Raw genomic sequence first — 60,948 nt, forward strand, 5'->3', positions numbered from 1 at the left:
TGAAAGAGTAGCATGCAAGTTTTCCGCCTGGGTTGCAACAACTGGAGGACCCAAAATTTTTTTAGCGGAGGTGCAATATTGACTAAGTATGAAAATGGTTTTTCGGAATAATCATTTTCTCAAGATAATTTTTGGCGGCTTTTATTCCTTATACATCAAATAAGAAAACTTGATTTTATGGGATTTTAGTATGAAGTTTATATTGACTTAATGAGCCATCATTTTTAGCTTAAATCGTATTTTGCACTAAAACCGAATTTTCATATTTTGATTTGGTGGGAATTTGATTTTCTAGTATTTTTATTTGAATCCAAATGGGGGGTACTTCCCTATTTACATTGTAAACTTAAGTAAATGGAGTAATATAAAAATAAATAAAAGTAAAAAAACAAAGACATTTACTTCAATGTTGAAAATGGAAATAAGGTAATCTGTACACCAGTTGAGCAAAGGGGCAATTTGAAGCACCTACAATGGTTTTTCTGGCGAAGAGAGGTGCAGCTGCACCTCCTTGCACCTTAATAGATCCGCCCCTGGTTGCAACATCTTTATCTTTGATCTGAATTTATCTGAACCATAATCTTTCGTTTTCCCGTTGATTGTGAATCTGTGCGCGTATGATCATAACAATACTATGAGATACCGAAGGAGGGGGAGGGCGAATTGAACACTGAACAAATATTGACAAGTCTATTAGCTATATACGCTTAAACTGGTCGCAGATGCAAATTTAAAGAGATGTCACAGATACATGCACTAGCTACGAGTAAGATGACAAATGCAGTAGTCACATACACACTAACACCAATCATGCATTCATTTATGCTAATCACGAATACACTTTGTCACATATAGATATAGTGGCATATAATATTATGTCAAAATAATAATAGCTATAGAAATGACATAGTTTTTTATATATGAAATATATGAATAAAATTTTAAAAACGTTTCTCAGCAACGTGGCTTTTTTATTTTATTTTGTTTCTTACTTTGGTCTTGAAAGACATGGGAGATTTGAGATTAAATAATACTAAATCTCACAGGACTTTCAGATTAACTACCAATGTTTTAGTTAGTTTAGGGAAAAGTTGAAAGTAAACCGTAGTTAACCATGCATTTTACCAAAATGTCCCAACCAAGTTAATAAAAAGTAAACATACTTAACCATGCATAGTAACAAACCCCACACACACACCATATAATAGGTACATCATTTCAAGTGTCGTTGTATGTATATATTTAAGGGCTTTCAAATAACTAAAAACCAATTTCAAAGGGTAGCGATAATGGAAGCTTCCAACTTTAGCTTTCCTACACCACCCGTATTATGGGTGCAAATATATATTATAAACTATCTCGTATCTGGGAACATGATAGGAATATACAAAACTGCTTTTTTGAGGCTATACAACAACATTCTAAGGGGTCGTTTGGTATGGCGGACTGTCATGGATTAGCTTGGATTGGCCTAAGCAGGATTAAGCACTGACCTGCGTTTTGTGTTGCGTTGGACTGAGAAGCTGAATTGTAAAAACAATGAAAACCTATGTTTGGTGTTGTGTCGGAGTAAAACATAATTCTTATAATATTTAAATTTAATTAAGGATTTTGACCTAAAAAATATTGATATTTAATTAGGAATATTTAATTGGGGATGATGTGTGAAAAAAGTAATAACAAAATCTTTAAAAATATTATAAAATTAAAAAAATTTAAAAGAGAAAAACAAATCACCCATTCTCTCCTTCTCTCTCTCTATGCCTTTCTCTCTCATCGCCGATCCATCCCCATGTCTGCTCCAACCTTCAACCAACCCTCAGAGATCTACCGTCAACCCACCCCCATAGAACCGCTTGACCTCGATTGTTAGATCCGCCTCATCCGCCCTTTCTCTCTCTGTCGTGTGAGGAACCTAGGCTTATCAAACACTCGATGAAATTGATGACGTCGTTCAATGCCGCGATCTGTTAGAATTTGGTATTTTGTTTTCTGGTTTTAGTGCCTGATTCACAGAAACCAATAGAACCAGTATATGCAATGTATGCAGAGGAGAGAAAACTCAGAGAGAATGAGAATGTTTTTTTTTTGTATATCTTCTATTGCATCAGAGCAAAAAAAAAACACAATATAAGCATGACACAAGCTGCCAAAAACAAATCCTAAAAACTAGGATACAAGGACTCATCTCCAGCCATTCAAGGTCATTGGAGGCTACGATTCTTACACCTAGGATAGAAATTGTTACAGCATAAAGGACTAAGACAGCTAAGAATGACAGCTGTAGAGTTTCCCAAAATAGTAGGAAAACTAGCCGTTGGTAATAACCTATAACGGCTACTACTATAAACGGAAAGTTCTTCAGCTCCTTTGATTTCTTCATCCTCTTCACTATCAATCTGCAGGATTAACATCTGCAGCTTGATTCAAAACTAGTATGCAGCTTAACTCTCAACAGCCTCTCCTAAGTGCTTCTGGTTTAACTCCAAGCTTCAACCTCAAATAATTGAATCGATCTTTGGGCAGAGCTTTTGTAAAAATATCTGCCAACTGTTCTTCACTTCTGCAGAATTTTATATCAATCACCCCTTCTTGTAAAGCTTCCCTTATGAAATGATACCTTCGGTTTATGTGCCTTGTTTTCTGATGAAAAACAGGATTTTTGACCATTGATATTGCTGACATGTTGTCACAAAACAATGGTGTTGCATCAGATTGCATTTCACCAAAATCATCCAACACAAACCTTAGCCAGATAGCTTGAGCTGTTGCCTCACTGAAACGTATTCACTTCTGCTTGACAATGCAACTATGTTTTGCTTGATGAAGCCCATGAAAAACTCCACTACCAAAATCGAATGCATATCCAGATGTGCTTCTCTTGTCATTTTCACTGCCAGCCCGATCAGAGTCACAAAAGCCAACCAGAACAACATTATTATCCCTTGTAAATTCAATGCCATAGCTGAGAGTGCCTTGAATGTATCTAAGAACCCTTTTTGCAATTCCTATGTGCTTCTTTGTGGAGGCTGTGCATGAATCTTGATAACAAACTGGCTGCAAACATTATATCAGGCCTGGTTGCAGTCAGATACAATAGGCTGCCAACAATTTTTCTAAACAAACCTTCATCAGCCAAATCACTTCCATCAACTTTCTTTAATCTTTCACCAATGGGTAGAGGAATTGTTACTGACTTACAATCCTCGAGACCAAATTTCACAAGCAAGGACTTTGCATACTTGCTTTGATGAATAAACACTCCATTTTCAGTTTGTAGAACTCTCATTCCCAAGAAATGATGTAGGAGTCCTAAATCAGTCATTTCATACTTTTGCATCATGTCCCTTTTAAACTCACTGAGGAAAGCATTACTGTTTCCAGTATAAACTATATCATCAACATATATAGAGACAATGATCAGTTTTCCTTCTTCATCAGTTCTGGTATATAAGGTGGCCTCACTGGTGCTTCTTTTAAAATTGCAGCTAGTTAGATAGGTGTCTATTTCACTGTACTAGGCTCTGGGAGCCTGCTTCAAACCATAGAGGGCCTTTTTAATTTATAGACCTTATGACTTGCTGTTTTCACTTCAAACCCCTCTGGTTGCTCAGTATAAACCTCCTCCTCAAGTACTCCATTCAAGAAGGCTGACTTAACATCTAATTGAAACAACTTCCAACCCTTTTGTGCTGCAAGTGCAATCAAAGTTCTGATTGTATCTAACCTTGCCACTGGGGCAAAGGTTTCATTATAATCAATACCAGGTTTTTGAGCATACCCTTTAGCCACAAGCCTAGCCTTGTGTTTTTGAACTGTCCCATCAAGATTCAGCTTGGTTTTGAACACCCATTTGACTCCTATGACTGGTTTATCTGTAGGCCTTTCCACTAGCTCCCAAGTTCCCTTCTTTTCAATAGTTTCTATCTCAGCATCCATTGCTTCCTTCCATGCTTTGTCTTCAATAGCTTCATAGTAAGTTTTAGGTTCAATGATGGTCATGTGACATCTTGCATAAATGTCCTCCAAACTTCTCAGCTTCACTGGTGTATTGCTTGAAGTTGACCCTTGACTGGTGCCATTGCCATTTCTCTCAGAGACATGTTCATCATCTGAGATTAATTGATTCAAATTTGGTGAATCAATGCTGTGAGTTTCATGAGAGGCTGCTTCTGTTTTAGCTATCTCAGAATTTCCATTTTCAAAGATGAGAGGCACAGAGACAGTTTCATCTTGCTTGCTTTCCCAATTCCAGGATTTGTTCTCATCAAAAACAACACTTCTAGAGAGTATAATCTTCTCAGTTTGAAGATTATAGACCCTGTAACCCTTCTCACAGCTGCCATAACCCATAAAAATTCCTTTGCTTGCTTTGTCATCAAACTTCTGTCTAAGGTTTGATGGAATGTGACTGTAACATATACTTCCAAACACTCTCAGGTGTTTTGCACAGTTTCCTTCTGTGAAAGCTTCAAATGGAGTTTTGTCTAAATCAAGTAGTATAGCACTGCTTTTGCAGATACACAGCAGTACCAACTGCTTCAGCCCAGAACTTTACAGGGATTCTCTTCTCAGTCATCATTGATCTTGCCATTTCACAGATGGTTCTATTTCTTCTTTCAGCAACCCCATTTTGCTGAGGTGAGTAGGCAATAGTCAGTTGCCTCTCCATGCCAAGATCACTGCAAAACTCAAGGAATTCATGTGAAGTGTACTCTCCACCTCTGTCACTTCTTAGTTTCTTTAAGTTGAATCCACTTTGTAGCCCAATAAATGCTTTGAACTTTTTGAACACACTTATCACACTTGACTTGTTTCTGAGAAAATATACCCAACACATTCTTGAATAGTCATCAATGAATGTGATGAAGTATCTATTTCCTCCCATGGACTCATTTTGCATTGGACCACATACATCCGTGTGTATCAACTCAAGTGGATGCTTAGCTCTCCAAGACTTCTCATTTTCAAATGGTTCTCTGTGGCTTTTACCATACACACAGCTTTCACATACTCCTTATTTTTCTGAGAAATCAGGTAAGCCTAGCACTATTTGTGTTTGCTGCATTTTTTTCATGCTTGCAAAGTTCAAATGCCCCAATCTTCTATGCCAAACCCATGGATCTACTTGTACTGCTGCTTTCATTCCCATTGAGCAGATAGATTCCATAGACAATGGAAAGCATCTATTTCCAGCCATTGGTACTTTGGCAACAACATTATCAAGGCTGCTATCATCACATATTAATGCATAGTTTCCTCCAAATAGAATGTAGTACCCATGCTCCATCATTTGTCCTACACTCAACAAATTCTCATCCAGACCAGGGAACAACACCTCATTTATATATCTTCTCCCTTTTCTTGTCTCAACTACTAGTGTCCCTTTTCCTGTGGCTTGAACAAGGTCACCAGTGCCCATTTTCATTCTGCAGGTCACTGACCTATCAAGATTGATCAACAAGGACTCTTGAGAGGTCATGTGATTGCTGCAAGCACTGTCGACAAACCACACAGACTTGCTTGATGCAATTGAGCTTGCATGACAAGCATAGAACATTGTTCCTGTGGTTACTTCTTCCTCTTTTGCACAGTTTGCAACTTGTTTACCACTTTCACAGTCCTTAGTTAAATGACCAAATCAACTGCACTTTCCACACTTGGGTTTTCCCTTATATCTGCATATACCAAATGGTATTTCTGACACACTTGGCACTGTGGTTTCACACCACCTTGACTACTACTCCCTTGCTTGTTTTGTGAATTGAAGCTGCTGTTCCAATTCCCTCCAAAGCCATTATTGTTGTTAAAATTTCCACCTTGAGACCAATTTGAGCCCTTTTTGTTTTGTCCTTGCCATTTTTTATTTTGCTTTCCCTGAGAACTTTTGTTAGCTCCAGAAACTTGACCATTTCCAACTCTGAGACTGCTAAAAGCTTTCTCAGTTCTTGCAAATTTGTCCCTTTCATCATGCAAATCCTCTCTCTTATCATAAACCTTGACAGATGCAAGAATTTCTTCAACTCTAATAGTGTCAAGATCTCTGGTTTCTTCAATGATTGACACTATGGACTTGTACCTCCTACTTAGACTCATCAACAATTTTTGGACAATCCTTTTCTCTGTTACATCTTCTCCTAGAGATTTCAGGTTGTTTACAATTTCAAAAAAACAAGCCAAGTAGTCATCCAGAGATTCAACATCATTCATTCTCAAATATTCAAAGTCAGCTCTAATAGCTTGTAATTTCACAGCTCCTACCTTTTTATCTCCTCTGAACTCTCTTCTTAGAATTTCCCAAGCACCTTTTGCATTCTTCTCATTTCTGATGCGAGGAAAGAGTTCATCTGTCAGTGCTCCTTGAATAAGACTCAAAGCCTTGGCATTTTTGATCTTATCTTCTCTGGAGATAGTAGGTGCTTCCACTGGGATTTGCTCAGCCTCACTCTCTTCATCTCCAGTGCCTTCAGAGCCTGCTTCCTGCTCAATAATCGGCTGTGGTTGTATTCCAATCTCCACTGCATCCCATAGGTCATATGCTATGAGGATAGTCTCCATTTTTACTGACCAAAAATCATAGTTTGAGCCGTTGAACTGTGGAGTTCGTAAATCTCCACCTGCAGAACCTGAACCCACCATTTTGATGTGAGTCTCAGTGAACCACACAATAAAATAGCAACATTTATCCCTTATAGAGATTTCAGGAAAACCCCCTTTCTCACAGCTCACGCCCTTCTCAAATCGGACTGAAGCTCGATACCATGTTAGAATTTGGTATTTTGTTTTGGGTTTTAGTGCCTGATTCACAGAAACCAATAGAACCAGTATATGCAACGTATGCAGAGGAGAGAAAACTCAGAGAGAATGAGAATGTTTTTTTCTATATATCTTCTATTGCATCAGAGCCAAAAAAAATACAATATAAGCATGACACAAGCTGCCAAAAACAAATCCTAAAAACTAGGATACAAGGACTCATCTCCAGCCATTCAAGGTCATTGGAGGCTACGATTCTTACACCTAGGATAGAAATTATTACAGCATAAAGGACTAAGACAGCTAAGAATAATAGCTGTAGAGTTTCCCAAAATAGTAGGAAAACTAGCCGTTGGTAATAACCTATAACGGCTACTACTATAAACGGAAAGTTCTTCAGCTCCTTTGATTTCTTCATCCTCTTCACTATCAATCTGCAGGATTAACATCTGCAGCTTGATTCAAAACTAGTATGCAGCTTAACTCTCAACACGATCTTCACTTCGGCGCTTGACGAGTTTCCCAAACTATGCAAGAATACGGTGTGCAATTCCATTATGTGCGGCACCAAGTTGTCGTTGATCTACTGCTAGAGTTGTGCAAATATCAATTACGCGGATTCTTGAAGCTTGGATATGGATTTGGTGTCTTCTCGCTAAATACAGGTCGAGAGAATGGTCTTGAGAATTGATGGGGTGGCAGGGGAGAGAGAGGCGGAGAGGGAAAGAGAGAGATGAAGAGAAGGATATAAGGAGAAAGTGGAGGCTATGACGGTTTGACTGTGATGGTCGGATTCACACGTTCAAAATAGCGAGCTTGCTATTTTGTGAACCATATTTTAGCCTCACTGTATAAGACGAGTTAGTGAGCTATTTTTTTTCACTGTTGGACTGTATAATCTCATTTAATTTAGTCCACTCTCTCACCAAACATGGGTTTTAAGTGCTATTTAACATAGTCCAGTCAATTGAGGCATACCAGCCTAAAAGTGCTTTTCTAAAGAAGGATTTATTAGGTGCTTCCCCATCAACAAATGCTTTCAGGTAAATAGGTACATACAATGACAATGTTTCATATATATGGGTTTAGCTACATGTAGCTGTAATAAGGTATGAAGTGGTTTAGCACTTCTGGCCAATGTGTACCCTTGCAAGTAATGGATCACTTCTTGACAATGTCTCCAATTCTCCTTTGGAATCTGTGACGAACCCTGTTTTCGCCCCACATTCGGCAGATGTCGAACTCATTTTATTAAAATGCCGTTTTCTCTTGCACACCTGATTGAACATTTTTGGCATTTATTATGTCAATAAGAATCCCTTTAGGAGTGGATCTCTTTAGACATAATTTTCGATATCTTTCCTTTATTATTTCTTTAAATAACTTGCTTGGAAATCATGTTTTCAATATTAGATCACAATATCAAGGTGTCTGATTTTTTATTGCTTTGATATTGTGATTGATTAAAACCTTCTTTTCTTGTATATTTGCCTTTTCTATTGGGTTAATTTCAATCATATATAGAAAAGGAAAATATATTTGGGATTTAATTCATGTTTTGCCAATCAAGCAATCTTTGTTTTCAACGTGTTTTCTTTTTGGTGGAACAAAAAGCCTATAAAAGAGGCTTTTGTCTTCTTCATTCTTGACAGCTTTAAGGACTATTTTTTTGAGCTTTCACCATCATATTTTCAGTCCATAAACTTTGTAAAGCAGAGTTTTTATTTTAGATAAATCATCAAGTGTTCCATGTTTATTTGGTGATTTATCAAACATTTTTATCATTCATATTGCATTCATTTGCATAGTTTAGGGACTCATATAGTTGAGGGTACCAAGACCATAGCGGTAGGTTCTCTCCAGTGAGCTTGAATGTGACCAGCATTAGATTCAAGCTAAGGCCCTTTTTCTACTGTGCTAGACTCCGTTGACATTAGTTTTACATTAATATGTCATGACATGATATTATACACATTATAACATGGTTTTGATCACATGAGTTTCTTTAGGAGAATTTAAAATTATGTTTCCTTATCCCTTAAAACATAACCCCAAAAAAAACATATATCAAACATAACATAAAAAAACCATCTTATGATACTAAAATTTTATGAATAATGCTACTCTTATCGCATTTGTATACCACATTCTTATACCACCTTATGTGGCAGATGAGGTGGACAACACATCAATTAAAATTAATTTAATTTTTTCTTATCTTTTATGATTTAGTGACACTTTTTAATTGATGTAATTGTCCACTTCATTTGCCACATAAGGTGGTATGAAAATGTGGGATATAAATGTGGTAAGTGTAGCATTACTCAAATTTTATATTAAACGCATTGCCCACCATAAATGAAAAGACACCCAAACACATTATAGTTAACAGGTCAAGTTCAAATCCCCATTCTCCATTAATTAAAAGCTACCTAAAGTTAAAAGAGCAAAAGAAACAAGGTATCTTCAATGAGAAATGGTTTAGCTTTCACCAGCATGCTACAAACTTCATATATACCTATATTCCACGTTAAGCAGAAAGTTTGAGGTGGGTGTAGTAGTTCTGTCAGTAAATAGTTGTCATGATGATACTTTGAGCAATACCATGAAGAAAAAAATTGCTTTAAGGTAGATTACTAAGTTGTCATGTGCTTATTTTTTCTATTTTCAATTAGAGGTATAATCTGGGTCAGATTTGGCTCCTTCAAGTGGGAGGGACCTAAGATCGTAAAATTATAAATAGCACAAAGTAGTGTTCCAATAGAAGTTTAGGCTCCATTTGGATGGAGGGATTTGAAGGAAAAGATTTGGATTTGACAAGAAGGCTACAGTTGCTACAAAAATAAGAACCACATTAGATTGAGGGCTCGTTTGGGAGTACTTCTTCTTGAAGCGCTTATGCAAGTAGGACTTATGTCAGTAGCGCTTATGACATAAGTGCTTCTATAAAGAAGTAGTTTGTCGTTTGGATGTCACAAGTGTTTTTACACTATATAAAAAGCGCTTTTGATATTTTGTTGAGTGTTTGGTTGACACAGTAAAAACGCTTTTAAAAGTACTTTAAAAAATGTAAAGAATCTCAAAATATTATAATAAATATAGAAAATATAAAAAAAATTTTAAAAAAAGGAAAAAAAAATTAAAGAAAGAAAGAAAGGGTATTTTGGCATTTTAAAAATTAAATATGGGTATTTTCCGCATTTTAAAAGTTTCATTAAAGATAGACAAGTGCTTCCCTTGTTTTTATCTTGCAGCGCTTTTAAGAAGAAGCACCTCTCAAGTGCTTCTTCCAAAACCACTCCAAGTGCTTTTGGATCTCACTCAAAGCGCTTTTACAATTTTTTTCAAATACCATCTTTTAAAGACATAAGCGCTTTCATCCATTTAGAAGTGGTTTTCGCTGATCCAAAAGATTCCCAAACGAGCCCTGAATGTATTTGAAATAACTACATGTAGTACATTTGAAATAGATAGTCCCGATCTCTTGGGCCACAGGAGTTCAAGAGATTATGGTCACCCACTATTGAATATTAATTCAATGGTTCAAAAAAGTTTCTTAAAAGGAGTGCAAGAGTGATTGAACCGTTGAATTTACATCCAACGGTGAGTGACCACAAATCTCTTGGACTCCTGTAGTCCAAGAGATCAGGACTGTATTTGAAATGAATACATGCCATCTGAAATCCATTTGTTTTCTTCCTTTCTTTCTTATCCAAATCTTGGCATACATGGATTGTAATAGTCTATACAAACAATTTTACCTTATAAGCCATAGATTTGGAATCCGTACATCCAAATGGAGCCATAAAGTTTTAACCTCTGTTGTTTCATATGATTTACCTTATACGCCATAGTAGTTGGGTGTAATATTTCTGATTCTATAAAATCCTCCAATCTTATTGTGATGTCAATACGATGAGGATGATAGCATGTTCAAAGGAGTTGGATTATTCAAAGAACGTGGAGTGCTTGGTTTAAATCTCATTGATGACTTCTATGAATCGGTTGGTGGTGATTTAAAAGTAAGATCCATTCTTGCACCAACTGCAAAGCTAGAGGTCAATTTAGCTACCTTGATTGCTCTAAAATATCTGTTGTACTATCTTAAAATAATTAATCAATGTCTAAGTTTTCTACTCGCTCAGTCACAGTAATTGTTTGGTTTGGTCCAATGATATAGTGCATTGAAGTTTATGAGCCCACTTTTGACAGTAGAAATAGGGCATGGAAGTTTATGAGCCCACTTTTGACGATAGAAATATAGTGATCCAGTTTTCATATTTTGATATCACAAATAATGTTCGTATAGCGTGCTACTTTGAGATATAGTGGTCCATATCCATTCATGGATAATTTACCATCCATGTCAAGTCTTGAGATTGCATATTGAATTAAGTTTGATTATACCTTTGCTCAATTGCTTCTCTTCCAGATTTCGACCAAATAATTTCCTTTTTAGCTTAAGGCCATCAAACTAAGCGGCCCGTAGCTTGGATGTGACGGTGTTATTGAAAATTATAATTATTATATATATGACATGAGTAGGGGTGGCAATTTCCTACACGACCCGTTACACGACTCGAAACCCGCACGGAAAAAACACGACTCGAACCCGCACGATTAATAATTAGGTAATTTTCTGGTCAACCCGTTTTAACCCGTTTATTAAACAGGTAGGTTTCGGGTCAACCCGCCAACCCGTTAAAACACATGTGTAACCCGTTTATGAAACGGGTCGTGTCACGGGTCATGTGTAAAACACGCCAACCCGCGAAAAAATATAGAGAAATAGAGACTTCAAAACACACATATGGGGTTTCGAACCCCCACCATCGTCATTACTCTCCAACACCTTATCCACCATGCTAGATACAAATTTGTGATTATATACTATGCCTTTTGATATTTATAACGTTTCTTTTTCTTCTTTTGTTTCTTTCTTTTCCGTCTATCTTCTCATAGATACAAATGGGTTGGGTTCGGGTTGAGCATTCTTGACACATTTAATATCCCGACACGACACAAATCCAACACGACCCGACCCATGGTCAGCCCTAGACATGAGCCTATTTATTCAAATTTTTAAAAAATAAGTTACGGAACCACATTATGATAATATCTTATGTTGTTTCATAACACTATTTATTGATTTCTTATTGATAAAATTAATGCTCATTTGTCGGTCATAATTTACACAAATTCTAGAAAAATAAAGATTCTAAAAGGTGATGAAGAATGGCAGCCAGAAGAGCTTACAATCTTCCTAGAATCTACTTTTGCGCCAAATTACCTCATTCCGGCCAGCCCAAAAAGACGGGCCGCGCCATATCGGATCTTACTTTATCAAGTTGGAATCGTGTCGTGCTCAAAACGACCCAACCTGTTTGACATCTCTAGATTGGTTACCTTACTCAATTTAGTGTGTGTACAATCAGTTACATGACTGTCGACGTCGCTATAATACAATTCTATAGACAATAATTAATTTGAAGATCAACATCAATGTGCAGTAACATGCCTATAAAAATGCCCTAAGCTCAATATGGGCTAGTCCGAGCCCAACATTATTGTTTAGGCTATGAGTTAGCCTTACCGTATATTTTTTTTGTCACACTAAATCAATATGGGCTAGACTAAATCAATTTATATGAAAGAGATTACTAGATCAGTGGGTAGTATTATTTGAATCCACTTATGTATATTATTTTAATCAACAACTATGTGACATAGTCAACGTCAAAAACACAATAACATCACATATGCCAAGTGTGGCCACTAGTAGCGAGATTGTTGGCAACCATGCTCCAAAGTACATGTTACTCGATCCTAGTGGAAGAGCAACTTTGTGTATATCCAACAATTTATTTGAACATAAAAAAACAATGTGCATCAATAGGCATGTAGAAATGCTCGAAGCCTGACATTATTTTTTTTTGCAATGGGGTGGCCCGACCCGATATTTTTTGGCCACACTAGCGCTAGACTAAATCAATTTATCTGGAAGAGACTACCAGATTAGTTATTATTTTAATCAACTTCTTTATATTATTGTAATCTAGTACATTTTAATTAAAAGTTAATTATGAAATTAGTTTTGAAATTAGAAAAGTATTGGGTTTTAAATCATTTAAGTGTAAAAGACAAAATGCCCAAATACCCAATGGGCTTAAGAATAAGTGTTGTATGACAACACAAATTCATAAGGCCCAAAAGAAAGCCCACGAACCCATGGCCGGCCATAGCGGGAGAGAGTCTCTTCTCTCTTATGTGTCTTATCTATTAACTCACACTATGACATTTTTCTGTCAAGTTAGCGTTTTGACCTCCTAAGCTTTTATGTGTTAGCATTGAAGGTGAGAATTTTCTCCCTCCATCTTTTGCCAAAAGTCAATCCACATAGAGGGAGTCTAACATCTCTATGATCTTAGTTGATCTCCTCTCCACCTCTTTTGCATTTGGTGTGGTGAAATAGAGGGCATCTCATTTGGTGCCTCTTTGTTGAAGAATCTCTATAACCTCAAGGAAGATAGAAATCCTTAAAGGTGTTCAAACTTGGCCAAAATGAGCTTCAAGGGTATATTCTCATCCCTCTTCCCTTTTTCTTTTGTGTATAAAGAGATTAGACCTCAAAGATACATGGGTAGAAATGAAATAGACTTAGCCCAACAAGTTTTAAGTAAAATGATTTTGTTTTTGAATAGATGATTCATATGTTTTGTGGCTAGAATTCATTTTAAAGTTTTTTTGATACATGTTTCCTTCTTTTAAAATATATATATGTTTTTGATGTAGTTTTCACATGTATTAGTTTAAACAAATAGTCTAAATTTTTAGTATTTTTGTCATGTCTAGATTTCTAGGTAATAAAAATTGAATTTATATATGTTGCACTCATAGTGTTTCTTTCCTATTCAAAAATTAGTTTTTATTGGTTTTATTTTTTCTTTAATGGGGCGAGGCGGGGAAACCGTTCCTCAATGAAGGCGGGGAAAATTAGCTTTGGCTATTGCGGGTATGAAGGCAGGGATAAGGGAAAAATGCTTAATAAATATGGGGGATGATAATGGCATACCCATCCTCGATTCACTCCATTGCCATCCTTGGATACTCAGTGTTTGAATGGTCATAGCCAAGTGATGTCGCAACATCAAATATGTCAAACATTAACATATGGTCATCGTTACAGTTGTCAGCCCACTAGACAACACCACCAACATATTTCCCCCTTCTAATTTCACCTCCATGGTGAATTTCAATAGTGAAAAGATTAGGATCACCTAAAAAAACACACAAGCATTGACAACAAACACCTATTTGCAGCAAATTACATTTACTACAACCACCTACCAATTGACCCCATTTGATTTTGAACTTATGCACATATTTACTCAACACAGAGAAAGGGATAAGCAAGTGCATATCACACAATGACAACTTGGGACCACACATGCATTTGAAAACAAAATGAGAATCTTAGTCAAATCCTAAAAGGAGAGAAGAAGCCATGTTCAACCAACACACATTGGACCACAAAAGCTTAAACAATTGCAAAAAAAGGGAAAAGTGACCACTTATTGTACTTGGGAGGATTCCCCATGTTCCGCACCTCAAGAGGAATCTTAAATCCTCCTTGAGCGGCGTCGAATCTGTTAAATTTCATAGACACGAGCTAGCAGTCCACTACTAGCAACACCAATATTGCCCCCAACTTAACCACCTACAAAGCCTAGTAGTTTTGGAGTGTGACCATTCATTATGTGTTGTATTTTATTTAGTCAAGTTTTCGATGTGGGACTTATAGTCTTCAACACGCTCCTGCACGTGGGACCACCACATAATACACAACATGCAGAATCAAGTCCACATCGAAGTTAAATATTCAAGCTTAACATGTGAACACCATGTATTGGGTAAGGGTAAACATTCAAGCGCAACATGACACTACATGTGGGTGACGGATAAGGGCTCAGTAATTCCGGCTCAGTCAATCAACCCACTTTGATACCATGTTAAATTTCAGAGACATGGGCTAGCGGGGTACTACTAGCAACACCAATATTGTCCCTAACTTAACCACCTACAAAGCCCACCTACAACCTAGATTTGCTGATTCCACAATTCCCCAAAAGTTAAAGCCCTAGGAAACTTTGAAGAGTCATGCAAAAACAACCATTTAGTTCAAGCTCAAAGACTTAAACTTTATATGACCCACAGAATGGACGGTTTTGCCCTCACAAAGGTCGTCACATGACTCTCACATGATTAGTTTGATAGAAATATGGATGAAATGTCTACCAAAATGACAGTGAGGGGAAAATATGTGTTAAAATTTAATTCAAGTAATTAATTTTCTTAAGAAAAAGTTAAGGGGTAAATCAAAAGTAAAGAACAAGTTCTTGGGGCATTTCGGCATATTACTCTTAAGTTAATAGATAATATAATTATAAAATAAGAAAATATTAATTACTATTTCATATAATTAGAAGATTTTAAAAAAAATTAATGACTCATTAATTATTAATATTAATTATTAGTTCAATTAATATTATTATAAAAGTAAACTAGTATTAATTAGGAAAAATTTTGATTCCTACAAATTGAGGAGGATCTCTTGCTTAAAACCATTATGGTTTTGACACTTGACAAATTGCTTAATATTCACAATTCTTTTATATTGGAACTTTGTAAGTTTTTGCTTGAATTGGAAAAGTTGTCAAAATTACATTGGTTTTAGGAGGAGCTCGTCTTCAATTTTAAGGAGTATATGGGCCTTTTGTTCTGGCAACTCCAGATGGACATGGGGTGGTGCAAAGAACAAGTGAGCAATGTTGCCTCTGTGCCTAAGTTCAAGTATCAGATACCAAACAGCTCAAAAAGTTTGTGGATCCCTAGGGCGTGCCCTAGTCTCTTTCACCAAGAAGATTGATGATTATTGTGATTCAAAATTTTGGCTTGACTTGAGAAGCTTGTGGCATGAAAGCTGAGTCTCCACAAGTTTAGCAAGAGAAAGAGAGAAAAAGAGAGAGCTTGGCCAAGTCTTTTCCTTTCTTTTCTTCTCATTTTCCCCAACTCAGCCCTTTTGAGTGAAACTTGCTGATTCCAAGCGCATTGGGACAAAGATTTTTAGGGCCCCAAAGCTTTCCTGCAACTAAGCCTTCCAATAACCTTCATTCTTGGCAACTCTGGAAATCATGATAACAACTCTTGGGCTATCCTCCCTCTTATTGACGAAATCCATGATGTGGTTTCGAGCTTCGAAGAGGTGATTTGGTCATGGGTGCCTAGGAGTGCAAATCGTGCGGCTCATGCAACGGCGTCGATAGGTAATAGAGCTATGGAACTGCAAAGTTGGGTCGACAGACCACCATTGTCTCTCGTTGGGGTATTAACATCTGATGGTTTGCCTTGTCCACCTCTTGTTGCATCTGCAGTTTAGTTTTAATTCCTATTAGTAGTTAGTTTGCTAGGTAGGGACTGTTTGGTCTAGGTTCCGGTGGAATCTAGCTATGTCTGACCTTGCTTTTGGTAGTTTGTTTCATGTGTTCTGCTGGCTCTTTGTGGCTTTTGCCTTCTATTTGTATTTCTATTCCCTGTTTTGGGATCTTTTGGAATACAACATGAATTTCAGACCAAAAAAAAAAATTCTTGGCAATGCCTCCTCTTTGCTTTCTCTCCTTATTTTCGTATGAGAACTTATAGAAGCCATTTTGGGTGAAAAGGCTCTAGTTTGGTTTAAAAGGTGTTGAAACCTCTCTCTTCTTACTTACCCATGTAGTAAGGCTCAAGAAAGTGTCCTTTGATTTTGATGCTCCTAATCAGCCCAAAACCTCCACCTTTTGAACCCTCAATGGACCTTATAGACCCTCGTACCCATCTACATCACAACCCACTCAGCAAGCCCCATGCATTTACGTGGCTTGGACCCCACTTAAGCTTGTCGGATAGTTTGACACGAAATAGGGTGGTTATTAAGCGTGGCATATTATTAACGTGCTTATGCTCGAGCTTTGCTATTTTGTGATGGCTCAAGGTCTTGCAAGGTAACACTTGACGAGGCAATAAGCTTGTTATAGAATCGGTGCATTTTTGCGAGCTTGCTGTGACCTCCCACGTGACCAAAAAAATTGCTTGTCTAATTGTAAAATGGGAATGGGATTATGTGCTTCTATACGTAATCTGATATTGAAGTTGTTTTCTTCCCATTTCGGCCTTCAAGCATAACTCAAGGCTTTATGTTTGACTTGCTAACATGATATTACAAAATGGTCAGGGAGTATCTAGTAATTGTCTATTAGTTTTACATTTATATGTCCTGACATGATATTATACACACTATAACATGGTTTTGATTAGGGGTGGCATTTTAAACCGAAAAACCGCAAAAACCAACCGAAAATTTACCGCAATGAAACCGCAATCGCGGTAAACCGAACCGCATTTGCAGTATTAAGAACCGAACCGCATTTGCGGTTGCGGTTGCGGTATTTGATTTTCAAAACTTGCGGTTACCGCAAACCGCAAAGTATAGCCGCACGGATGATGAGGTTGAATTCTACAAGGAAATGGAACATAAGACAACTTGTAAGTAATTAGTTTATTTATGCTAATGTTATTTATGCTTCTTCTTATAATAAAATGTACTAAACTATGTTGTTTTATTTGTAAATAACATTGGTGCTCAAACAACACAACGGGGTTCTTCAAATCCACTCACCACCAACACTTGAGTTTGTAACTTTAGTTTGTAACATTGGTGCATTGCATTTTCCTTTTAATTTGTAACTTTAATTAACTTTGAATTGGATTTTTCTCCTTGATTGTAAGTTTAATTCATTTTGCTTTGCATTTTCCTTTTGGTTTGTAACTTTAAAGAATTTGAAATTGGAATGCTTGAGAAGTTTAACCTTAATTGGAATGCTTGAAATTGTAACTTTAATTTTCTTAGGTTGTGAATGCTTGAGAAGTTGAGAAGATTGTGAATTTATATATGTTTGAGAAATTGAGGTTGTGTATTTATTTATTTAGGTTGTGAATTTATATTTTTGTGAATGCTTGAGAACTTGCGGTTTTAAACCGCTAATTCGCGGTAACCGACCGAATTTTGCGGTTTACCGCAATGCGGTAAACCTCAAAACGCGGTTGGTTTGCGGTTTCAAAAATCACCAAACAACAAATCGTCGGTCGGTTTGCGGTTTGAGTAAAAATTCGCGGTTACCGAACCGCAACCACCCCTAGTTTTGATAATGAGTTTCTTTAAAAGAATTTAGAACTCTGTTTCCTTAGCCATTAAAACACGCACAAAATATATGTATATATCAAACATAACATAAACAAAACATCTTACAATACCATTAAAATTTACATTCAACGCACTGCCCACCATAAATAAAAAGACACATCCAAACAAATTATAGTTAAGAGATGCTAAGTTCGAATTCGCATTCTTCATAAATTAAGGAAAAAAAAATCCTAAAGTTAAAAGAGAAAACCAAACAAGGTATCTTGAATGAGAAATGGTTTAGCTTTCTCCAACATGGTACAAACCTCATATATATATATAGTTTCCTTCTACTGAGGGATTCCTTAAATAATTTTATTTGAGAGACACCATTTAGGGTCCCCTACGAATTTTTTTCAACGATTCAAACCATCTATTTTTTAAATCTACAATCATAGATCATCCTTGCAAAAAATTAAACAAATTGGAAACAGTTTCGATATCCAATTATGTCCTACAAAATCAATGAACACGGTATTTTAAGAAAGTACTACAATTTCAATAATTCAATTGAGTGATCAAATGATATCGGATTCAAATGATTTTTATAGAGATGATCTTTGAATGAGTATCTAGAAAATAAATGGTTTGGATTAGTGAAATACAATATGGAATGGGCCTTATAAGGGTGCTCAAATAAGTTTATTTGAGGAATCCCTCAACTGAAGCTCCCTACATATAAGGTTAATCGTTTTATTAGTCCCTGAACTTAGACCTGATTTGTATTTGAGTCCCTCAATTTCCAAAATTGTTCCCATGGTCCTTCAACTTCAGTTTCGTTAGAACAAATGGTTTTGCCGTCAATTTTGTTAATTTTTCTGTTAACTGCAGGGCCAAAATGGTATTTTTGTATCAAAATTGATTAAAATATGAATAAAAAATTAAAATGAAACTCTCTCTCTTCCCCCCTTATCCCGATTTCTACTTCCCCCAAACTTGATTTTCTTTTTCTTTTTTTGATTTGTTTTTTATTTGATTTTTTTTATTGTTATTTTAAAGATATGATTTTTTATTCATTTTTTTGGTTTTAATATAAAAATACCATTTTTCCCTTGTATTTAAGAAAAACAGTTAACAAAATTAACGGTAGGATCATTTGCCCTAACAAAAGTGAAGTTAAAGGACTACGGGAACGATTTTGGAAATTGAGGGACTCAAATGCAAATCAGGTCTAAGTTCAAGAACTAATAAAACGATTAACCTCTATATATATATATATATTAGTTTGTTTCAGTAAATAGTAAATAGTTGTCATCATAATGATACTTTGAGCACTACTATGAAGAAAAAAATTGCTTTGAGATAGATTATTCAGTAGCTCTATCCTTATTTTCTCTATTTAATTTTAATTAGAATATGGTATAATTTCAGTTGGATTTGGCTTCTCCAAGTGGGAGGGACCTAAAATCATAAAATTATAAATAGCAGAAGTGGTGTTCCAATAAAAATGTTAGGCTTTGTTTCAATTCGATGGAGGGATTTGTAAGAAATAATTTGGATTTGACAACAAGCCTAAATTTACTACAATAAGGATCAAATCAGGTTGAATGTGTTTGAAATAACAAGATGTAGTACATCTGAAATGACTACATGTAAGGAATTGTTTGAAATCCCACCACTACGCTTGTCATACCTGCTGTCGTTGTTTTTTGGTCAGATTTTAACTCTGAAGAAAATCTTTTTAATAAGACGACGCTTTTTATTTGTGTGTGTCGTTATAAAAAAATATTCAACAGTACCTCCGTTTTTTACACTTTTTATAAAACCGTCTTCTATTATATGTAAAGATGACGCTTTTTAGAAAAAAAAACTGTCGTCTATTATATGTAAAAATGATGATTTTTATACAAACCGTCGTCTATTATATGTAAAGATGACGCTTTTTATACAAACCGTTGTCTATTATATGTAAAGATGACGATTTTTATAAAACAAACCGTCGTCTATTATATGTAAAGATGACGATTTTTATACAAACCGTCGTCTATTATATATAAAGATGACGTTTTTATAAAAATCGTTGTCTATTATATGTAAAGATGACGCTTTTTATAAAAATCGTCGTCTATTATATGTAAAGATGACGATTTTTATACAAACCGTCGTCTATTATATGTAAAGATGACGTTTTTTATAAAACCCGTCATCTATTATATGTAAAGATGACGCTTTTATAAAAATCATCGTCTATTATGAAGTAAAGATGACAGTGTTTTTAAAAAGAGTGGTGATTTCCCCACTCCTATTTCTCCTATTTTATCCACTTACACTCATTTTTTAGAACTAAAAAAGGATATAAAATAGGAGTGGGGAAATCATTACCCTTTTAAAAATGGTCGTCTATTATATATAAAGATGACGTTTTTTTATAAAAAAGGGTCGTCTATTATATGTAAAAATGACGCTTTTTATAAAAAAAAAAAGAGTCGTCTATTATATGTAAAGATGATGGTTTGTTAAAATAACAGTTAAATCATGATTTTTTATTTATAACCGTCGAAATTTTTTGTTCCGTTACTTGATCTCTGAATGTTTATTTTTTCCGATTTTTGGTGTATATGATCTTGAAGTATAAACAAACAAGTTTGACGATTGGATCATTGAAACTAGTTTCTTAGAATGCGTATGCCATCAAAACAATATATTCACTAATAATTAAGAGTTTATTTATACTTTCGTTAAATATAACATAAGATTTTGTGGTATCCACTAGTGTAAATATTTTAAATTGAAGATCAAATTTAGTCATTGTAATGGTCAAGGAGTGTAGCAGTAAAAAATCATCAAAATCGGAGTTAAAATAACCGTTAAATCATGATTTTTCATTTATAACCGTCGAAATTTTTTGTCCCGTTACTTGATCTCTGAATGTTTACTTTTTTCGATTTTTGGCGTATATGATCTCGAAGTATAAACAAACAAGTTCGATGGTTGGATCATTGAAACTAGTTTCTTAGAATGTGTATGCCATCAAAACAATATATTCACTAACAATTAAGAGTTTAGTTATACTTTCGTTAAATATAACATAAGATTTTGTGGTATCCACTAGTGTAAATATTTTAAATTAAAGATCAAATTCAATCATTGTATTCATATAGGGTCAAGGAGTGTAGCGGTAAAAAATCATCAAAATCGGAGTTAAAATAACAGTTAAATCATGATTTTTCATTTATAACCGTCGAAATTTTTTGTCCCGTTACTTGATATCTGAATGTTTATTTTTCTGATTTTTGGCGTATATGATCTCGAAGTATAAACAAACAAGTTTGATGGTTGGATCGTTGAAACTAGTTTCTTAAAATGCGTATGCCATCAAAAAAATATATTCACTAACAATTAAGAGTTTATTTATACTTTCGTTAAATATAACATAAGATTTTGTGGTATCCACTAGTGTAAATATTTTAAATTGAAGATCAAATTTAGTCATTGTATCCATATAGGGTCAAGGAGTGTAGAGGTAAAAAATCATCAAAATTGGAGTTAAAATAACCGTTAAATATAATATAAGATTTTGTAGTATCAACGAGTGTAAATATTTTAAATTGAAGATCAAATTTAGTCATTGTATTCATATAGGGTCAAGGAGTGTAGCGGTAAAAAATCATCAAAATCGGAGTTAAAATAACCGTTAAATATAACATAAGATTTTGTGGTATCCACTAGTGTAAATATTTTAAATTGAAGATCAAATTTAGTCATTGTATTCATATAGGGTCAAGGAGTGTAGCGGTAAAAAATCATCAAAATCGGAGTTAAAATAACCGTTAAATCATGATTTTTCATTTATAACCGTCGAAATTTTTTGTCCCGTTACTTGATCTCTGAATGTTTATTTTTTCCGATTTTTTACGTATATGATCTCGAAGTATAAACAAACAAGTTTGATGGTTGGATCGTTGAAACTAGTTTTTTAAAATGCGTATGCCATCAAAACAATATATTCACTAACAATTAAGAGTTTATTTATACTTTCGTTAAATATAACATAAGATTTTGTAGTATCCACTAGGGTCGTCTATTATATGTAAAGATGATGGTTTGTTTAAAAAAGGGTTGTCTATTATGAAGTAAATATGACGCTTTTTATAAAAAAAAACCATCGTGTATTATATGTAAATATGACGCTTTTATAAAAAACGTCGTCTATTATATGTAAAGATGACGATTTTTATACAAACCGTCGTCTATTATATGTAAAGATGACGCTTTTTATAAAAACGTCGTCCATTATATGTAAAAATGACAGTTTTTATAAAACAACGATCGTCTATTATATGTAAAGATGACACTTTTTATAAAAACCGTCGTCTATTATATGTAAAGATGACAAATTTTTTTAAAAAAACGTCGTCTTTTAAAACACACTAAAAAATGATCGCTTAAGTGAATTCGCGCTCGACAAATTTTCAAATTTTCACTCGTCTTTGAAAACCTTATCTCTCATTAACAAGCGTCGTCTTTAAAAACACGCTAAAAAAAGGCTATTTAAGTGAATTCGCGCTCGACAAATTTTCAGATTTTCCCCCGTCTCTGAAAACCTTATCTCTCCCTCCTTGAAACCCTCCCGCACTCTCTAAAACACCCTCATGAAATTCTCTACAAAATCATCAAAAAATCGATATCAATGAAGGAGTTGAGAGATTGAGGTCTTCGCAGATCTATAAAATGTTTTGTATTTGAGAATCAAAGCTGGTTGAAAGGTTTGATTTGAAGGTCACCTAATCTCTTAATACCCTTCTATATCTTGCTAGTGAATTCTGGATTAGTCTCTTTGCGTTTCTGGTATATTCTTTGTCTCCCTAATTTCAAATTTTGTCTTTCTTGATTTGTCTGGTTTGTTTACATATTTTTTTTATATTTCTGGTTTCTTTTTAGATTTTCTGATTTGGTTGTCAGGAGATGAGGAGGAAGCTTGCAGATTTATAACTTTTTCTTTTGCAGGTTTTCTATGTGAGTCGTATGTTTTTTTGTTGTTGAAAATTTGCAGGTTCTCGATGGTCTTTTTTATGCTCATTTTACAAGTTTTTAATGGAAATATGGACCAATGGTAAAATTTATCTTCCACCTAATTTTTTATGTTTATAATCTTAGCTTTTTTTTTTTCTCTCTTTGTCATTTTGATTTATTTACAGGGATGATGGAGGAGACTTCAGTTGTGCATCATTTGTATGTTTGGATGAGGAATGCTTGGATTAGGAGTACGTAGGTCTTGTTAGGAATTATGTTTGTTGTAGAATAAAGATTGGTTAATTATGTAATAAACTATTTATGAAAGAAACTATTTTTGATATATGTTCATTAATAAAGCATTATGGTTGGTTTTCTAGTTAAAATTGTTGTATAGCATCATAGGAAATAAAAAAGAACTAAAATGTAGCAATTTGGAAACTTATTAGACGACGGTTTTTATAATAAATCATGGTCTTTAAAGATAATTAACGACAGTTTTTATAAAAAAGGGTCGTCTATTATAGGTAAAGATGACGATTTTTATAAAAAGGGTCGTCTATTATATGTAAAGATTACGCTTTTTATAAAAAAATCGTCGTCTATTATATGTAAAGATGACGATTTTTATACAAACCGTCGTCTATTATATGTAAAGATGACGCTTTTTATAAAAACCGTCGTATATTATATGTAAAGATGACGTTTTTATAAAAAACCGTCGTCTATTATACGTAAAGATGACGATTTTTATACAAACCGTCGTCTATTATATGTAAAGATGACGCTTTTTATAAAGAAACCGTCGTCTATTATATGTAAAGATGACGATTTTTATACAAACCGTTGTCTATTATATGTAAAGATAACGCTTTTTATAAAAACCGTCGTCTATTAAGAAGTAAAGATGACGGTTTTTTTTAAAAATGGTCATCTATTTTATATAAAGATGACGGTTTTTTTTATTTATAAAAAGGGTCGTCTATTGTTAAGTAAAGATGACCTTTTTTAAAAAGGTCATCTATTGAATGTAAAAATGACGGTTTTTATAAAACAACCGTCATCTTTATAAACAATCCATGACGGTTTTCATAAAAAATCGTCCTATTTACATACAATACACGACGGTTTTATTAAAAACAATCGTCTTTTCTTCTATAATTAACGATCTTTACCTCTAAACAATGACGATTTTCTTTAAAACCGTCGTCGTTAGAGATAAACAACGACGGTGAAAAGCCGTCGTAGTTTGACACCCAAATAGATGTCGGTCGATTTCACGACAGTTTGAAAACCGAATACACGACGGTGAATTCCCGTCGTCTTTTGCCTTTTTTTGTAGTAGTGTCCATTGTTTTTTTTCCTTCCTTGTTCAAATCTTGACATACATAGAGCGTAATAGTCTATACAAACAATTTTACCTTATAATCCAAAGATTTGGAATCCTTACATTCAAATGAAGCCTTAAACCTCTTTTGTTCCATGAAATTTAGTAGTTGGGTGTAACTCTTTGTTGATTATATATCTCTCAATGGAGGAATGGTGATATGAACTTGGGAAAGTCTTCTATCATTCGGAAGAAAAATATCACTAGACCAAAAGCTAGTCAGTGAATTAGTCCTGTAAATACTTGGAGGCAAAATTTTAACAAGAACATTAAATGTATTGAATTGGGAAAAAAAAAATTAATAAATTTCTTTCAACTTTCCCACCCAAAAATAGTGACTGTACAAAAACCAAAACCCTCGATGCAGGATTAATTTTTGGAGAGTCTAGGTACACCACGTGACTGGTGTACCATTCAATAGACGGAAGACATATGGAATATTTGCAATGCAGTCCCCACATGTTATAAAAAGAAATGCAGTAAGTTAGACAATAATTCCATATGTCTTATGTTTCTCCCGCGGCAGGGGTGTGTTTGGACCATATATTGTGGCACTAGTTTCCTCAAGCTCAATTATTCTTCAAATAGTATCTGAAGCCAAAGCATGAAAAACACAAATTTCCACTCCTAATTTCTGACTTTAGATCAAACCAAAAAATAATTATCTGACTAGAAAATCCTCCATCTCATTGTGAGGTCAATACCCATGACTAGCAAACTGGGAAGACCACTTTCTGGTTTGCGTCTTTGCATATCATCTCTACTGCACACATTCTCCCTTCCCTCTTTTCTACACACATACACACATCGAAAAGAAGGCATCACCTCATTTGGGAATTCAGACTACAATAGCCCCACTAAAGCTTGTGACCATCTGTCGAATTTCCAAGCAAACTACAGCCTTGTTTTTTTTTCCCCTCCTACGAGTACGATCATGATGTCACTCAAGCTGTTGACGGTCAGGCGGTCACAACCATAAAGATGCGGGGCTGAAACAATTGCAAACATTGGTGGATACTTGAACTGGAACTACATATGCAGCAACTAAATAAAACCTTCTTCCGACCGCATTTCATGAATATCTACTTGACCATGTCGCTTCTGACCCTCTAGCAGATGAGTTGCCGTACGATCTCCAAACCTCTCTCCATTGTCGCCGATTGCTACTTCTTTCAAATTGGTAATTTTGAACATCTGCAGGTGGTGTGGAACAGCCCGTAGGTATTAGAGTAAACACTTAAGCAATAGAATAGAGAAGAAATAAGAGATCGAAGAGATGAAGGGAAAGGGAAGGAATCAGAGAGCTTAAAGTAAGCAAATTTACCATTAATCAAGTCTACCTTAAAAGATTACAAACAGCTCTATTTATAGAGGCCAAACCCTTCTTAGTCAAGGAAGAGGAAAAGTAAACTTTAAGAAATAGGTATGGACGTGTAGAAGGTGAAAATGGGTATGGACGTGTAGAGGAAGAAGAGACGATTTTGTTGCAACAAGAATAGTCAGATTTGGTCCCCGGACGGAGGAGAAAACTCAGGCCAAAATGGCCGATCTATTTTTGCAAATGAGAGAGAGAAAGAGAGAGAAAGAGAGAGAGAGCACGCAAGGGAGGAGGAGAGAGATCACAGAGAGAGAGAGAGAGCTGAGCTGATCTGTTTTAAAACCCAACTTTGAAATATTTTACAGTTGTGCCATTGCACTTCCGTTGACCACAACTTCTTAGTTATAACTCGGAATTGAGCGTGCCGCCTGTCTACGGACTCGTAACAACAAGCTCTACGCAACGATGCAAATCAATTCCCCAAATACTTTTCCCAACAAAAAGTGGGCAACCACCCTTACCCCAAAAGTAAAATTGTAATTTCCTAATTAATAATTCATTTATAATTATCTGGGTCTAGATGTTACACCAATTCCCCCTTACTGTCTAAATCTCAACATTTCATCCAATTTGCTGTTAAATATGATGGTAAATTGGTCATTTTATATGTTGAATAATATGAAATCTAAAATATATAAATAAATCACTTTAATAAATAGAGGGGCCCACCCACTTCACCTTGCCCATTAAAAAAACTAAGGGAAGGGGGGCTCGAATGGGAGAGAGAGAAAGAGAAGGGGAGGGGGAGAGAGTGAGAGAGGAAGAAAGGGAGAAATGGGAGGCGATAATGGCGGGTGGTGGTCATAGGGGAAGGGAAGAATGAGGAGGGGCTGAATGGTCTAAAGGTGAATAAAACAAAGGGGGAGGAGAGGGAAGGGGTTTATGGGTAGGGATTGATATGGGGGTGGAGAGTGGCTTGCGGTGGGTGGCGGTCATAGGGAATGGGAGAAGAAGAAAACATTGTAAGGGGGCTGGGTTCTAGGTCTGTGCTTTGTGGATCCCCATGATTTTTATTGTTTTTGTTTTTGTTCTCCTTTTTGTTCAATTTTTTTCTAAAAAATATTTTTTTTAATGATTTAATAAAATTGGATGAAATGAGGAGATTTTAATAGTAGGGGGAATTAGCAGTAAATATTAGTTTGTGTACTTAATTTTCCAAAAATAAAAAGTTGAGGGTGCAAATTGAAAGTAGCATACAAGTTCAATGGGTAGATCGACAGTTAACCCAAAGGAATATAATCCTATGTGGCACAAAAGTCAAGGGATTGGTATCAACGACAACAAATGTGTGGACTCAACTCTTGTTTGGATTTTTGGATCTTTATCAATTTTTTTATAAATTAAATTTCATGCTAAATATTTATATATATAAAAAAAAAGATAAAAAACTTTCAAATAGTATATTAGAATGGAAACATTTATACCAAAAAGAAGATTTGTAATTGGTAATTTGCTCTCGTTGAGAGTTGAACTCAAGACCTCCCGCTTACTAAACGGGTGCTCTAACCAACTGAGCTACAAGAGCTATTTGTGCTTTTCTTTCATAAAAACAAAATAAATACATGAAAGCGCTGGAATAGAAAAGACGATATAAATGTGCCAGCTTTTAGTTTTTTGTATGATCTTTCTTATTCTGGGGCTTTTAAGAAAGATGAACATAAAGGGTTCTCATATCTTAGTTGGTTAGAACACCCGTTTAGAAAGCGAGAGATCTGGAAATTACTTGTAGGATGACTAAGAATGCCTAGAGGGGTGAATAGGCCAATTTAAAATTATAATCAATAAATAAAAATAAACTTTAGTAGCAGGATTGATATGGTTTATAAATCTTGGAAAACGTGAAGAGCATAAAATAAAGGAACACGCAGAGAATTATTTTACGTGGTAAAACCTCAACTCCAGGGAAAATTCACGGGACTCCCTAGTCCAAAACAAATCCACTATAGAACGATGATTACAAGAAGTACTCTCACACTTATCCTAGACACATTCTAGATAATGTTTACCGACTTCTTAGTAACTCAACTTCTGTCATGGGATAATCTTTCGACATTCCTTATGTTGAACGCAATACTGGTCACAATTGCTTCAAGCCCGCCAGAGTTCTTCCAACTCTCCTTATGTTGAATCCGATATTGGTCACGATCGATTCAAGCTCACCGAAGAAAAATCGCCACAATGCTCTTGGTGCCCTCAACCGTATGAATCACCGAACATTCAAATGAATGCAATATGAAAGATAAAAGTGTTTGATAAATCACCAAGTAAACATGGAACACTTGATGATTTATCTCAAATAAAAACTCAGTTTTCCAAAGTTTATGGACTGAAAATATGATCGTGAAAAGCTCACGGAACAAAGAAGACAAAGGTCTTATTCTATAGACTTTTTCTTTACAAAAAAGAAAACACGTTGAAAACCAAATTACTTGATTTGCACAATTTGAATAAAATCAAAAAGATATTTTCTTATTCTAATGATGATCACACGTGAAGCCCAAAACAATAGGAAAGTAAACACAATAAAGGACATTTATGATAATCCCACCATTAAAGGAGTCCTAATATTATCATAAATTTCCTTTATTAGGTTTTTACTTTCCTATTGTTTTGGGCTTCACGTGTGATCATCATTAGAATAGGAAAATATCTTTTTGATTTTATTCAGATCATGCAAATCAAGTAATTTGGTTTTCAACGTGTTTTCTTTCTTGTAAAGAAAAAGTCTATAAAATAAGACCTTCGTCTTCTTTGTTCCGTGAGCTTTTTCACGATCATATTTTCAGTCCATAAACTTTGGAAAGCTAAGTTTTTATTTGAGATAAATCATCAAGTGTTCCATGTTAGTGTTCCATGTTTACTTGGTGATTTATCAAACACTTTTATCTTTCATTTACATTCATTTGCATGTTCGGTGACTCATATGGTTGAGGGCACCAAGACCGTTGTGGTGATTTTTCTCCGGTGAGCTTGAATCGATCGTGATCAATATCAGATTCAACATAATGAGAGTCAAAAGATCATCCCATGACAGAAGTGGAGTTACGAAGAAGTCGATAAACATTATCTAGAATGGGTCTAGGATTAGTGTGTGACTACTTCTTGTAATCATCGTTTTATAGTAGATTTATTTTGGACTGAGGAGTCCCCGTAGATTTTCCCCAGAGGTGGGGTTTTACCACGTAAAATACTTTGTGTACTTTCTGATTTTACGTTCTACACTGTAGAAGATTGATACATCGTATCAATCCCTTTGGCATTTTTTTAAATATATATTATTGTATTACTCTTGACTACTCAAAATGTAGACTTTACTCTTTTAGTGTTTTAAGTTATCCTATAGGTATTTTCAGTTGGCATCATAGCCGGTCGCCAGACACACTTAGCGAGATCAGGAATATTGTAGGATAGATCGTGCTATGTTGAGACCGTTCAAGAGTTTTCTTAAGAATCGAAACTCTAAGGATCAAGACTCACAAAACTACTCAGGTATGGATTTTGAGAAAATTAAAAATATTTATAATACTGACGTTGTTTCAAAATCTTGCAGGCCAAATGATACGAAAAATTCAAAAGGAAAAGTCAAATGCTATGAATGTGGAGGCTATGGTCACATATTTTCTAAATGTGCTAACACTTTGAAGAAGCAAAAGGATGAGAAGAACAAAGGAATAAATACAACATGGACTGATAGTGAATCAGAATATGAGAATAATGAAAAGATTGTTGCACTCATCACCACAGTTAGCTTGGATGAATCACATGAGGGTTGTTGTGAGATTATTGCAAGCGCACAATTCGCACAAGTAATATAGAAAGAAGTACAGTGTTGTTCCCACGAAAACTGTAATTTCCTATTAACTACCAATTATAATTAATTCAAAAGTTTATTTGAACAGTTGATTGAGAAGATTGATTGATTTAAGTAAACTAAAATAATTATGGAAAATCAAGTTGATGAGACACTAGAGCATCCGATTTCACCATAACCAATTCCACTTAATTCTTATAGCCAATTAACCCTAATTACTATCCATGTTGACAATTGGTTTCTCCTAATTCATTCGATATCCCCTCTCGGGCTCAACCAAAATTATTCTCAATTAACAACCCATTCTCTATCGAGCAACGGATTTAAAAAACCAAGAACCCATTCAGTTCTATGAGAACCTACAAGAAAATTGCATGAGTCATGTTAGTCCCTCTCGGGCACTGATTCAAGTCATGGCATTTCTTACAAGAAGAAAACACCAAACATCTCCTCTCGGTCTCCTCTTGGATCATCAATTAAATATTAGCTAGATATATAAATCATTAAGAACAGTAACAAATACTCAACATTGGATAATAATTAGAAATTAATATAACTATAAAAATGAAGTGTTCATGGTTAGGCTACATTGTAGCCCTATCAAGAGAAATTAGTTCATCACAAAAGAAAAGATAAACAAGAGAATGTTTTTCATAAAACCCATTTGGCCGATGAACTTGATCTTCGGAATCTCCACAGGAACACCTTCGAAACCTCATCAAGTGGTGCAGCAGCAAATTCTTGGCTATCTCTGATGTTTCTTTGGGTGTATGAAAATTGGTGGAAAAATATGGTGGAAAAGATGATAGTCCCTAGAGAGAGCTTACCCAAACTATCATCTTTTCATTGTTTGCCATCAACTAAGACAAAGTTAGTTTGGAGGAAAAAGGAAAATCATAATTGTATGTTTGCCTCCACTAATGTCGTGCATGAACCCACTACTTTAGAAAATTTGGATATTAAATATCTTGTTGCAAAACCTTTAGATAATCTTCAATTTGACACTCTTAGAAAGTCTTTAGGTATTTGTTTTTTTGAATAATTGTTTGTGTTTTGATGCATGCCAAAAGACTCCAACTGTTCTTTTCTTTGTTTTTGTAACATAAATTGGATTAAACTCTAACTACCTTCTTCAGCACGTTCTGGGATTGATAAGCGATATCAATCCTACTGATATCTGGAAGCTTATGCTGATCTTAGATTGTATTTTTGGCTTGGATCACTTTGAGCATATCACTGTTGGGTTTATGTGAACAGTTCTCAATTGTCTTTGTTCTTTATAAGGTCAATTAAATGCCCTTTATATTAAATCTCATGTCTCACATATAGCATATACACTCTGATCTTGCTTAACAATATTGAATGAATCCTCACATTGCCCTTGTCTTGATACTAGATTTGCATTGTACTTTTCATTACTGAGCTCACAAAGTCATAATCACTTTAATTAAAAGTACAGTAAAATAAATGCTTGATCCTTGCCAAGTAACCGAGCCTCTTGTCTAACCCACGTCAAGGTTCGCGTCAAAAAGCTTTGATCTTATACACATTGCTTCTCTTTATAGCCTACATGACTCGGGTTAGTACATCCTAGGGGTACTTTAACACCCATTGTCTTAAAAGTCAACTGACTTGAGTACATTGATTTAACACCCGTTACATGGGTCTTGTAGAAAGCTTGATAAAGTTAGCTTTAAAAAAATTAAAATAATAAAAAAGGGTGTAAGTGGTGACCTCTGTATGCATTTTGTATGTGTTTATTCTCTATTCTTGGCTTGTTCTTGGTTGGACTTTTTCGTTTTTATTAAGCAAGTTTAGTCACATAACACGAGATTTTGGGCTTTGATATTTTCTCATTTGATGGACTTTATTTCTTACAAATACTTTTGATTCTCCATTTTATTATCCTTATGTTTGATTAAACCTTTGTGATTTGATGTGCCTTAGATCCTGAAAGGCTTTACTTCAAATACTTCTAGAGAGATATTGGTATTGGCTTTGCTTGTCTATCCTTCTGCACAATGTTGACATGAACTCATGTTTTTTTTTTTTTTTTTGGGCATGTATGAAGGAAGAGTCTTGGTCTCTTATTAAGCATAGTAATTGGTGATTCTATGTATTTTGATTGATGTCTTTGTGGTTTCGTTCTCTTTTCTCAAGTGCTGCTTATGTTTTTTTTTTTTTTTTTTGTGGTTTTATCTTTTATTTTTTATAAATAAATAAAAAGGCATTTTTCCCATATGGTATCGTTTTATGCTTCTTGTTTCCATGTGTAGCCTGATTTTTCTTTCCATTGCTCATCACAGTCTTCACATCGTATCTCCCTATGCTCTATAATGAAAGAGAAGAAAGCTTTAGAAATTGAATATCCAATCAAGAATACTCTCAAGTTGAAGGGCTGGAATATAATGAAACATTTGCTCTTGTTGCTCTCTTGCCATATATGCATGCCTCTTATTTTTCATCTCTTTTTTATTGAGTGCTATCATTGTGTTCATTTTTGGCATATATTTAGGGGTAGAATTATTGTTCAATTACACAAGTGTGCAGCTAGGTTTTGAAAGACAAGGAAGTCTTGTAAACCATTCCTCAAGATTTCTGTATCGTTATCAATTATATCACTTTCAAACTTAAAGTAAAAATTCACGAGACTCTCTCCTTTGACATCATTGGAATGTGTATGACCAAATAAAGCCTAACAGACACGTAAACAAAGAGGTAAGTATCATGTATTATGTTTATACAATTGAATCTAAGATTGTGTATGTTGTTCTTGTAGGTCAATGGATCTTGGCTATGAAAGATGAGACTTTTGCACCTGTTGCACATTTGCAATTGGTGAGGTTATTGCTCGTTGTCACTTGGCAAGCCAAATGGACATCAAAAGTGTCTTCCTTACTAGTGCCTTCAAGTAACCACACATGTTGAGCAACCTACAATCACGACAAGATAAAGCCCTTTAATTGCTTCATTGGTTAATCTCTATGTCTTTATATGTTGGGATTGCAAATTGATTTTTGCCTCTTATTTTTGTTATTATATATGCTCCCTTATGTTCTTTCCTTACCCTTTGGATTTCCTGACAAAAAGGGGGAGAGATGACTGTGTGAAATTATGATAAAAAGGAGGGGAGATTGTGTTGTAGAATTAAGGGGGAGTGATGTTGTATTTTTGCTTTGAATTATATTTCTTCTCCCACATGCTTCACTGGTTTTGTTGTTTCATCAAAATGCAGACTTTACTCTTTTAGTGTTTTAAGCTATCCTATAGGTATTTTCATACACCATGAATGGGAGATACTCAGTAAAATCAGAATATTACTAGATAAAGGCAAGCTCTTCCCATGTGATTGATTCTAAAGTCTGGCTTTGAATTCGGAATTGCCAAACGCTCCATAAAATCAATTTTTTTCTATGGTGCGCAATCAATGGTTTCCTTCCCACTTTTGAGGTCCTTTTAAGGAGCAAGCTCTGCCAGTCTCCTACTTGCCCTTTTTCCATTGAACAACCTGAATCGATTGAGCATACACCTTTGCCCTTGGGCTGCCAGAGTGTGGTTTGCCAGTTTTATTGCTTACAGACCTCTGCCTCAAGCTTTCACTTCGTTGGATAGGTGGATTAATGATCTTTGGTTGTGTGAGACTTTTAATTCGGAGGAGAGACATGATGGATTATGACTCATTTGTCTTTAGCTAGCTGTTAAGATTTCTTGTTATTGTTTTTCACTATATATATTTGTCCCCAGTGATGTATTATTGCTAGTTTTCTTGTTGTTATTTTGTTTTTTCCTTCTTATTTTTTTTTCTCCTTGTTGGTACTCTACAAATCTTGTTTTTTTATTTGAATTTATCTTCTTGTAAATAATTATTCTTTGTTTAATGCAGGTCTTATAGATAAATTTCTAGTATATTAGAGGACAATTAGAGGTCATAGGATAAAGGACAATCTACTAGTGATGAATCTTATGCTCTTTATTTGTTTTTGGGAAACAATTGACATTTAGGTTTAACTTAAATACCTAGAATTTTAGTTTTGAGATTTGAGACATTTTGTGAATTTGTTGGAAGAATGTATGGATTGCTTTTGAAAAGATGTATGGAATGCTTTTGAGATCTATATCGCTGTTTAAAAAGAAATTAATTGTTATTTCATATTATAATTCAATAAAGAACAATGACAGGAAAACCTAATTAGTTACCAATCTTTTGAAATACATCAGTGACCAAGCAAGTAGGTCACTAATGTGAGCACGTGACCTTCTTTTAGTGACCAAAATGAGTGTTTTGGTGAACAAATTGTAGCCCTTTAGTGACCAACGTTATGGTCACTAATCTCACTTTTATTAGTGACCACACTGGCATAATCACTAATTTGTTGTGTTGTAGTGACCAATACTTGAGAATGGTCACTAAATAGAATTTGTGACGAGCTTCTAGTGACCATCCAGTTACCACTAATATTTTGGCACTAATTGCATATAGTGTCCAAAAAAGGTAGTTTCTGTGACCAAGTGGGTAGCTACTAATACCTGTTTTTCTTGTAGTGACAGTACAATTCTTGGAACATACAAGTTTTTAACAAAAAATTAGAATTGAAATGAACTGGAGTTTGTACCCTTTAACATGTTATCAAGAAACTTTCTCGATCTTGGAACATTACACAATCTTTTTCCAAATCTTACCAACCGAGCAGGATTGAAAAAGTAATAGCCAATTGATTGGTGTCTTCAACTTTTTGGTAAAAGCCAAGCCTAGAGACTGGTGCATTTCTTTGGGTGTAGATTACCCCACATCTCACAACAGCTCATCCAATGGCCCACATAATTGGCGCACCCATGCACCTGGCGCATTGTACTTTTTTCGTGGGGTTGAACTTGAAAATACCGAAGTGTCTCTCAACTTCACTACCGGCCTTCATATTTTCATCAAACATGGCAAAAAGGTAAGTTTCTATAGCTTTTCCAGGCCTCTTCGGAGTCCCATTAGTACCCGTCACATGGTTGATTAAATTCTGGTAGAATGTTTGTGCATTTTTAGGGGTTGCAGCAACACCACCTTTGGATGGCCAACCGCTCTCCGACACGACGATCTCCACGTTGGAAGCATTGGCTTTCTCAAGAGCCGAGTACTGAGCATCCAGAAGAGCATCAAACAGGTTTTGGTACTTTACACCGTCCGGCATCGTGACCCCTTGTGAAGTGAATAAGGCATAGGCAAGGTCTATGTCAGCAGGATTTGCAGTGTAGCTGAAGTAAGGGTACACATTGACAAGAAGAGGGGCCCCATTGCTGGCTAGGAAGTTTATAACTGGGGTTATGAATGACTTTGCAGCATCACTATATTTTCCAGCTGAAGGAGGGTAGTCATTGTCCACGTGGGATGGGTCAATTGCTGTTGAGACTTTGATCTGGCCTTGCAGATTGGCTGCTACAATTGCACTATGAATGTTTTGGATGGCTGGGAGGAGATACTGGGCCTCTGCATCGGTGGGGTGTACTTCGTTCCCGACCGCGATGTATTTGAACTTGACGTCAGGCAAGTAGGCTTGTACATTCTTTTCGACCCAATCTGTTGCAGCATCAGCATCATTGAGGCCTTGAAGCTTGTCGATGGGGATGGTCACGGTGAGTTCTATGTTAGAACCTTTAAGGGCTTCATAGGTTGGATAATTGGGTTCATAAATTCTCATTCTTCCAATGCCATTGCTTTTGTACAAGTCAACGACTTCTGTTGGGGATGGTAAATTGTTGCCATTTTGTCCATAACAAACACCAACAGATTGTGCACCTGAAATACAAGCATCAAAGTTTCAGCTTGTGAAAGCATGTTTGGCAACAAGAGAAACAACTTGCTTAAAGAATGTTTTAAAGGATGACAATTTTAATTTCATACATGAAATGACCAAAGAAATTACTACAACTCCAATTGCTTCTAATTCAGAATTTGGATAAAGATGCAAGGGACATGTAATTCAAGTGGTTAAGAGTAGTCACCCTTGCATCCGAGGTCCTATGTTCGAATCCCCCCTTCTGCAATATGGCTTGTATTTTAAAATAAAATAAAATTTGGATAGAGAAAGCAGAAGTTTTCTGCATGGTATATATATGCTTTAATATATCATAATTTCAATTATATAATGAAACAGAACTACTTAATATAATCTACCTCAAACTCTTGTACTTTAAACATGATTGAAGAAATAACCTCACATCAATCTACCCACGTAAGCTAGAAAACAGGTTTGATGAAAAAGCATGGAAAATTATTATATTTGCTTGATGCCATATATATATATATATATATTCAAAAGCAGAAAGTAAGACCTGTTATTTGCAGGGCAGGCATCAACAAAACAAGTAGCAGCAATATGGAAGCCATAAGAGTTTTTGAAAGTGAGACCTGTTATATTTGCTTGTGTAGGGAAATCCATGAAGAAGAGGAAATTGTATAAATAACTCACTCCCTACATTAACATACCATATTCACATATGTTTAGGCGGTAGAGTTTAGAGGAGGTCCCAAGCTATCCGGAAATTAAGCAATTACCCATTATCCCGTCAATCACTGCGGAAGAATTGACTAATAATGACAATGACTTGCTGTTGAAGAAAAAAATTATGATAACAAGAAGACCTGCCCGCCAGGCACGTTTTGCAGAAAGAGTTCAAGTCAAATTGATCAACCAAATTGAAAATTAACAAGACTCAACAGACACGTAAAGGAAAATGAGTAGATTAATAGCATGTGTACAAGCCCCTTGCCAGTAAATTAACCTTTGATTTATATGAAATCCGTCATATTGTATAAATATCCGTCATATTGATAAAAAAAAAAGGGCTTTTGATGAGCTTAGTTCACACATGTGCCACGGTAGCAAATTAACAGATATATTGACAGAATTAAACGGCATGGATTTACTTGACGTGGGAGTTAATGTGGAGGGCCATTCCTGACAAAAAAAGAAAAGACTAAAGCTGCTAATTTTGTAAACCTCGAAGATGTTTTGTGATAAAAACACCTTTCAAATATAAAAAATTTCATCTTGTACCCATGGCCCCATGTATATAGTCCTTGATATTGTCTGCATTTCCATATTTCCTTATTGAAAAGTCATTGGGTTCATACTCCTTCCTCTCCATCCAGTACAGTTGACTTAGACAGAAGAGGCATATGATCTAAAATTGCTAGGGGTCCTGTTTGTAAGTCTAAAGCCTCTAGGATTTTAACGCCTTAGTGGACTAAGCATGGGGGATTGGGTTCAGTTAATACTAATTAGTCAATTGAAATACCGTTTTCTGACTACAAGTCTAAAAACTGACCCAGTCAAAATGTAATCTTTGATTGATTTTGAGCATATGGTCATGCCGTCGCGTATGTATTTGGAGTGCTTATTACGTACCAAGGACTAGGAAGGAATTTAGCTTCTGGCTTATGGGAGGCTCTTAAATCAGTTTGAAATTTCAATTATATATGTTAGTAATAGTGACAGGGAGAGACTCGAAAATTCTGGGTTTTGCTATTGAAAGAGTAGTATGCAAGTTTTCCTCCAGGGTTGCAACATCTTTATCTTTGATCTGAATTGATCTGAACCATAATCTTTCGTTTTCCCGTTGATTGTGGGGTCTTTAATCTGTGTGTGCGTATGATCATAACAATACTAGAGATACTGAAGAAGAGGAGAAGGGCGAATCAAACACAGAAAAAAAATTGACAAGTCGATTGGCTATATACGCTTAAACTGGTCGCAGTTGGCGGACATAGATATAGAGAAGCGGGACCCACACCACATAACGGTGGGGTTGGGTACCTCATTTCAAGTGTCGTTGTATGTATATATTTAAGGGCTCTCAAATAACTAAAAACCAATTTCAAAGGGTAGCGATAATGAAGCTCCAACTTTAGCTTTCTTACACCACCCGTATTATATGAGTGCAAATATATATTATAAACTATCTCATATCTGGAACATGGTAGGTGTAACAGGGTGAAAAACGCCTTTAATAGACTCCTCCTAAATCAGCCTTCTCTTCACCTCCAAACCCGTGAGGCTTCAGAGTACACGCAGCGGAACAAGTGACACCAATACACACAAGTGAGACTTGCCTCATGCAGGAAACTTTCGCATACACACATACAAGAAAGCTCTCAACCTTCTATTCACAATGGCAAAGGATTACAAGTTTTCATTTTCAGTTGGATTTACCACATCACTTGGTATCTCAACCACACCTTCACAAGGTATTTATAAGCCTATGTTGGTAATTTTTAACAACAATATTTAAACCTTGCAAGTGCACAAATCAAATGATAGTATAGTAAGCAAGCAAAGGTCATTCCCACAGAGATTGTAATGTAGAGAGATGTTTATCAATGTCACGCAACGAAAACACAAGGACTTCCACACACACGCCAACACCAAGGGGGGTTTTGATTTGATTTTGTGAATAAAACAAAATAAGGAAAACAAAACAAAACAGAATTTAAATTAGAGTTTAAGAAAAATTGGTTTATAATCAATCAAGAACAATAGCTAGGACTCACTATCCACCTCTAACCAATCAATCAATCCATAAACAACAATAGATAATCAATTTCTAGCAAGCATATGATGACGACACTCACAACAAGATCATGGCATTTGACTCGAGTTGTATGATTCTCTCTTAAGTGCATGTAAAGTGTATGGCATTTACTTCAATACATGTATTCTTAATTGAAATATAGTATGACATTTACTCAAATTAACAATCAAGAATCCATTAAGATCAAAGAGAATATGAGTGTCACAAAAACCCTAAAACATGGCATTTGTTATTAGGAATTCAAGAATCGATTTCTCATAACTAGTTCTTAACCCCATTATTCGTTGCAAACAAGAACACATTCAATATGGCAATTGACCTATGTTCTACAACAATTTAATTCCAATACATGCTTCAAAGTTAGCTACTCAAAGAAACAAAATATCAAAATTCACATAACATAGAGAAACCGAAATCATCACGCTTGTAGAAACTGAAAATCCATTCAAACTTGTTTATAGAATTGAAATCATGTTTAGGGCTTCAAGATTAAGCCCTAACTAACAAGATATTAGTTACTCATGCTCTTGGATGAACTCAAAAATAAATATATAAGAACTGAAACTTAAAAGAAGAAAGGAAAAGAAAGAACTCGTTGGTAGCTTTCTCCTCTTACGCGGTTGATCCCTTTTGGACGTGAATGCGTATCCCGGGCCTTGGCTGGCCTTTTATATCACTTATATCAGAGTTCTAAAACCCTAAAATTGACTGACAAGTCGTCCAAGAAGTCTTGGTAAACAAGGAATCCAAATAGGAAAGTAAAAATCACAATTCCTAACTCCACAGGGAAATACAGCTCAGCCCAATTGTCACACGATTTGGGGATCTTCAGCCTTGCAGAAAAATCATTAAAAATATATTTTGGAAAGATAAATGTCTTATCTTTCCAACCATATATAGCACGTAACTTGGAAAATTCGGGAAGGCTTCCGTTTCTTCACATTCACGTAACATATATGAAACTGTCTTGTCTGCACGTGGGCTAACTTTACTTGTAATACTGTACCAATTGGCTTGGTAGAAAATTCTAGAAAAATCACAGATTGAACTTCAAGATGTTAGCTTTCATCTCCAATTGGCCTTGCTCTAAAATTCCTCCGAAAAGTTGATTTTTCCTTAAAAACCTTCTAAGAGCGCAGAAAAGCTGAAAATCAGAAAAGTAAAGTAATAAGCCCTTTTTAAATCTAATTCTCCTACAAAACTTAAGTAAAAAGAGTACATAAATGAGTATATTTATGGACTTATCAAAATACCCACAACTTAGATTTTGCTAGTCCTCGAGCAAAACAAAACGGAAAATAAAAACAAAAAAAACAACGACTCAAAACATACAAACAACTAAATTCCCAATATTGATCTCAGAGATAATCACCAACGGTTAACTCACTTCCAAGAAATAAGCAACATTAACTCAAGCATTATCAACGGGTTAACCAAACTTTAATTGGACAACTTAGAGTGTCGTGTGTGAAATAGCCAACATTAATATAACCACGACTTAAGCTTCACAAAAGTCAAATAACCAAATGAGAACAAGCTTTAACTTCAATTCTCACCAAGGATGTTCACTCCAATGAAAACACTCGAAATTTGACTAGGTAATGTCACTCATGTATGTGAGAAGAATCAAAGCAATAGGATGTACTCACATAATTGAAATAAAATCACAAGATATGAATAAAAGATCTCATGGGAAGATATCGCATACTTGAAAATATTTAAACCATCCGACCACAGTCCTTCCACACATATTCTCCACATGAGGCACCACACTTCTCCTTGGATCAAGTAGGACTTTCACTAAGGTTGAAATAGGGCTTAGGGTGATGGGTGAAACAAGAAAAAGATATGGATGAACAAACGAAGTCTAAGGGCTAAGTAAAGCTTTCCATGAAATTATAACATCTTGCACTTTAGCACACAATTTTATCTTGATACTGTCTGAAATATTTTTATTTTATTTTTTATTTTTCACTTTTTTTTTTTTTTTAACTCCATTAGCTTTCTAATCAACCCATGTAACAAGTGTTAGGCCAATAACTCCCAAACTAGATAGCTTTAGGGTATTAAGTGTAAAACACTCCTCAGGCTTAAAAACTCGAGTTGAAAGGCTTTGGAATCATACTTTTTTTTTTTTTTTTTTTTGAAACAGTATCATATACACATGATTGAACATTTTGTGCAATTCTCCCTTAACCATGAAAGTGCTCTACAAAGCTCCTTAGAAGGATGTAGGATAAATATACAAAAGGTTAAGGTGTGGAGAATTGGGTAAAGAATGATAAAGGCTTACATAGAAGGCACAAGGGGTTGACTAGGGATAAAATTGATATGGGTTAGCTAGAAAGGCTCAAACGAACGAAACAAGGCCTATATCACTTCCTAGGATCCATGTGGTTCATGAAATATGCCTCAAATAGATAATGAAAGTAGTTCTAGCAAAATATTTAAACATCCTCAAGTATTTGACCAAAACAAAGAATAATGAGATCACAACGACTTGTAGACGAGAAAATTATAGAATAGTATATAACACTCAAGAAAGAAAGGGATAGGCTCAAAAGCTCACATAATAAGGGTTGCATAAGTCTACACTAGCCTTATTTGGGAATTTAAATCACGTGAACTCCAATCGAAAATCATATTAATATGGCTATGTGCAAAAAGATTTACCAAGTCTAATCACAAGAATAAGGCTAACACAAAGATAATGTAAAGAATTATTGTCATGCTCACAACTTCTTGAAAGTAACTTGTAAATAAAATTCAATCTCATCATAGAATTGGGAAGTGACTACTACAAACAAATAAAAACAAGACTCAAAGTAAAAGAAAATATTTTTTGATTTTATGACATTTTTCTGATTTTTTTTAAATATATTTTAAGGAGAGACAAAATTAGAAACAAGACAATACTCAATCACCCACAACTTAAAATAAACATTGTCCTCAATGTGTAAAATAAAGAAATAAATTAATGGATAATCAATTAAAGAGAGAGAGGGTTTGAGGACATCACGGGTTTTCTAGGTGTGCGGAGGGGCAAGAATTTGTTGAAGTGAGAGGAGATAAACAAGGCAACGAACTCACACAACCACAACTTGTGTCTTTGAATGCCAACGGACTAGTAATAGCTCCTAAAAGTCACGGAATGTGATGAAATTGGAACGAAATTGAGCTGGATATGTAATCATGAAAATCTGGAAATCTGACATTTAGCAACGAAAAATCTGATGAACACCGCGGCAAAAAACTCTTTAGTGACGAAAAATCTGATGAACACCGTCGCTAAAACCTCTTTGGTGACGAAAAATCTTCAAATTCTGGGCAGAACAGCAGCTGCTGTTTTTAGTGTTTTAGGACCTTTTTTGAGCTTCAAATCATCCTAAAACATAATGTAGGCCACTGGAGGCCCCCAAACCTGGTCCAAATCGTCATAATAACCATTCTAAACATGTTGGTGGCATCGGATTGACCTGAAAAACAGCAAAAAATAAATTAAGCAGAAATTCTAGTTTTGACCAAAATAAGAACATAAAAGCTATTTTTCTGTTTTCTGGTATCTAAACTCAGCCAATGACCAAAAAAACTTATGGAACACATTTGAAACATGCTGCAAACACCCTAGGGCTATAAAAATGTGAAAATTTTTCTTTGGAACACAAAATCCATTGTTTGATGACCCAAAACATAACAAAAACAAAAATTTGAAAATTTATGAGAAATCACACATAAACTAAAACAAAAGTTAAGAATGGTTGGGTTGCCTCCCAAGAAGCGCTAAGTTTAAAGTCTTCAGCCAGACGCGGTTCTTTAGATGATTAAACAATAGATGGGGGTGGTGCATCCACAAGCATGCTCTCTTTTCCAAGCTCAAAAGATTCATAGTATGGCTTCAAGCGATGTCCGTTCACTTTGAATATGTTTCCCATCTTGTCATTTTGAATCTCAACTGCACCATGAGGGAAAACATTAGTAACAACAAAAGGACCATACCATCTAGAACGTAACTTACCTGGGAATAGCCGAAGGCGTGAATTGAAGAGCAAGACTTTCTGCCCTATTTCAAAGGTCTTCCTTTGAATGGCTTTGTCATGAAATGCCTTCGTCTTTTCCTTGTAAATCCGTGCACTCTCATAAGCATCATTCCTCATCTCATCCAATTCATTCAATTGGAGTCGCCTTGCATCTCCAGCCTCTTTCATATCGAAATTGAATTTCTTGATTGCCCAAAATGCTCTATGTTCAAGCTCAACCGGAAGGTGACATGCTTTACCATAAACCAAACGAAAAGGAGACATACCAATGGGGGTTTTGTAAGCTGTCCTATATGCCCATAATGCTTCATTAAGTCTCAAACTCCAATCCTTTCTCGTAGGGCTCACGGTTTTCTCCAAGATTTGCTTGATTTCTCGGTTACTAATCTCCACTTGTCCACTTGTTTGGGGATGATAAGGTGTCGAGACCCTATGCGTAATTCCATACCGCTTTAAAAGTGCCTCAAATGACCTATTGCAAAAGTGAGTGCCTCCATCACTGATAATGGCTCTTGGTGTTCCAAACCTAGAAAAGATGTTTTCCTTCACAAAGCTCAAAACAACTTTTGAATCATTAGTCCGGGTAGGAATTGCTTCCACCCATTTAGAGACATAGTCAACAGCAAGGAGAATGTAAATAAAGCCATAAGAGGAAGGGAATGGTCCCATAAAATCAATACCCCACACATCAAATATTTCAACAATAAGAATAGGCGTTAAAGGCATTTGATTCCTAGAGCTGATGTTACCGGTTCTTTGACATCTATCACATGTGGAACAATAAGTATATGCATCTTTGAACAAGCTTGGCCAATAAAAACCACATTGCAATACTTTAAGGGCTGTTTTCTTAGGACCAAAATGTCCACCACATGCAGATGAATGACAAAAGGTAAGTATAGAATTAAATTCAGATTCGGACACGCACCTTCTAACAATCTGATCTGGACAATATTTCCATAAGTATGGATCATCCCAAACATAATACTTACTCGTTTTGACAAGCTTATCCTTTTGAGCTCGAGTGAGATCCTCCGGAATCAGTTTTGAAGCCTTGTAATTGATAATGTCAGCGTACCAAGGGTCCTTGGCTTCGAGGGTGAAGAGTTGCTCATCGGGGAAACTTTCACTTAGAGGAAGCATGTCCTCTTCTTCATTGGATCCTTGCACCAGCCTACTCAAATGGTCAGCCACCACGTTTTCACTCCCTTTCTTGTCTCTAATCACCAAATCGAATTCTTGAAGCAAGAGAGTCCACCTAATCAGTCTTGGCTTGGCGTCTTTCTTTTGGAAAAGGTACCTAAGCGCTGCATGATCAGAGAATACAATTACTTTAGTGCCAATAAGATATGATCTAAATTTCTCTAAAGCAAAAATAACAGCAAGCAACTCCTTTTCCGTAGTTGAGTAATTCAACTGAGCATCATTCAAAGTCCGGGAGGCATAATAGATGGCATGTGGTACGTTGTGCACTTTTTGTCCAAGTACAGCCCCCACTGCATAATCCGAGGCGTCACACATCAACTCAAAGGGAAAATTCCAATCTGGAGGTTGTATAACAGGGGCAGACGTTAAAAGCTCCTTAAGCTTGTTAAATGCAGCCAAGCACGCTTCATTAAACTCGAATTCCACATCTTTGCCAAGCAATCGACATAGGGGCCTTGATATTTTTGAAAAGTCCTTGATGAAACGCCTATAGAACCCTGCATGTCCTAGGAATGACCTAATCTCCTTCACAGTTGTTGGGGGCTGCAAGCTTTTCACAACATCGATTTTTGCCTTGTCCACTTCAATTCCCCTACAAGAGATAATGTGACCTAATACAATACCTTGTTGTACCATGAAGTGACACTTCTCCCAATTGAGCACTAAATTGCATTCCTGACACCTTTTCAACACTAGAGAGAGGTTGTGAAGACAAATATCAAAAGAATCACCAAAAACTGAAAAATCATCCATAAATACCTCTATTATCTCCTCCACCATATCAGAAAAAATTGACATCATGCAACGTTGAAAAGTGGCAGGTGCGTTACATAAACCAAAAGGCATACGCCTATAAGCAAACGTACCAAATGGACAAGTGAAGGTGGTCTTTTCTTGATCTTCCGGAGCTATGGCAATTTGATTGTATCCGGAGTATCCATCCAAGAAGCAATAATGACTATGACCTGCAAGACGCTCAAGCATTTGATCAATAAATGGTAACGGAAAGTGATCCTTACGTGTCGTGGTATTGAGCTTTCTATAATCTATGCATACTCTCCAACCCGTTTGAATTCTTTGAGGCACCAACTCATTGTCTTCATTCTTCACAACGGTAATTCCGGATTTCTTGGGAACAACTTGGACGGGACTCACCCACTTGCTATCCGAAATGGGGTATATAATTCCCACGTCCAAAAGCTTCAAAACTTCCTTCTTAACGACTTCTTTCATCACTGGATTCAGCCTCCTTTGGGCTTCCCTTGTAGGTTTCGATTCTCCTTCCAAAAGGATCCTATGCATGCACTTTGTAGGGCTTATTCCTCTGATGTCTGCAATGGTCCAACCTAGGGCAGTCTTGTACAACCTTAGAACTCGAATTAGTTTGTCTTCTTCGGATGCACTCAAATTAGAAGCAATGATCACAGGCAGCGTCTTTTTGTCACCTAAATATGCATATTTCAAGTTCTCCGGAAGGGGTTTTAGCTCAACTTGTGGTTCCTTCACAATAGAGGGAATAAGCTTATTAGTAGATAATGGAAGAGACTCAAAAATAGAGTTAAACTTACCTCTTTGGGGAGGCAAGGCCTCAAGTATATTCACAGCTTCAAGTACGGCTATGTTCCCTTCTTTATTCACTGTTTCGGGGCTTTGGATGAGTGCCCTCTCCAATGGCGTCTCTCCTTGTGATGCACTAAATGTTTCTTGTACCATTTGTTCAAGTACATCTATGGAAAAACAAGCATGATCATCGTTAGGATATTTTAAATCATCAAATACCTTAAACTCCACGGTTTCCTCATCGAATGCCATTATGAGAGTGCCTTCATACACATCAATTTTTGTCCTTGATGTTCTCATGAATGGACGTCCTAGAATCAATGGAAGGTCTTTTCCAGGAATAGGAACTTCCTCCATCTCGAGCACTAGAAAGTCAGCTGGAAAAATTAGCTCATTCACCTTGACCAAAACGTCTTCCAGCACTCCCTTAGGATACTTGATTGATCGATCAGCCAATTGTATGCTCACGGAAGTCTTCTTAAGCTCACCTAAATTTAAAGATTCAAAAACAGAAAAAGGCATCAAATTAATTGAAGCACCTAAGTCTAATAAAGCATGTTCAAACCTTTGATTTCAAATGAGACAAGGTATAGTAAAACTCCCTGGATCCTTTAGTTTAGGAGGCAATTTACGCAATAGCACAGCTGAGACTTCTTCACTCAAGGCCACGGTTTCATGCTCCTTGAACTTTCTCTTATTTGTACAAAGGTCTTTGAGGAATTTTGCATAGCTTGGAATTTGTTGGATCGCATCAAGCAAGACAATGTTCACTTGCACTTTTCGGAAAGTCTCTAGAATGTCCTTTGAAACTTGCTCCTTCTTTGAATTCAAAAACCTACGAGGAAAAGGAACTTTTGGAGTAATCGAATGATTCACAAGAGAACTTACCTTAGAGTTGTCACTTGGAACCGTAAGCTTGGAAAAGGGGGCAGCCACTGTTTTGGTTGAATTTCTCTCCTCCTTGTCAACATTTGCCACCTCTTTTCCACTTCGAAGAGTAATCGCCTTTGCTGTTTCATGGCCTCCATTAGGATTTGGAATGACTTGGCTTGGGAACTTTCCTGGCTCTCTTTGACTCAAGGAGGCTGCAATTTGTCCAACTTGGTTTTCAAGGCTCTTGATTGCTGTAGACATTTGTGCCTGTGTTTGCCTTGTTTCCTGCATAAAACCTTGAGTGCTTAATGCCAAAGAATTAATTAACTCTTCTAAAGACTTACCTTGCCCATGAGGTGGTGGTGCATTTTGTTGAGGAACAAACTGATTTTGTTGAACTGGGGCTGTTTGTACATTTTGGTTGTTCTTCCAACCAAAGTTAGGGTGTTGCCGCCATCCCGGATTATAGGTGTTAGAAAAAGGATCGTTTCTTGGCTTTTGTTGCTGCATATAGTGTGCTTGAGCCATCTCTTCTCCATCACCATACAAACTTGGACAAGACTCCGTAGGATGTCCGGGATTAGCACACACGGCACACACTTGTGCTTGAGGGATTAATTGCTTAACAAGGTTAGTCAAATTAGCTATTTGAGGACCAATATCACTAGCACTTACCTCATAAACACCTGCTTTCTTTGGGGGAGCTCTCCGGTAATTAAATTGTTGAGAGTTAGCTGCAATGTTCTCAAACATCTCCTTAGCTTGAGTAGCACTCTTGTTCATCAAGCCTCCTCCACTAGTAGCATCAACCATCATCCTCTCCGAATCAAGTAATCCCTCATAAAAGTATTGCATAAGTAGCCAATCTTCAATTTGGTGATGAGGGCACGAAGCTAGGAGTCTTTGAAACCGATCCCAATCAATCAATCCATAAACAACAATAGATAATCAATTTCTAGCAAGCATATGATGACGACACTCACAACAAGATCATGGCATTTGACTCGAGTTGTATGATTCTCTCTTAAGTGCATGTAAAGTGTATGGCATTTACTTCAATACATGTATTCTTAATTGAAATATAGTATGGCATTTACTCAAATTAACAATCAAGAATCCATTAAGATCAAAGAGAATATGAGTGTCACAAAAACCCTAAAACATGGCATTTGTTATTAGGAATTCAAGAATCGATTTCTCATAACTAGTTCTTAACCCCATTATTATTCGTTGCAAACAAGAACACATTCAATATGGCAATTGACCTATGTTCTACAACAATTTAATTCCAATACATGCTTCAAAGTTAGCTACTCAAAGAAACAAAATATCAAAATTCACATAACATAGAGAAACCGAAATCATCACGCTTGTAGAAACTGAAAATCCATTCAAACTTGTTTATAGAATTGAAATCATGTTTAGGGCTTCAAGATTAAGCCCTAACTAACAAGATATTAGTTACTCATGCTCTTGGATGAACTCAAAAATAAATATATAAGAACTGAAACTTAAAAGAAGAAAGGAAAAGAAAGAACTCGTTGGTAGCTTTCTCCTCTTACGCGGTTGATCCCTTTTGGACGTGAATGCGTATCCGGGGCCTTGGCTGGCCTTTTATATCACTTATATCAGAGTTCTAAAACCCTAAAATTGACTGACAAGTCGTCCAAGAAGTCTTGGTAAACAAGGAATCCAAATAGGAAAGTAAAAATCACAATTCCTAACTCCACAGGGAAATACAGCTCAGCCCAATTGTCACACGATTTGGGGATCTTCAGCCTTGCAGAAAAATCATTAAAAATATATTTTAGAAAGATAAATGTCTTATCTTTCCAACCATATATAGCACGTAACTTGGAAAATTCGGGAAGGCTTCCGTTTCTTCACATTCACGTAACATGTATGAAACTGTCTTGTCTGCACGTGGGCTAACTTTACTTGTAATACTGTACCAATTGGCTTGGTAGAAAATTCTAGAAAAATCACAGATTGAACTTCAAGATGTTATCTTTCATCTCCAATTGGCCTTGCTCTAAAATTCCTCCGAAAAGTTGATTTTTCCTTAAAAACCTTCTAAGAGCGCAGAAAAGCTGAAAATGAGAAAAGTAAAGTAATAAGCCCTTTTTAAATCTAATTCTCCTACAAAACTTAAGTAAAAAGAGTACATAAATGAGTATATTTATGGACTTATCAGCCTACACTTAGGAAACTTTGTCAACCGTTAGATCAGCCACCTAGACACGTTTTCCCTACTCAAAACCTATCTAGCATTCCCAAGCCGCCACCTTGTAGCCCACTCTTGTCATGGGGCAGATTTTCCTCCTTAAAAATCTCCCCACTCCTTGGAACATGCTGCCACTACCAAGTAACCACTCACTAATGCTCCAAGATAAGCCACAATCCAAATCTGAAGCATGCAACAACTCTAGCCAAGTCCAACCTCCCTTGGACTGCTCAAAAACCGTTTTCCCACATCCTAGACCCACTCCAGCACGTTTTCAGCCAAACTGCCACGTCCAGCCACGATCTGCCTAAGTGCGTTGCGCAGTTTGTATTCACGCTGCGCGCACATTGCGTGCGTTGCCTGCCCGTGCTGCGCTGTGCATAACTGCCCTACGCGCTGTAGCCTTGCGCCCAGTGTTGTCAGCAACCTTCGCGCATCCTGCACGCAGCTCCTGTCGGCATCCTTCGTGCATCTTGCGCACACACTGCGCTCAGCTCCTGTCGACATCTCTTGGCAAATTCTGTCGACGGCTCTCGGAATCTGTCGACAGCTCCCATGTCATGCCCCCAGTCTGCTGTGCTGCTGCCATGTCTTGGCTGCAAAGTCCCAGCCCAAAACACATGTCTTCCGACCTTGTCTTGCTTCACAAGTGCACCTCCCATGCATCTTTGGCTTGCCTTGGCATGGTACAAAACATCAAAACCATGCCATGGCCTATGCCAACTTGTAAGGGTCTTACAAACTGCCCCCACCACAAGAGCTCGACGCCCTCGTCGGCTCAACTCCTTGGCAGTCTTCGTTCCTCTGAACATAACTTGGGCTTGCTTGAACCACTTCAACATTGCTCTCTTCCATGGACTCATCATCACTTGACTCAACTAGGATCACCTCTATCTCGGACTCTTCCATAGGCTCATCCTCGTCGTCACTTGAGATTACAATGATACCGGCCATGGACTCCACCCAAGGCTCACTTTCCTCCATTGGCTCCTCCTTAGCCTCGGAGTTTTCATTCCTTTTTTCAAACATAGCATTCCTCAAAATGCTATCGAGGGCTGAGCTCTCCCATGGCTCCTCTTTTGACTCACTTTCCTAAGGGTCTGAAACAGAAAAATCAGATTGGGCCCCATCTATCATCAACTCATCTGACTGCTCCACGGAGTCTCTGTGCCTTGTGGTCATGTAGGCTAACTCAAAATCAAACTCATCTAGCACATCTAAATAAATTCCAAACTCGTCTAGAATGTTACCTGTACAGTACATGTGACTGTGCAACACACAAGTCCTCACCACAAACTTCCTATCCAGCAGATAGATCCTCCAAGTATCTAGACAAAGCTCCAATGCCACAAGCTGCATCTCTTCCAATCCATAATTCATATCCCAATTCGGAACCATGTCTTCAATGGCCTCTATCAGCATACCTCCATGCAACAGAGAAGCATTAATGAAAACCATTGAGGGCTCCATGGCAAACACATCCACAAACACCTCAATCACCTCCAACACCGGTTGCACAACCGCATCCTCTCCCAAAGGATCTTCCAGTGGGATAACTCGTAGTGAATTCAATAAAACCATTGAACTCACCTGGAGACTGTTGCCCTCTTCAGCACCTCCATTTCCCTTCGCAGCGATTGCATTCAAGTTCTACTTTCTCGGACAGTCCTTCAAACAGTGAGGCCCTTGGCAAAGAAAACAACCGAAGATTTTTCTTCTTATCCTTGCTTTCTCCACCCTTGGCACCATCTTGAACAACCTTGGCCTCCTTTCCTTTGTCGACTGTCTTGGTGTCCAAATGTCTCTTCCCACCTTGCTCTTTCTTCCCACTAGAAGTGACTGCTGCTCTGTAGTCCATTAGTCTTTCTGCTGCAGCAATGACGGAGTTGAGGCTCTTGACATCCTGTCTCCTCAATTCCGACTGTGCCCAAGGCTACAAACTTGCGAGGAAGTTGAACAACTTGGCCTCCTCAGACATATTAGACACATCGAGCATCAAAGAACAGAAAGCCTTCACGTAGTCCTTCACTGAACCTACTTGCTTCAGATTCTTCAAAACCTCCCTTGCAAGCCATGCAGCATTGCATTGAAGGAACTGGGCTCTCAATTCCTTCTTCAGCATAACCCACTCCACAAAGGCAGGTCTGCCCCCACTAGAGACTTCTTGTGTACGAGTTCTCCACCATAACTTAGTATCCCCTGCCAAGTACATGCTCGTGACAGACACCCTCTCAGCATTTGGAATCTTAACAGCTTTGAAATACTGCTCCAAATCCCACAAGCAATTCTCCAACTATTTGGAGCTTCGTTCGCCAACATAAGTGATAGGATTTTTAGTACCTGTGAAAATAGGGTTAAATTCACATAAAATACTTGCAAGAATATAAGGCTATTGTAGTATAGATGCTCATGCAAGGTTGTTCTCCTCAAGGACTATTCAGCAATTTAAGTAAAAACAATTTCCAAATAACTACTTAAAATAAAAGGTTGAGAAAGATGTTTAAGAAATTGGTTGATACTAAAAACGAATTTCAAACAAAAAACAAATACGATTGAAGGAAAAAAAAGTTTTAAATACCAATTTATAAAACCACTAGGGTTTCACCATCACCTCACAATCCTATGAATTTTTACCAATTACTTATGATTTGCACATGCCACTTTGAAGGTTAGGTTTTCCTAATTTATATTTTACTTGGAACCTCCAACATAGAATGTATATCCAACATGCAACCCGTCCGGACTTTCAGATCAAAACTGAACATGAAAGACTCATTAAGTTCTGTGAAAACCTTTCGAAAAACCATGAAACCCTAAAGACGTGGTGTTCATATTAAGTGAAATTACAATTATTAATCACAAGAAGCCAGCGTCAATTTCAGAGAACCTTCCGACCAAATTGCATCTAATTACTTTTCTAAAGATCTTAATGGTGATCAGGCATTAAGACAATTAGATAGTTTAAAACAGTGATTAACAATTCAAAGTATGCATGCACTCAATCATAAGCAATTAAATAAAAATCGCATATTCATGCTAAGGTTCAAGGCTTCACCCTAGCAAAAGAAAATTAGTTACGCATATTCATAATTGAAATTCAAGAAAATATCATTAAGAAGAAAAGAACGGAAATACCTTAAAGTCGCGAAAACCCAAAACCCTAGCAATTGCTCTCCACAATGTCACGTTCAAAAGTGAAAAAGAAGATCCCAAAAATTGCTGTGAAAACCAACTTAAATACTTCCTAAAACCTAGCTGCCCAATCCCCATAAGGAAACTAGGTTAAAATAAAATAATACTATGATATAAAATCCAAATTGGATTAGGAGAATCTGCCCACAATCTGCCCAGCCACGTTTTGGCCTCAAATTTCCTCCAAATCTAGCCCAAGATAGCTTGTTTTGAAGATAAAAATATTCTGACCACTTCTCCATCTTTAGCTCCAAAAACGCAATAAAAGCCCAAAACGCACTATTCCAGCACTGCACATCGCTCCTTTATTTATTCGCCAGGAAATTATCGCTTGGTGGAAGAAGCTGATCTTTTGATACCATCAAGCCAACTTACTCATGACCGTCCTCCAACTAGAATTACTCCACAATTCATCCGTTTGATTATGCTTTGATCCAGAAGAAGTCGAAGCCCTATATTGGAAATATAATTCAAAGTATCAAAATTCTTCCAAAATATTAAGCAAAATATACTAAGAATGGGGTTAAATATATAATATAAAATATACCCATCAAAATACCCCCAAACTTAGCTTTTTGCTTGTCCTCAAGCGAAACAAGACTCAAACAAAAATAAAAACCTAACAGACTAGATATCTGGCAAACACTTAAGCAGGACAAAATTTCCATCTTCAAGTTGCAATCCATAGCAAATATTAAAAACTAGAACATCTGTTCAATAGCTCCAACTAATCCCACCACAGAGTTTAAGCTATTTAGAATCAATTAGAAAAGAATTCACAAACTTCCTTCGGTGTAAAGTGAACCATCATAGTTAAGGAGACTCGACTAAAACCCTTACCTCTCATCCCTCTTATTCATACTTCACACACTTACTTCACACACATTTCTTTTTCTTTTTCTTTCTTTCTTTCTTTTTTTTTCATTTTTTTTTAAGTAACAGTAGTGGTTGTGCAATGTTGGTTCCCTTAAGATTTCGATCCAACTGTGTAGCGAGCTTTAGGTCAATGTCTCCCAAACCACTCGGGTTTTAGGGCACTAGGTGTAGAACATACCCGGAACTGGACACTTCGAGGGTTCGAGCGCATGGCCTGGTAGCTGAGATCTTGCAAAGAGGCGTTGACCGACTCATAGAAGTCCACACTTGTGTCATATCTGAGCAACAACTAAAATATAATGGTGAACAGCTGCGGTGTAATTTGAGCCTAGAGCCCAAGCCAACGGTCTCCTTTGTCCAGTCAAGCGGAACCCTTGCCCCATTCACGCCACTGCTGCTTCTTCATTTCTCTCAAACCCAAAGTCCCTCTCTTCTGCTCTGCCAACACCGTCACTAGCGTCCACCTGCATCCACGATGGCCCTTGATCTCGCAGCCCCAATGCCTTCAACCCTTGATCCACAATATTGAGAAGACGTTGTCTAATGGTTTTTCGTCCAAAAAGAACATTAAGTCACCTAAGAACCACGTGACCAATAATGTTGTAAGGATGATTTTAAGAACCGATATCCATCCGATGGTAAGATTAATTCCAGAATTTGTTGTGGGTCCTAAGCTATAGAGATGTTGGTTATGTATAGATGTGTGTTCTTTGCCCCTGCGAGTACTCATATTGATGTGCACTGTATAGGAAATATGCAAATCCAGGAGAGGGCAGTCAACACACAAGCTCAAAGGAGATGGAATCACATGGGAATGCGAAAGGTGGATCCATGCTTCATGTGAGTATAATTTCGAATTCCTTCAAATTTTGTGGTTGTGGATTCGGTAGTAAAAGCTGTACTCAATGTTATGGTGTAGAGCTCTATGTTTTAACTGCTCAAAAGTATGTGTCTATGCTAGATCTACACAACTATCCCCAAACTTGCATCTTTGAGTGAGCTCATGTTAATTTCCTTAACTTCCAACGTAGTGTAGATGTGGTGATGTTAACGTAGACTTGTTGTTGGGTGCATGATTCCAATATAGGATTGTTGCTGGGTGCATGGTTCCAGCATAGGATTTTCTGCTTTTCCTGAATCAAATATGTGTTAGGAGTAGAAAGAAAATAAAAAAAACTATTGTTATTTCTTTTTTCTTTTTTCTTTTTTTGGTTTATTTTGAAAATAAAAGAAGTAAATAGTTTAGAAAAATTAGGTTGCCTCCCAATAAACGCTTTATTTTAAGTCTGTAGCTAGACATTGCAAAAGTCTAGTGGTCAAATCACTGGTTCCTTCAGAGTCAATGACTCGTTTGCAATGTCGAAAGGTGCCTCCACGTAGGGCTTCAGCCTGTGACCATTCACCTTGAATGCGTTTCCTTTAGCATCATTAGTTAGTACAATTGCCCCATGAGAAAAAACTTGAGTCACCAGGTAGGGTCCAGTCCAACGAGATTTTAATTTCCCTGGAAATAACTTGAGCCTTGAACTGAGTAACAGAACCTTTTGCCCTGGTTGAAATTCCTTTTGTAAAATTTGACTATCATGAAATGCCTTAGTTCTTTCTTTGTAGATGCGAGAACTATCATAAGCACCTTGACGAATTTCCTCTAGCTCATTTAACTGCAATTTCTGCTTTTCCCCAGCTGAGTCATTTGCGAAATTTAACTCTTTAATGGCCCAATAAGCTTTATGCTCCAGCTCCATAGGTAGATGACAAGCTTTCCCATAAACAAGTCGGAATGGGGACATCCCAATAGATGTCTGTGGGTGGTAAGGTGTAGCCACGCGATGATTAATGCCATACTTTACTAGTAGGTTAGCAAATGGTTTATTAATGAAATGCTTCCTCCCATCGCTAAGAATAATGCGTGGAATTCCAAAACGTGGAAATACAACCCCTTGGAGGAACTTCAGGACCACTGATCCTTGATTGGTTGGTGCTGCAATGGCTTGGTTCCCTTTGAAACATATTCCATAGCCACTAAAATGTATTGGTTCCCTTTAGAAGATGGGAATGGTCCCATGAAATCAATACCCCAAATATCAAACAGTTCAACAATTAGGATACTTTGCTGGGGCATCTCATTCCGTCTGGATTTATTGCTGACCCTTTAACACCTATCACAAGCCTTGCACCAATTCTGTGAATCTTTAAAAAGTATTGGCCAAAATAACCCACTCTGTAGGATTTTCTCTACTGTCCTTTTCTGCCCAAAATGTCCTCCACAGGCACAGTGATGAGCAAACTTTAAAACACTTTCCCGTTCAGCTTTCGGAATACACCTGCGAATTATCTGGTTTGGACAATACTTTTATAAGTAGGGTTCATCCTAGAAATAGTGCTTCGCATCAGACAAAAACTTCTTTTTCTGCTGGTAGGAAAAATCTGGATGCACCACACCCTTAGCCAAATAATTGACAATATCTGCAAACCAAGGTGTATCAATTTGGATAGCAAATAGTTGTTCATCTAGGAAACTTTCACTCAATGGTTGAGAATCTGCCTCCGTAGCTGCTGGAATAATTAATCTTGATAAATGGTCAGCCACAACATTCTCACTGCCCTTCTTGTCTTTAATCTCTAGGTCAAATTCTTGAAGTAAAAGAACCCAACGAATCAACCTAGGCTTTGCATCTTTCTTAGACAACAAGTATTTTAGGGTAGCATGATCAGTATAAACAATTACTTTAGCCTTAACCAAATAAGACCGAAATTTCTCTAGTGCGAACACAACTGCTAACAATTCTTTCTCTGTAGTTGCATAGTGAAGTTGTGTATCATTGAGAGTACGACTTGCATAATAAATGACATGGGGAAGCTTATCTTTCCGCTGCCCTAAAACTGCCCCGACAGCATAATCTGATGCATCACACATTAGCTCGAATGGTAAACCCCAATCTAGTGCAGCAATGATGGGTGCCGAAGTTAGGAGTGCTTTCAACTTGTTGAACGCTTCTAAACAACTCTCATCAAAATTAAATGGTGCGTCCTTAGCCAATAAATTGCACAAAGGTCGACTAACCTTGGAGAAATCCTTGATGAACCGGCGATAAAAACCTGCATGTCCTAAGAAGGACCTCACACCTTTAAATGATGTAGGGGGTGGCAGCTTTGCAATAACTTCAATCTTGGCTTTGTCAACCTCAATGTCTTTGCTAGAAATTGAATGACCCAAGACAATTCCATGTTTCACCATGAAATGACACTTTTCCCAATTTAGCACTAAATTTGTTTCTTGACATCTCTCAAGAACTAATGATAAATTCTGCAAGCACTGATCATATGAATCCCCAAAACCAAAAAAATCATCCATAAAAACTTCCACATTATTTTCGAACAAGCCAGAAAAAACACTCATCATACAACATTGAAATTTAGCAGGTGCATTGCATAATCCAAACGGCATCCTCCGATAAGCATAAATACCGAATGGACAAGTGAAAGTGGTTTTCTCTTGATCCTCTGGTGCAATTGGAATCTAATTATATTCAAAATACCCATCAAGAAAACAATAAAAAGCACGCCCAGCCAACCGTTCCAACATCTGGTCAATGAAAGGCAATGGAAAATGGTCTTTTCTTGTCCATGTGTTAAGCTTTCGGTAATCTACACACATTCTCCAACCCGTAGTCAATCGTGTAGGAACTAACTCATTGTTATCATTTTTCACCACTGTGATACCTGTCCGCTTAGGCACAACTTGTGTACGGCTAATCCATTTACTATCAAAAATATGATAAATCATACCTGCATAAAGTAATTTCATAACCTAAATTCTGACCACCTCTTTCATAATTGGGTTAAGATGGCATTGAGCATCGACTGTTGGCTTCAAGTCGTCTTCAATTAAAATTCTGTGCATACATATTGCTGGGCTGATACCCTTGATGTCCGTAATTATCCATTCCAATACATTTTGATATTTTCTCAACACACGAAGCAATTTATCTTCCTCTGTGGTAGTGTCTCTGTAGCTCTTAGATATGCATATTTCAGATGTTCTGGTAAAGGTTTAGCTCCAATTTTGGTGGCTATTGTCTGGAAGGTTTAAGGGGCTGTTTAGGTTCCCTTAAACTCTCGTACACATTCCTAAACTTTGGCAACAATATGGGCAGACTGTTCAATGCATGAATGTACTCAAGAACACCTTTATCTTCAGAATTTGTCCTAAGTTCCCCTTGTAAAACATGCAGCAACTGATCTGTTTTTCAACTGGCATAAAAACTATCTCGAACCATACTGTCTACCACATCAATGTGCATACATTCTTGCTGTTCAGCAGGACCTTTCACTATCTCAAACAAATTAAACACCACAGATTGGTCCTGAACTCGTAAAGTCAATGTTCCAGCTACCACATCAATTAAAGTCTTAGCTATGGCCATAAACAGCCTTCCCAATAACACCCCTTGGATAAGTGATTGAACGGTCAGGCAGTTGAAGTATAATTGATGTAGGCTTTAAATATCCTCGCCCCAATAGTTGGAAAATAGAAAAAGACATCAAATTAATACTTGCACCCAAATCAATTAAAGCACTTTCAAAGTTAGAATTTCCAATGGTACAAGAAATATTAAAACTCCCTGGATCTTTTTTCTTAGGTAGCAGTTTGTGTAGCAAAATGACTTTGTCCAAATCTGCAAGCTTCCTTTTGCTGCTGCAAACTTCTTTCAAAAATTTGACATATGATGGAATTTTCTTGATCACATCCAGCAATGGAATGTTGATTTGAACCTTGGATAATGTCTGCATAAAGTCCTTGCTGATCCCTCGCTTTAGGAATTACACGGTTAGGATAGGGCAGTGGAGGGTCATAAACACGTTGTAAAGCCTATTTTAGGAGAGTTTCGGATATGCCAGATTATGTTTTTCTGCAGTTTTGGCAGGTTCTGCTGATGCAAAATTTTCTACATTATCCTCCACTATTTACTGCTCCTTTTTAATGCTATGTTGACGATTGTCATAGCTTTTTCCACATCGTAGAGTCCAAACAACGTTGCAATCTTCACGTCCTTTTGGATTAGGCACTGTTTGACTAGGAAATTTGCCTTTTTCTCTATCTGAAATCTGTGCAACTAGCTGTCCAAATTGTTGTTCCAAACTTTTAATTGATGCTTCCACATTTTGAAATCTTTGATTGTTGCCCTCGATGAATGATTGAGTTGTTGCTGCCAGTTTAGCAAGTTGATCATCCAGAGATGGTTTAGATGGAGCAAATGGTCTTTGTGCATGCTGGAATGGTTTTGCATTATTCTGATTGTCACCCTATTTGAAATTAGGGTGATCCCTCCATCCTGGATCGTAATGATTAACATATGCATCATTCCTAGGCCTTTGATAGTTGTTCATCATATTAACATGTTGCTCAACAACCTCTGGGTAGGATTCTCTATGCGGGCAGCCAACGATATCGTGTGTAGCCATACTGCAGATAGTGCAAACTGTTGTTGCAGGTGGCTGCTGTGTAGAACTTGCTATATGTTGTAAAATAATGTCAAACTTCGCATCAATTTTCTTCTCCATTTTTTCCATTTGTGCAGACATGTTGGGATAACCTACTGATAACTCAAAAATGCCCCTTTTCTGTGAATGTTCTGCTGCCCATTGCTGAGATGTTGGATTAAGCCCGTAAAAAAAAATATTCATCTGTGTATCTGAAATGATATTAGCATGTGGACACTTAATGTATATCTCTGTATATCTTTCCCATGCTTCATGAAACTCTTCATTAGGCTTCTGTGTGAATGCCACAATCTCCCTCTTGTAATTCAATGTCTTGGATGCTAGATAATATTTGTTCAGGAATTTGTGTGTAACTGCTGCCAAATAGTAATGCTATTAGCTGGTAGAGTGAATAACCAAGTTTCTGCCTTGTCCTTCAAAGTGAAAGGGAAAAGACGTAACTTAATAGCTTCAGCAGAAAAACCCATAATCAAAATATTTTTGCAACCCATAATAAATTTTGCAATATGTATGTTTGCATCTTCATTAGGCAGCCCACGGAATGTTGGTAAAATTTCAAGCAAATGGTGCTTGACCTCGAATGAATCACCCTCTTCTTGTTCAGGATACACAATGCAATTGGGGACATCAGTGGCACGGGCTGCCAACGACTCTCTGAGTGGTCTACCTGTTGCAGGTAATTCTAACGCTATGTTTCCCTTGTCCACAAAATTTGCAAACAAATTCTGCAGAAAAGTGCCCTTCAATGAACAATCCCAGGCCCAGTTAACTTTTCTTCGCTGTCTGTGTAAGGTGCGCTCTGTTCGCTTCAAACTATGCAATCTATGCAGTTCCTGGTCCGGTTTGGACCATGCAGCCTGCAGAATCAGAAACAGAAACAAAATTGTTCAAATATATATATATATTGACGAAAAATAAAAAATATATCAAAAAAGGTTTAAACAGAAATAATCTAAAATAGTCCCAAGCAACGGCGCCAATTTCTTGATAGGATTTTTAGTACCTGTGCAAATAGGGTTAAAATCACATAAAATACTTGCAAGAATACAAGGCTACTATAGAATAGATGCTCAAGGCCTATTTAGCAATTTAAGTAAACACAATTTCCAAATAACTACTTAAGATAAAAGGTTGAGAAAGATGTTTAAGAAATTGGTTGATACTAAAAATGAATTTTAAACAAAAAACAAATATGATTGAAGGAAAAAAAAGTTTTAAATACCAATTTATAAAAGCACTAGGGTTTCACCATCACCTCGCAATCCTATGAATTTTTACCAATTACTTATGATTTGCACATGCCACTTTGAAGGTTAGGTTTTACTAATTTATATTCTACTTGGAACCTCCAACATGGAACGTATATCAAACATGCAACCTGTTTGAACGTTCGGATCAAATCTAAACATGAAAGACTCATTAAGTTCTGTGAAAACCCTTTGAAAAACTTTGCAACCCTTAAGACGTGGTGTTCATCTTAAGTGAAATTACAATTATTAATCACAAGAAGCCAGCGTCAATTTTAGGGAACCTTCCGACCAAAATTGCATCTAATTACTTTTCTAAAGATCTTAATGGTGATCAGGCATTAAGACAATTAGATAGTTTAAAATAGTGATTAACAATTCAAAGTATGCATGCACTCAATCATAAGCAATTAAATAAAAATCACATATTCATGCTCAGGTTCAAGGCTTCACCCTAGTAAAAGAAAATTAGTTACGCATATTCATAATTGAAATCCAAGAAAATATCATTAAGAAGAAAAGAACGGAAACACCTTAAAGTTGCGAAAACCCAAAACCCTAGCAATTGCTCTCCACAATGTCATGTTCAAAAGTGAAAAAGAAGATCCCAAAAATTGCTGTGAAAACCAACTTAAATATTTCCTAAAACCTAGCTGCCCAATCCCCACAAGGAAACTAAGTTAAAATAAAATAATACTATGACATAAAATCCAAATTGGATTAGGAGAATCTGCCCACAATCTGCCCAGCCACGTTTTGGTCTCGAATCTCCTCCAAATCTGGCCCAAGATAGCTTGTTTTGAAGATAAAAATATTCTGAACACTTCTTCAGAAGGCCACGAACCCATTCGAGGTCATCTTGGGCTCGAAAAATGCAATAAAAGCGGAAAACGTCACTATTCCAGCACTGCACATTGCTCCTTTATTTATTCGCCAGGAAATTATCGCTTGGTAGAAGAATCTGATCTTTTGATACCATCAAGCCAACTGACTCACGAACGTCCTTCAACTGGAATTACTCCACAATTCATCCGTTTGATTATGTTTTGCTCCATAGGAAGTCGGAAGCCCTATATTGGAAATATAATTCAAAGTATCAGAACTCTTTCAAAATATTAACCAAAATATACTAAGAATGGGGTTAAATATATAATATAAAATATACCCATCAATAAGCCTTTGGCTCAGGCACCTTTATCTTGGTCGTCATTGAACCCTCATGACTCAAAGCACTGCCACTCACAGCAAGCTTCACCACGCTCAATTCTATCTCTACCTCCTTGAGCTTCCCACCGACGGCCTCCGCTAAGCCATCCATATCACCTAGAACATTGGTGACCTTTTTCTCCATCGAAGCTTTCAATTCTCCGAGGATTTTCTCGATCTCTACTATCTTGGCATTGAGATCATCCATCTGGGAAACCATACTCTCGGCTTACTCTCCAGACACGGTACCAAGGAAATTCTCTATCCTTGTTACTCTCTCTTTCAAGGAATCACTACATCCTGCCATTCCTCCGCAACCTCAAGACTGTTTCTTGCTCGAAAATTACCACAACACGGATCCCAGGGGACAATCCGCAATTCGAACTCCACTCGAATACTCCAGAGACATGACTAAAGCACGCTCTGATACCAACTGTAATAGGGGTGAAAAATGCCTTTAATTTTTTGACCATTGTCCGGCACTTGGACTCCTCCTAAGTCAGTCTTCTCTTCACCTCCAAACCCGCGAGGCTTCAAAGTACATGCAGTGGAACAAGTGACACCAACAAACACAAGTGAGACTTGCCTCACACAGGAAACTTTCGCACACACATGTACGGGAAAGCTCCCAACCTTCTATTCACAATAGCAAAGGATTACAAGTTTTCACTTTCAGTTGGATTACCACATCACTTGGTATCTCAACCACACCTTCACAAGGTATTTATAAGCCTACACTATATAGATGACCATCTACTTAAGAAACTTTGCCAACCGTTAGATCAGCCATCTAGACACATTTTCCCTACTCAAAACCTATCTAGCATTCCCAAGCCGCCACCTTGCAGCCCACTCTTGTCATGGAGCAGATTTTCCTCC

The 60,948-nt window shown here is 36.6% G+C and overlaps 1 protein-coding gene, 2 non-coding genes and 1 pseudogene across 3 annotated transcripts; 1 reads left to right on the plus strand and 3 right to left on the minus strand.

The window, feature by feature from the left end:
* Window positions 1–27,203: 27,203 nt before the first annotated feature.
* TRNAT-AGU (transfer RNA threonine (anticodon AGU)) lies at window positions 27,204–27,277 on the minus strand. Its single transcript has one exon. It is a non-coding gene; the product is annotated as a tRNA-Thr (tRNA).
* Window positions 27,278–34,077: 6,800 nt separating this feature from the next.
* LOC103326767 (glucan endo-1,3-beta-glucosidase-like) lies at window positions 34,078–36,007 on the minus strand. The gene is made up of 2 exons (XM_008229005.3): window positions 35,885–36,007; window positions 34,078–35,348 (listed from the first exon to the last, which is right to left on the minus strand). The coding sequence occupies exons 1-2, from the start codon at window positions 35,937–35,939 to the stop codon at window positions 34,366–34,368; spliced, it is 1,038 nt and encodes a 345-aa protein (XP_008227227.2). The 5' UTR covers window positions 35,940–36,007; the 3' UTR covers window positions 34,078–34,365.
* A 17,420-nt stretch (window positions 36,008–53,427) lies between these two features.
* LOC103326768 (uncharacterized) lies at window positions 53,428–54,233 on the minus strand (annotated as a pseudogene).
* A 3,582-nt stretch (window positions 54,234–57,815) lies between these two features.
* LOC148919097 (small nucleolar RNA R71) lies at window positions 57,816–57,922 on the plus strand. Its single transcript, XR_016125749.1, has one exon. It is a non-coding gene; the product is annotated as a small nucleolar RNA R71 (small nucleolar RNA).
* The last annotated feature ends 3,026 nt before the right edge of the window (window positions 57,923–60,948 follow it).

Source organism: Prunus mume, linkage group LG3 (genome assembly GCF_029339155.1).
Source record: "Prunus mume cultivar Tortuosa linkage group LG3, ASM2933915v1, whole genome shotgun sequence".
Lineage (NCBI taxonomy): Eukaryota > Viridiplantae > Streptophyta > Magnoliopsida > Rosales > Rosaceae > Prunus > Prunus mume.

Coding starts and splice junctions, on each gene's coding strand:
- LOC103326767 (XM_008229005.3), bottom strand. CDS start 35,939: ATGGCTTCCATATTGCTGCTACTTGTTTTGTTGATGCCTGCCCTGCAA. Junction 35,349..35,884: donor GCCTGCCCTGCAAATAACAG/GTCTTACTTTCT, acceptor CTTGTATTTCAG/GTGCACAATCTGTTGGTGTT.